The sequence below is a fragment of the Pelophylax lessonae genome (assembly GCF_965119305.1).
Source record: "Pelophylax lessonae genome assembly, chromosome: 9".
NCBI lineage: Eukaryota > Metazoa > Chordata > Amphibia > Anura > Ranidae > Pelophylax > Pelophylax lessonae.
In genome coordinates, this window is record NC_138776.1 from 210985723 (window position 1) to 211057811 (window position 72089).

Here is a 72089-nt window from a genome sequence, read left to right on the forward strand (position 1 = left end):
TGGTACCTGATGATTACAGTGAATACCAGCACATTAAAACTGCAGGATTACAGGCAGTATCAGTGCCTGATTATAAGTAGTAAGTAGTAGTAGCCTAATACCAGTAGCTAATTACAGCTAGTACAGCCAGTATCCACCCATTACCAGTGCCTGGTTACAGCCAGTACCAGCCTAATACAATGCCTAATTACAGAAAATACAGCCAATACCAGTAAATATCGGTACAGCAGCCAGTACAAGACTACATAAGCGCCTGATTATAGCCATTGTAGCAGCCACTACAAGACTATATAAGTAGCGCTAATACATATACAATTGGCATGTGAAACCAAAAAATATTAAAATAGTAACACTCAAATGTTGAAATACCACTCAATGAAAAATGGCAGTGCAATAATCTTTCATAAATAATATCATAAAAAATATATAACATAAAATAAAGTCCTGTATTGTAAATAAACCAAAGAAAGGGTGGAAAAAATGTGCTCAAAAAGAAATGAGAAAAATTGCAAAATAGTCCCAATAGAATACAATGAAACGATCCTTGTGTATCACCCGTGAATAATTATATGGTGAATTGCTTACCAGACCCTTAAGACTATATAAGTGCCTGATTAAAGCCAATACCATCCAGTACCCGCTTAGTAATAGTGCTTGATTACAGCCAGTACACACAAGTACCAATAGCAGCCTATTTCTAGTGTGTTTTATCACAGTCACATGATAGTTTAAGTACTTTTAGGTTTTTATTTGATATGTGCAAAGACAGATCACACAAATACTTAAATAATATAATAATAATAATGATAATAATATTTATTAAAATTAATGACAAATACAGATAATATTAGAAAATATAACAAGAATACCTAACTAAAGATACTGTTTCCACCATGGGTCCCATTTGCTGATAAGTAGCATGGCCAGGTAACCAGACAGACGCTTGCATATTACATAATGAAGCTCTGGATGAGACAAAGATTTGACTGTGGTAACATTTCAATGCTATGAATCAGCTAAAAGTTACTGGAATAACCAAGATATTAGCCGCTTTATTGGATATTGGTGAGGCTAACCTTAATAAGGAATATGAAATATGCAATTTCCCTATCACGGTGCCTGATTAGTACCAAGACTAGTGTGAAATTATAGCTAGTACCAGACAGCATACATGCCTAATTACAGCCAGTAGCAGTACCTGCTTAATAGGAGGAACAGGACAACAACAAATTGCACACCTTATGCTAACAGAAAAACATAATCTTTTGTACTCCATACAATCACAAAGCTTTTGACATCAAGCATTTTATAGGCAAAAATAGGGGTATTCTCCACAAGATCCCTTCCCCTTGGAGACTATTTCTGGTGATGCAGACATGGGGAAATGGCATCACAAGCTGTGTAGGAGAGAAATTTTGGATACATTGCTTGGGCACACTGTCCCCTAAAGGCTTAAATGAGGACTTTCAGGATTGGGGTATAGGTAGTAATAAGGTGTTTACATTTTTCTATCTTTCTATATTTTATGCGATGGTTATTCTATCAGGCGCCACATATGAGATGTTCTGATTTATTATTTTTCACATTATTATTTTTTTTTTTAAATCTATACTACATATGTATATTCCTTTTAATTCTGTATATACATATTGGAACAAATCAATATGTAATATTTATTACAGTTTTTTTCATTATTTACTCTATTATCTCTACTATTTTTATTTTTTATTTTTTTTTAATTATGAGAATTTTTCAATTTCATGATTCAGGGCATATTTATTAACTATTCAGTTTTAACATTTACAGTATTACCTTTATTACATGCGGAAATGTAGCCATTACACACCTATATCATTAAGAGATCTGGGACACCACATTATATGAGGTATGACATGGACTTTGGTATAGAATCTAATTGCCTTTATTAATTATGTATTTGTATAAAATGTTACATTTTCTTTGGTGATCTATGTGCATTTAATAGGTGACTCAGATTGATGTATCTTCCTTTGTATATTCAGTTGGCTATTCAGACTGACCTTTGACCCTGTTTGGGGCTGGGCAATTGATCCTTTCTGTGGGTAGTACATTTTTCAGTGATGTACTGTATATATGGCAATAGGTTTACTGGTTTATTTAGCTCTGAAGAAGGGAGTGTGTCCCTCAAAATGTGTCAGTTTGCCAGCTTAGTGGTATTGTGTGTCAAGTCACACGTCTGCCACATTGGATTGTGTTTATATATACCTCAGGTAAGGCACTAAGGCCTACTACCATGCCTGAGTACAATTAGTATCAGGGGACACCAATACCATAGTTACATAGTTAGTTAGGTTGAAAAAAAGACACAAGTCCATCTAGTTCAACCAATAAAAAAAAATCATGCAATCTCATACACATAAGTCGTAAAAGGCGAAAAACCCCAGCAAAGCATGATCTAATTTGCTACAGCAGGGGGAAAAAATCCTTCCCGATTCCTCAAGAGGCAATCAGATTTCTCCTGGATCGCCTTTACCTATACATGTTAGTACCCAGTTATATTATGTACATTTAGGAAAGAAGCCAGGCCCTTTTTAAAGCAATCTACTGGCCAGAACCACCTCTGGAGGGAGTCTATTCCACATTTTCGGAACTCTTACTTTGAAGAAACCTTTTCCTTTTTGGAGAGGTAAAGAGTGCCCCCTTGTAGAGGGCTGCATTGGGTTTGGGGACCCACGGGACCCAATGCAAATCTTGCGGGAGCGGGCGGTTTTACCTTTGCTGCGGGCGAGAGTGGGCAGTCAAAAACTTTTGTGGAGACCTGCGGATACCCGTGGGGAATAATGCAATTTGGTGTAACCTATTTTCCGGCATATGAGATTACTTTTTTTATAATAAAAAAATACCCCAAAAATCGGGGGTCGTCTTATACGCCAGGTACTGTAGCTTCTGCTAGTTACAAAACATCCCTATTAAAAATGTTAGCCCGCTGGATGTATATACAGTACCTTTGGCAACTTACAGAACGTCCCTGTGCTGTAATACTCTATGTACCATGCTGAGCCAATCATGGCAAGCGGTGTATTATATTAATGCATACAAAGCCTACTCGGATTGGCTGAGTCAGAGAGGCGGGCTTATACAACCTTTGCCAATCTGAGCAGGCTTTGTATGCAATAATACACAGCTTGCTGTGATTGGCTCAGCGTGGTACATAGAGTATTACAGCACAGGGACAGTCTGTAAGTAGCCAAAGCTTACTGTATACACATCTAGCGGGCTAAACTATTAATAATAGAGAAGTTCTGTATGTAGCAGAAGCTACAGTACATATTAGGGCACATCCAGCGGGCTAAAATATTTAATAGGGACGTGATGGCTTCACTGATTTTGTAAAATGGTGTTGCCTCAGAAGAGGGGGTAGTCTTATACGGTGAGTATAGGGCAAAACCGCAGGAGTGGACACAAACATTGCGGGTGTGGGCGGGAGTGGACACAAACATACAGAATATACCAGTATCTGCGGCAGCCTCATAAAATGCAATACGTAGCCAGAAAATGATATGCATAATTTATGCCACTTTAAAGCCTGAAGGTACTTTTTGGGTTTTGGGTCTCTTTTTGCAGCTAGGCTGTGAAAAGCCTCACACATATAATATTCTCATATTTAGGAGGAGGAGTAGAATGTGTTTTGGCATATATTTCTAAGTTTGCTCATGCTGTGTGTGAGAAATTTGAGAACTTGTATGAGAACATTTTCATTTTTTTCTTCATTTTTCAAATACTAATGGCAAAAAAAACTTTAAAAGATTTACTGTGCCTCTTAAACATCTTGAGGCTTTCCAAAATGTAGTAATTTGTGGGTGTTTCTATTGTCCTGGTGCTCTAGGGCCTCTACAAATGTGGTAGGTTGTCAGGAAATTGGATACATAATTATGCCCCTAACATTTGAAGGTTCTCCTTGGATTTTGGGTATTCTGTATAAGACAATTTTTTTTTCATTTAAAAGAAATTGTGGAAAAGAACAAAAGACCCAAGGGTAAGGCAAGTGACATATTATAAAACGTAAAAGTGTAGCGCTAAAGAAAAAACATTGATAATCATAAAAGTAATAAATTAGTGTCCAAATGAATAAATCACTAATAATCACAATAATGTGTTTAAAAATGTCCAATTGAGTGAGTCCCCAACAAAAGAACTGATGTGGAGAAAAAACATATATCCGCAAGTGCAATAATCCAAGGGGGGGAGGGATTCTTCCCAGGACACCAAGGGTACGTGAAGGAAGGGAACACCTCTGTGATGAAATATGATAAGCAGCTTACCAGATTTCCATGGCTGCTCAGATTAGTGAGTCAGCCTCTCCCAGCTGTTTAATCCAAACCACTGAAGGTCAGAAATTATATAGGTACTTTGTCAGCTCCAAGGAACCACCACTCAAGATACAGGAGGATCAGTATAGGATTGGCACTCATCAATATATGTCATCAGTCATAAATGAATATGTGAAGAAAAGAGAGGCAAAGCCCATAGCGTAATCCCGTTTAAAACTTGAAATCTTGTTTATTAAAAGTTATACTCACAGTGTTTCATAAAATAACAGGCATATCAATGGCTATGTCAGGGATAAAGATGCGGCGTCCCGCAAGTGGTCCCAAATAGTAGATGATGAAGGCCGGCTAGTTTCAGGGGGCGTGTGGACGTTGCGTCTGGAGTCGCCAACGTTTCGTCTCAATAGACTTCGTCTGGGCGTGACCCCAGACGCAACTCACACGCCTATGTACCCCCGCATCTTCGCTGACTGGTCGTGGACTCCCGCCGCTGCACATCGGTAATTTGCGTGTGTCACGATCGTCAACCAATCCGCGATCAGCGGAAGTGACGACCGTCAACCAATCGAATGTCGGCGGAAGTGACGAGTGCGACGATCGTTCACCAATCCGCAATCAGCGGAAGTGACGATCGTCCACCAGTCAAAAGCCGGCGGAAGTGACGCACATCGACCCATCGTCTAGTGTGCACGTCGGCGGAAGTCACCTGACCAGACGGCGGAGAGGTGTAATATAGCTGATCACTCCTCACATCGAAATCAACAAGAAATTAAAAATCAAAAAGCAATATCCTATATGGACATCTCCTCAAAAAACCTTTATCTTCCCGCATAATTTGTGAAATAATTTGCAGATGGAAGACTTCATATGCATCTTCCAATGAACAAAAGGCCCAGATGTTGATTTCTATTTAAATGAGTGATCATAACAATGCATAGGATAAAAAGTCCGCTCATTAATTTAAAAAAACGGGACAGCAGGAATATTATACAATGATGCAACATACCATACATAAAGAATTAACAATAAATTTAAACAATCTCATTGTAATAAGATTTCAGGATTGTGCGCTTATTTCATCCTGCTGGATAATATATATAAAATTAATAACGCCATCTAGTGGCCAAAATGGTGTAACATTTAAACACCTATGAATTATATGTGAACCACACAAAAAACGTGTAACAAAGTAAAATAAAATTATGAAAATTCATAATAATAAAAGCATATATGTGAAGTGACCTCATATGCTAAAAATAAATACTATGAAAAAAATGAATACGAAAAAATCAGTGACGATCACACCAAAAACGTATATAGTGTAAACAGCAAAAAAAATTTTTTTTTTTTTTTTTGCAAAAAAATTTTTTTAAGCAAAAAATTGACCAATGACGGCCATCTCTAAATGTGTAAAATGCTAATTAATAGAATTATATACAGCAGGATGTGTATAACAATGAAAGTAACACATAGACGCACAACCCCAGAAATCACATGATACAAAATTCATACCTAAAAATCATCATATATAAAAAAGATAAAATGTATTAAAATCAACTATTATTAATAAAAGCATTTACATCCCATTCCACATTTAACCCATGGGGAGTATAAGTTTTGAGGATATAGATCCAGCGAGTCTCCATTTTTGATATTTCTCGTCTAGCGTTGGATCCCCTCCAATGTGGTGAAAACTTATCTATCCCTATAAACAATGTATTCTTAGGGTTATTGTGATGACACTGGTCATAGTGTTTTGACACACTGTGGCCTGGGAAGCCCTTCCTAATGTTGCCTGCATGTTCTCCCAACCTAACCTGCAATTTCCTCGTCGTGCGGCCCACGTATTGTTGTCCGCACTTGCATTGAAGCATGTATACAACGTTAGTGGACGAGCAAGTGATAAGTGAATCAATCCTATATTCTCGTCCAGTTGCAGAGGACATAAATTTCTCAATTTTCCTTCCCTTGAAGGAATTGAGAGCACAAATTTTGCATCTATGGCATGGATAAAAACCTTTAAAATCGCCAAAGAAAGTAGGTTGGATGGGTCTTTCGATAACATTTTGGGCTATTTTGTGTCTCAAGGAAGGCACACCCCTAAAAATGATCTTGGGATGTTCAGATAGCATAGGGCCCAGAATCCGATCATTTTTTAAGACCGGCCAGTGTTTTTTAATAATTTTCTTAATCAGAAAATGTTGAGTCGAATAGGAAGTGACAAACGAGTTTTTAAACCCTTCGTTGTCACTTCCCTTCATCTTTGGACGTAATAGAGACGACCTATCTACGGCTACTATATCTTTAATGGTAACATCCAGTTGATTGGCATCATACCCTTTTTCAATAAATTTAGCCTTAAGGGTGTTAGCCTGTAGTAGGAAATCCTCCTGTCGGGTACAGTTTCTGCGTAACCGCAGAAACTGACCTTTTGGGACAGCGTTAAGCCATGATTGATGATGGCAGCTATCGCGTGGAATGAAGCTGTTTCGGTCTGTTTTCTTGAAATGAGTGGTGGTTATGATTTTATCACCTTGGACCACCAAATTCAGATCAAGAAAGGTAATATCAGTAGAGCTACTGGTATGATCCAGTTTGATGCCTCTGTTGTTAACATTTAAACCAGAAATGAAGGAGTCAAGCGAAGGGGCACTGCCATCCCATAGGAGGAGGATGTCGTCGATATACCTCCGCCACAGGATTAACTGCGGAGGGCGGTTGGCGAGGACGACATCCTCCTCCCACTTGGCCATAAACAAATTGGCCAAGCTGGGGGCAAATTTGGCCCCCATCGCGACTCCCCTATTCTGTAAATAAAAGGTGTTGTTGAACCAAAAGAGATTGTGTGACATAGCAAATTTAATAATGTCTATTACAAAACTCTTTTGTTCCTGAAGTAAGGAGCTCCAAAGATCTAGATAATATCTTACAGCTTCTAATCCCTGTTCATGGTCTATTACAGTATACAGCGACGCTACGTCAGCTGTAGCCATAATATACCCTTCTTTCCAGGAGATATCTTGCAAGATATTAAGGACATGGGTAGTGTCCTTAAGGTAAGATGGGATTTGTTTAACTAAGGGCTGCAAGAACTCATCCGCGTATTTGCCAATCCGGGAACACAGGGAATCGATCCCGCTAATTATCGGGCGTCCTGGGGGCTTGACGGGATTTTTGTGTACCTTAGGTAAAAAATAAATAACGGGCAAACGAGGAGCTGAGGGAATTAAAAATAATTTCTCCTTTTTACTTAGAATTCCATTCTCATGAGCTTTATTCACCAAAAATTGTAATTCTTTTTTGTATCTCACGGTGGGGTTAGAGGCAAGGACCTTATATGTATCTCTATCATCTAAGATCTTTTTCATCTCAGATATATAGTCCTCTTTGTCCAAGACGACTATACCGCCCCCCTTATCAGCGGGGCGGATGACAATATCTTTATTATTACAGAGATTTTGGAGTCCTATATGGAATTCATCCCTATTAGGAGGTCTTTTTACTTTGATGTTTTCTATATCTCTGGAGACTAGGTCTTTGAAGACCTGGACTGAGGGGGCCATTTTACCAGGGGGATTGAACAAGGAAGCATTGGCCAGGGATGTGTGAACATACCTATGGTCAGTGTTGTTTATAGTGCGAGTAGGATTAGAGATAATATATCTCTGAATGTTCAGCTTCCTGACATATTTTTGCACGTCCATAAAGACCCCAAATTTATTTAGCGCCTTAGGAGGTGCAAATTTTAGTCCGCGATGGAGAACGGCTTTTTCATTGTCAGAGAACTGAACCTTAGACAGGTTGAATATGCCTGGATCTTTTATACTCTCCTTCTTTTTCTTCCTTGTCCGCCTCCCCCCTCTGGTCCCTCTCTTTGGTCTATGTGTCTCTTGTTTCCACCTCCCCTGTGAAAATCCCCTTGTTGATAATCATCTTCCCGCGGAAAATCAAAGGACGGATGATTAGAATGAGGGGTATTTCTCAGTGGATAGTACCCATTGGTAGGTCTTCTGTCTGACCACCCATTATTGGGGGTCTCACTAGGGTGGCGGGTAATAATCCTCTCTCCGTTGTTAACAGGAGAATCCCAACCTCCATTTTCTAACGGGGTGAATGGTGAATCCTCCTATGGGATGGCAGTGCCCCTTCGCTTGACTCCTTCATTTCTGGTTTAAATGTTAACAACAGAGGCATCAAACTGGATCATACCAGTAGCTCTACTGATATTACCTTTCTTGATCTGAATTTGGTGGTCCAAGGTGATAAAATCATAACCACCACTCATTTCAAGAAAACAGACCGAAACAGCTTCATTCCACGCGATAGCTGCCATCATCAATCATGGCTTAACGCTGTCCCAAAAGGTCAGTTTCTGCGGTTACGCAGAAACTGTACCCGACAGGAGGATTTCCTACTACAGGCTAACACCCTTAAGGCTAAATTTATTGAAAAAGGGTATGATGCCAATCAACTGGATGTTACCATTAAAGATATAGTAGCCGTAGATAGGTCGTCTCTATTACGTCCAAAGATGAAGGGAAGTGACAACGAAGGGTTTAAAAACTCGTTTGTCACTTCCTATTCGACTCAACATTTTCTGATTAAGAAAATTATTAAAAAACACTGGCCGGTCTTAAAAAATGATCGGATTCTGGGCCCTATGCTATCTGAACATCCCAAGATCATTTTTAGGGGTGTGCCTTCCTTGAGACACAAAATAGCCCAAAATGTTATCGAAAGACCCATCCAACCTACTTTCTTTGGCGATTTTAAAGGTTTTTATCCATGCCATAGATGCAAAATTTGTGCTCTCAATTCCTTCAAGGGAAGGAAAATTGAGAAATTTATGTCCTCTGCAACTGGACGAGAATATAGGATTGATTCACTTATCACTTGCTCGTCCACTAACGTTGTATACATGCTTCAATGCAAGTGCGGACAACAATACGTGGGCCGCACGACGAGGAAATTGCAGGTTAGGTTGGGAGAACATGCAGGCAACATTAGGAAGGGCTTCCCAGGCCACAGTGTGTCAAAACACTATGACCAGTGTCATCACAATAACCCTAAGAATACATTGTTTATAGGGATAGATAAGTTTTCACCACATTGGAGGGGATCCAACGCTAGACGAGAAATATCAAAAATGGAGACTCGCTGGATCTATATCCTCAAAACTTATACTCCCCATGGGTTAAATGTGGAATGGGATGTAAATGCTTTTATTAATAATAGTTGATTTTAATACATTTTATCTTTTTTATATATGATGATTTTTAGGTATGAATTTTGTATCATGTGATTTCTGGGGTTGTGCGTCTATGTGTTACTTTCATTGTTATACACATCCTGCTGTATATAATTCTATTAATTAGCATTTTACACATTTAGAGATGGCCGTCATTGGTCAATTTTTTGCTTAAAAAAATTTTTTTGCAAAAAAAAAAAAAAAAATTTTTTTTGCTGTTTACACTATATACGTTTTTGGTGTGATCGTCACTGATTTTTTCGTATTCATTTTTTTCATAGTATTTATTTTTAGCATATGAGGTCACTTCACATATATGCTTTTATTATTATGAATTTTCATAATTTTATTTTACTTTGTTACACGTTTTTTGTGTGGTTCACATATAATTCATAGGTGTTTAAATGTTACACCATTTTGGCCACTAGATGGCGTTATTAATTTTATATATATTATCCAGCAGGATGAAATAAGCGCACAATCCTGAAATCTTATTACAATGAGATTGTTTAAATTTATTGTTAATTCTTTATGTATGGTATGTTGCATCATTGTATAATATTCCTGCTGTCCCGTTTTTTTAAATTAATGAGCGGACTTTTTATCCTATGCATTGTTATGATCACTCATTTAAATAGAAATCAACATCTGGGCCTTTTGTTCATTGGAAGATGCATATGAAGTCTTCCATCTGCAAATTATTTCACAAATTATGCGGGAAGATAAAGGTTTTTTGAGGAGATGTCCATATAGGATATTGCTTTTTGATTTTTAATTTCTTGTTGATTTCGATGTGAGGAGTGATCAGCTATATTACACCTCTCCGCCGTCTGGTCAGGTGACTTCCGCCGACGTGCACACTAGACGATGGGTCGATGTGCGTCACTTCCGCCGGCTTTTGACTGGTGGACGATCGTCACTTCCGCTGATTGCGGATTGGTGAACGATCGTCGCACTCGTCACTTCCGCCGACATTCGATTGGTTGACGGTCGTCACTTCCGCTGATCGCGGATTGGTTGACGATCGTGACACACGCAAATTACCGATGTGCAGCGGCGGGAGTCCACGACCAGTCAGCGAAGATGCGGGGGTACATAGGCGTGTGAGTTGCGTCTGGGGTCACGCCCAGACGAAGTCTATTGAGACGAAACGTTGGCGACTCCAGACGCAACGTCCACACGCCCCCTGAAACTAGCCGGCCTTCATCATCTACTATTTGGGACCACTTGCGGGACGCCGCATCTTTATCCCTGACATAGCCATTGATATGCCTGTTATTTTATGAAACACTGTGAGTATAACTTTTAATAAACAAGATTTCAAGTTTTAAACGGGATTACGCTATGGGCTTTGCCTCTCTTTTCTTCACATATTCATTTATGACTGATGACATATATTGATGAGTGCCAATCCTATACTGATCCTCCTGTATCTTGAGTGGTGGTTCCTTGGAGCTGACAAAGTACCTATATAATTTCTGACCTTCAGTGGTTTGGATTAAACAGCTGGGAGAGGCTGACTCACTAATCTGAGCAGCCATGGAAATCTGGTAAGCTGCTTATCATATTTCATCACAGAGGTGTTCCCTTCCTTCACGTACCCTTGGTGTCCTGGGAAGAATCCCTCCCCCCCTTGGATTATTGCACTTGCGGATATATGTTTTTTCTCCACATCAGTTCTTTTGTTGGGGACTCACTCAATTGGACATTTTTAAACACATTATTGTGATTATTAGTGATTTATTCATTTGGACACTAATTTATTACTTTTATGATTATCAATGTTTTTTCTTTAGCGCTACACTTTTACGTTTTATTGCATCTTGAGTCACTGTTGGTTGATTTTGTGTTGGCTGCTGATATTTATTATTCATTTTTATTCATTATACTAGCGCGGAAATTTTATATATTTTTTTATAAGTGACATATTATGTTGTACACCCACTGTTGATCCCTGGTGTGGTATGTTTTTCCTGTGTTACTCTAACTTTTGAGAGTATATCTACTTTTAAAAAGCACGTCGTTTTAGCATACTATTTTATGGTATTTTGTTCTTTCTCCTACCCATTATTACTTTGAGGTTCTGGCTTTGGATAACCAATGAAGGACTGTGGAGGTGATGGAGTCAGTGTTATGCTGAGTGGTGGCCCCTCAATTGGATAATTTCTGCACTTTTGATCTTTTATCCCTTGGAGATCATTACTGTTTGGTAAGGAAACTGGCACACTTGTCTGTGAGGTGGTTTGGGATTCTTATATGTAGACTTTTTTAATAATTTTCAAGATTTAACATTTTGTCTTTTATAGATTTCTCTTTGAAGTTTGTTTCTTTGTTATGCACATATGAATTATGTTATGGGAACGCTACAGTATTTTACCATTTATTTAATGCAAATTGTTTATTATGGTTTAATATGAGTTAACCTTATTTTGCGCACATATTTTTTTGCATTGATCACTACAGAAAAATTGGTTTTGCATACTTTTTAAGAGCAGTTATTTTTATAATTTCTTTGTGTTCAGAATATAGGCTGCTGCAATATCTCCTATTGCATTCACCGCACACTTTTTTCTCTGTTTAAATATGCAGTTGTGCAGTGCTCTGTTAAGTGCTGATCTGTGTATTCTGACAGGGGGAAGTCCTCCCTGTCAGAATACAATAGACTAGTGGGAGAGATCCCTGTATCAAAATTGTGTTAATGTGTGGATCTGTCAGTTTTAAAAAAAAAACTGTACATGTGTACCCAGCCTAGGTCCCTTGAACTGAAAATACCATAAACTGCCAGAACCAAAATCTACTCAAAATTCATAAATCCTAATATAATAAAGCTAATTTAATAACAAGTATCTACAAGGATGTGTAAGATGATGACCATCAAGACAATACCAAACACTCTCATTTTAAGAAGTGCAAGAAGCTAATGCAGCACGTTTGTCCTTCTGAGGAATGCACACATAAGTGATACCTCACGATTAGTGTCTATCAACTTGTGAAATAATTCTGTGCAATATATTGGTAGTGATGGACGAACATCTGATGGGACGGATCGCGGTTAACTCGCTCAAATGTTCGCGAACCTCAGGTTCGCAGCGGGTCCCATTCATTTTAATGGCAGGCAAACATGAAAAACCTCCAGGTCATATTTGCAGCCACAAAATACTTACTAGCTGTGCACACTTAAGGCCCGTACACACGTAGCGATTGTCGGGCGTAAATATTCAGCCAACGTCCGATCGGCCGATTGTCGGCTTGTTAGTATGATGCTTCCAACAACCGACTGGGACTTTTCAGCCGAACAGAATCTGGTGTGCAGGCTTTAAAATTTTTGTTGGCCAACACCAGAACGGCCGATTGTTCCTCAGTCAGTACAGAATTCGGCCGACAAACAGCAGATGAGCAAGACTGGGCATGCTCGGAGAAGAAAAAACACACGGAAAGTTAACCATCACATGACATCACTTCTGCAGTCGGCTGTTGTTGGCCGACAAAATTCATGTGCAGTCTTTAGCACTTTTCAACCAACAGGACAGCACCGGACAAAAGACGGCCGATCGTTCGGCCGACAATCGCTACGTGTGTACGGGGCTATAGTCCCACAACATTTACACTGACATACCAGAAGTATTAAGTGAATCTGCGATCGATAAGCATTCTTTTTTTATCTGCAAAATTTCGTTAATTCAGAAGCGCATGAAGGCCATGGAGGAGAGGCAACGCCAGGCTATGAAGGGGGGGTGCAGAAGATGATCCTGCTATTGGAAAAGTTGCCATTATTTAATATAAATATATAAATATATAATATTATATAAATCGTTTATACAGTTATAACGTGTATTATTGTAAGAAATCACATACTAACCCGTTTGCGTTCCAAGTGTGGAACGCATATGTCGCGTGATGACGTTGGACGTCACGTGTGACGTCACTTCCCAGCGCCGTTCTGAATGGCTATTTAAAACAACGGTGCGTCCCATACCGTTGTTCGTGCAACCGCCTACAACAATGCAGTCCATGGTACCACCAAGCAAAGCTCTTTCTTTCTCAACTATGGGTTCCAAACAACACTTCTTCCTCCTCGTATCCTACCCTCTAGTAATCCAGTAGCTACTGATTACTTCGCAAATCAAAAGTTCTCTAGATCTCCTTAATTCTGTCATTACCCAGGCTCATAACCAGCAAAAACGATACTATGATCTCCGAAGAAGACCTGCTCCCCATTATGCCACCAGTGACCTAGTTTGGTTATCCACCAAAAATCTATGGTTGCGAATCCCATGTAGGAAACTTGGACCTTTATATATAGGACCCTTCCCTATCGAGAGACTCATTGGTACCTCTGCAGTTCGTCTTACCTTACCAGCAGACCTAAACATTCATCCCGTATTCCATGTGTCATTACTAAAGCCCCATGTTCCAAATCAGGGTCTTAGAATTAGAGCCACACCTCCACCTCCTGTACAGGTGGATGGAAATGTAGAATATGAAGTGCAGGAGATTCTCGACTCCTGAACTTATAGGGGGAAACTACAATATTTGGTAAGGTGGAAGAACTACGGTCCCCAAGATAACACCTGGGTTGATGCTGCAGATGTTCATGCACCTCGGTGCATTCAAAGATTCCATGCCACTCATCCTGCAAAGCCAAGATCGTAGGCCTTCTGGAGACGGCCTTATGGGGGGGAGTATTGTAAGAAATCACATGCTTACCCGTTTGCGTTCCACCACTCGGTCCAGTGGAACGCATGTCGCGTGATGGCGTTGGACGTCACGCGTGACGTCACTTCCCAGCGCCGTTCCGAACGGCTATTTAAAACAATGGTGCGTTCCATACCGTTGTTCGTGCAACTGATTCCTTGAACCACTTCCCTGCTCCCGTTCACTACCGGAGACTGCTGAAGCATACCTGCACTTCCCCTCTTCTCACCGGAACGGACCACTGCTGAGCCTTCTTCCTCCTCTCATGTGGATGACTACAATTCTCCTGTCTTGAAGTTGCCGCTGGGACTGATAAGTACCCCCTAGGGGACTCTGGTTAAATCACATTCAATTCCAATTTACCCTAAGAAACAGTCTACTAACAATTAGCCATCTACTTGCTCATTCTCTGTACTCTGCTACTACTGCTGTGTAGCGTCAGTCTATTTAGCATCTACTCGGCTACACTACTACATGCTAGTGTGCGGACTCAGAGTATGTGTTCATGCTAGTACAGTTGCTGGTGTGTCTACCACTATGATGGGGTAAGAGATGCTAAAGTCCGCTGACTTAAACTATCTCTAAGCATATTTCTGAGTGGTATCTGCAGCTGTCAATCCATCCCCTGACCTACCCTTGAGTGATCGTGATAATTTTGTTTTTTGTAATATTGCTCAGTTTTAGTGTAATAGCTCGGCCTAAATCAGCCAGAACTGACAGCAGCCGGTAAATACATGTCAAATACATATAGGGTCCATTCACACGTCTGTAAAATGGGTCTGCATCCGTTCCACAATTTAGCGCAACGTCTACAGACCCATTGATTTTCAATTCCATTCTGAAAAATTAGGCATTCACAGGATAAAGAAGTAAGTGTCGGCCAGTACAGGGTCCAAAAATTAGCAGACAGGCGTTCACCTGACAGCAAAGAACTTTGTATTCTGTGGCTGGAGGTACATTAGGTATTCACAGGATACAGAAGTAAGTGTCGGCCATTACAGGCCCCAAAAATTAGCCGACAGGCGTTCACCTGACAGCAAAGAACTTTGTATTCTGTGGCTGGAGGTACATTAGGCATTCACAAGATAAATAAGTGTCGGCCATTACAGGCCCCAAAAATTAGGCATTCAATGGCCATAAAAGGCCTTTTATGCTGCTGTATTTACCTAAGACAGGGACAATGAATTGTTATGGGTGGTGGCGGATATTTGTGGCCTGTCATGAGGAATTTGAATCAAACATGGTCTACTGGTCACATGTGTTGAATTCCTCTGAGATCCATGCCTCATTCATTTTTAGAAATGTGAGGTAGTCAACACTGTCATGAGCTAGGCGATTGCGCTTGTCGGTCACGATCCCCCCTGCTGCGCTGAACGTCCTTTCGGACAGGACACTGGATGAGGGGCAAGCCAACAGTTCCATTGCAAATTGTGCAAGCTCTGGCCAGAGGTCAAGCCTGCCCACCCAGTAGTCCAGGGGTTCATCTCTTCTCAGAGCGTCCACATCGGCCGTTAACCCGATGTAGTCGGACACCTGTTGGTCTAGGCGCTCCCTGATGCTGGATCCAGAGGACAGCTGTCGATGGGTCGGCTGAAAGAATGATCCCATATTAGAAGTGACCAACACATCTTCAAACCGCCCTCTTCTTGCAGGCGCTGTTGGATTGGTACCGGCAACTGTTTCTCTGTGAGTCAAAATTCCTCTACCAGTGCACGCAAAAGCAGAATGCAGCATTTCTCGAAGCAAGGGCTGGAAGTTCTGCATTCTGAGGCCTCATGCACACTGGACGTTTTTGGAGCTGCTGTTAGCAGCGTCAGACGTTTTTTTTTGCAGCTGCAGAACGCCCATCCATGTTCTTCTATGGCCTCATGCACACATAGAGCTTTTAGGAGCTCCAAGTGGCATAGGCGTTTTACAGCTCCAAAAAAAAACCCAGGAACTGTGCGTTCTGGAGCTGCAGCGTCAAGCTGTAAAAACGTCTGACGCTGCTAAAGGCTGAATAACGTTGCTTAACGTGCGTTAAGCCACGTTATACGTTTTTTTTTCTTCCATTCAAAATCAATGGTTCCCTATGGGAGCCTATTGATTTAAATGGAAGTCACACTGCAAGTCAGATCAGGATGATCCGACTTGCGGCACGACTTGCGCTGTGAGAATCTTAAAGGGGGAACTCCACGCCAAAATGGGGATAAAAACAGCGTGGGGTTCCCCCCCAGGTTCCAAACCAAGCCCTTCGGGTCTGGTATGGAATTTGAGGGTAGCCCCACGCCGAAAAACGGCGTGGGGTCCCCCCAAAATCCATACCAGATCCTTATCCGAGCATGCAGCCCGGCATGCCAGGAAAGGGGAGGGGACGAGCGAGCGGCCCCACCCCCCCTGGATCATACCAGGCCACACACCCTCAACATGGGGGGTGTGGGTGCTTTGGGGCAGGGGGGGCTCTGCACCCCCCACCTCAAAGCACCTTGCCCCCATGTTGATGAGGACAAGGGCCTCATCCCCACAACCCTGGCCGGTGGTTGTGGGGGTCTGCGGGCAGGGGGCTCATCGGAATCTCCCTATGTGAATGGGTATGGGGTACACTGTACCCCTACCCATTCACCCCATAAAAGACAGGGTTGTGGGGATGAGGCCCTTGTCCTCAACATGGGGGCAAGGTGCTTTGAGGTGGGGGGTGCAGAGCCCCCCCTGCCCCAAAGCACCCACACCCCCCCATGTTGAGGGCGTGTGGCCTGGTATGATCCAGGGGGGGTGGGGCCGCTAGTTCGTCCCCTCCCCTTTCCTGGCATGCCGGGCTGCATGCTCGGATAAGGATCTGGTATGGATTTCGGGGGGGACCCCACGCCGTTTTTTCGGCGTGGGGCTACCCTCAAATTCCATACCAGACCCGAAGGGCCTGGTTTGGAACCTGGGGGGGAACCCCACGCCGTTTTTTCCCCATTTTGGCGTGGAGTTCCCCCTCAAGATTCTCACAGTGCAGGTCGCGCCGCAAGTCGGATCACCCTGATCCGACCTGCGGTGCGACTTCCATTCAAATCAATAGGCTCCCATAGGGAACCATTGATTTTGAATGGAGGCAGAAAAAACGCTGCTAACAGCTACTGTGGCCAAACGTGCAATAACGCTAGTGGAAAAAGCTACTGAAAGCACGTTTTTACAGCTGCTGTTTCCCGGCGTCAAGTAAACAGCTTTGGAGCACGTTTTTATGACGCCCTGTGTGCATGGAGCCTGACAGTCCTCTGTGATGGTGGTAACATTTCCACCATTTTTTGTTTGTACCGGGGGTCTAAGTACGTTGCCACCCAGTACTGGTCCTTACCCTTTATGCTTTTTATACGGGGGTCCCTCCTAAAACACTGGAGCATGAAGGCCCCCATTTGCACTAAACTGGAAGCGGTGTAGTGGCCTGGCTTTTGCTCATCATCCAGCATAATGTTGTCCTCGTTCCCCTCCCCCCCATCCACGGACAACACCAGGGATCCCAGAAAGGTTTAAAGCATGCTCTTCTTGCTCCTCCTCATCCACCCCGGCACCATCCTCCTCTGACTTCTCTTCAGACTCCAGTTGTTGACTTGTCTCAGATGGAGTAGCCCCCCCCCCCCCCGGGAATTCATCCAGCATTGCGACTTCCTCATCTTCCTGCTCCTCGACGGCTTGATCAATGACACGAGGCAATGCACGCTCCAGAAAGAAGGTGAAAGGTACGATGTCACTGATGGTGCCCTGGCTGCGACTTACCAGTTTGGTGATCTCATCAAATGGCCACAGAAGTCTGCATGCATCGCACATGAGCAGCCACTGGCGTGGTGAAAAAACCTGTCCTGCTGCAGAGTTCATGCAGGCAGTCGTTAGGCTGCTCCAGCAGAAACGTGCAGTTATCAAGCACATACAAGGTTGAGTTACATTGCGTTGGGGAGTCACAAATAAGACGTCTGATGGGCAGGTTGTGTCGCCGCTGATTGTCAGCAAGGCGAGCCATGGCTGTGTAAGATCTTTTGAAATGGCCTGAGATTTTCCTGGCCTGCTGTAAGACATCCTGGACCCCAGGGTATTTGACAACGAATCGCTGCCAAGTTTAGGACGTGTGCCATTCATGGTACATGTGTAATTTTGCCCTGTTTAAGCGAGCTCAGAAGATTGGCACTGTTGTTGCACACCACTTTACCAACTGTCAAATTGAGTGGTGTTAGCCACTGATCTGCCTGTGAACGCAAAGCTGAAAGGAGTGCAGGACCAGCGTGGCTCTTGGCTTCCAGGCATAACAGATGCAGCACAGCATAGCAACGTCTCAACTGGCATGTCTAATAGGTTCTGGGGATCTTGAGCGGCGCAGCGGAAGAGACGGTAGCAGCAGAAAAGGAGGAGTCAGCCAAGGAGGAGAGGGAGGATGGAGTAGGAGGAGGAGTAGAAGAGGCAGGCCTGCATGCAATCTGTGGCGGTAAAACCAAATCTACACTGGTGCCACAGTTTACATGCTTGACAGCCATCAGAATGTTCACCCAGGGGGCAGTAAAAGTTATATACCTTCCCTGCCCATGTTTGCTAGTCCACGTGTCTGTGGTCAGATGTATCTTGGCACCGACACTGTGTGCCAGAGATACATTCACTTGCCGCTGAACATGGCCATATAGCTCTGGGATGCCCTTCTGCGAGAAATATTTCCTTCCTGGGACCTTCCATTGTGGTGTTCCAATGGCCACAAATTTTTGAAAGGCCTACGAGTCCACCAGTTTATATGGCAGTAGTTGGCGGGCTATCAGTTCCGACAAGCCAGCGGTTAACCGGATTATCCGGCGTCATAATGTTTTTATGCTTGAACATTTGGAAGCCTGCCTTTTTCCAGAAAAAGTTGAGGACGGCATGATGGAAGGTGGAGTGGAGGACAATTGTGAGGAGAGAGGAGAAGGAGAAGAGGCTGGACGGTGAGAGCCTGGAGTGTGGCTTTGTGGGTTCTGACAGCGTTGTTCCCACTGGGCTCGGTGATGGGAGTCCAGGTGCCTTCTTAAGGTGGTCGTCCCTAGGTGAGTGTTGGGCTTACCGCGACTTATGCATTGACTGCAAAGGCTACAGATGGCAACACTATTGTCAGCAGCGAACACGTTAAAAAAGTCCACACTGCAGAGCCATGTGCCGGCGTCCTGGGAGCGCCAGATGTGACCGTACATGGTTGATGGCTCGCTCCTGATACATTAGCAGTCTGGTTTGTCCCTCCTGTGCAATTTAAGTTCGGCCTGCTTCTCCTCCCTATCTGCTGGTCCATCTCTCCCCCTAAACTCCCATCTTCCTCTCTTGTGGGCACCCACGTGACGCCCATAGACACATCATCATCGACGTCACCTTCCCCACCACTAACTTTAGAGATCTTGGAGTAGGCAGCAACAGCGGGGACCAACCTCCTTGGGCTGATCTGGGTACTGGCGTCAGACTGCTGAGTGGCGGCTGTTGCTATCTCCTCTTCCTGATCCGATGCCAAGAATGGCTGCGCATCGGAAATGTCTTGTGATGGATCGGAAAATAATTCCTGTGGCTCAAGCGGAGGGTATATGGTGGTGGTGGTGTTGATGGTGTCTTTGGGGGTGCACACAGAAGAGAGTGAAGAGGGTGCAGATAGAGAGGATGAGGAGGGTGCAGAAGAGGAAGGCTGAGTGAGCCACTCAACCAAGCCTGGTGCGTCCTATAATACTTTTTTCCAGTAATGTTTGTCACTGTGTGTAGCAAAGGGAACACAGCAAAACAGAAAAAAAAAATCTGCAGTACCCAAATACACTATTATGAAAGTATATATAACACCCCGCTTTAATCTGTTGTTTTTGGGGGGTGACTGGTAAATCACACCAGTTGTAATACTTTTTTCTAATTGCGTTTGTCACTCTTTGTAGTTGTAGTATCACTGCAGAACCGCTCACCAGTCACAATGCTGCACAATACAAATCCACTATAATATGCTTTCTATATTAGAAAGTATATTATAAGTGTATTACACCCCTATATTCTGCACACCAAACAATAGTACACCTATACCAGTCCTTAAAAGGACTTTTGTGGACCTATTAGCTAGCAATTTTTGTCACTAACAGTCTGTCCCTGCTCCACACAGCAACCTCTCCCTACACTGACAAAAGACAGAATGTAAAATGGCAGCCAGATCAGGTCTATTTATAAGGTAGGGGGTATGTCCATGTGCTGAAATGTCTCAATTGGCTGTCCTGTACCACCTGATGGATGTGTCATGGGTCAAAGTTCTTCACAATGTAAAAGAATATGGCAGTCGCGAATATCGACATATGTTCGCATGTTTGGCGAACGGGCAAAGTGTGCCACGAACTGACCGCTGGGCGAACCGTAAGGCCATCTCTAGATATTGGTTGCTTAACCGTAACCTATGATCATTTGGAAATACCCATATAATAAAAGTAACATTACAAATTGAGTGTTTGATGAAGTATAATTAAACATTAAAACACTCATACTTCTCACCCCTTAGCATTTTTTATTTGGTGGTGGTGGTGGTGGTGATGGTGTGGGGGTGGGGCTCAGTGATGCCCTCTAGAAGTTACAGCAAAAGGTGGTGCAGCTCTGAAGCTCTCCATTCCTAATGAAAGTGATGCACATATACTGCATATTTTGAGGGCCAATCTCCAGATCAAACTTAGGCTACCTTGAATTGGACTCTAGAACCACAGACCGGGGTAAACCTTGCTGAGTATTCTGTATTCCTTTTTGCATTTATTTAACTGTTGCCTATTAAACAATATCTAAACATCTTTTAGAATTATCTCTAAAGCCATCTAAAGAGTGTACCTGAACTGTATTTTAACCTTTGTCATATTCTGGTCTGGTGTGGAAGCAGTGGCGGCTGGTGAAGTTTTAAGATGGGGGGGGCGCAAGACCCCACCCTTCCATTTTGACCCATCCCATTTCTCAGAAGCCCCACCCCTTATAGACTCCACCCATTTTGTCCCCTGTATTTTGCTTGCGTGAACCAATTCTCCCAATATATCACATATTAAGGGGTCCATCAGTACTAGTATATCCCATAATAGGGAACAGGGGCCCTATTATGGGATATACTGTGAGAGACATCCTATTATGGGATACATAGACTGAGAGTGGCACAAACCCCACAGTACAGACCCCCCCAGCACAAACTTTACAGTACAGACCCCCCCCAGCACAAACCCCTCAGGCACAAACCCCGCACAAACAACTCAAGCACAAACCCCACAGTACAGGCCCCTAGCACAAACCCCACAGTACATGCCCTCTTCAATATAGTGACCAGTATAAATGCCCCCTTTCAATGTAGTGACCAGCATACATGTCCCCAATGCAGTGACCAGTATACATGTCCCCAATGCAGAGCTATGCATGCGTGGCTCCAGTGCATCCAGTGACCACCAGTATAGGTCCCCCAATGCAGAGCTATGCGTGCGTGCCTCCAGTGCAGCCAGTGACCACCAGTATACGTCCCCCAATGCAGAGCTATGCGTGCATGCCTCCAGTGCAGCCAGTGACCACCAGTATACGTCCCCCAATGCAGAGCTATGCATGCGTGCCTCCAATGCAGCCAGTGACCACCAGTATACATGTCCCCCAATGCAGAGCTATGCGTGCGTGCCTCCAGTGCAGCCAGTGACCACCAGTATACATCCCCCAATGCAGAGCAATGCGTGCGTGCCTCCAGTGACCACCAGTATACGTCCCCCAATGCAGAGCTATGCGTGCGTGCCTCCAGCGACTGACCACCAGTATACGACACGTCCCCCAATGCAGAGCTATGTGTGCGTGCCTCCAGTGCAGCCAGTGACCACCAGTATACGTCCCCCAATGCAGAGCTGTGTGTGCCTCCAGTGACCACCAGTATACGCCCCCCAATGCAGAGCTATGCGTGCGTGCCTCCAGTGCAGCCAGTGACCACCAGTATACGTCCCCCAATGCAGAGCTATGCGTGCGTGCCTCCAGTGACCACCAGTATACGTCCCCCAATGCAGAGCTATGCGTGCGTGCCTCCAGTGCAGCCAGTGCCCACCAGTATACGTCCCCCAATGCAGAGCTATGCGTGCGTGCCTCCAGTGACCACCAGTATACGTCCCCCAATGCAGAGCTATGCGTGCGTGCCTCCAGTGCAGCCAGTGACCACCAGTATACATCCCCCATTGCATAGCTATGCGTGCGTGCCTCCAGTGACCACCAGTATACGTCCCCCAATGCAGAGCTATGCGTCCGTGCCTCCAGTGCAGTGACCACAAGTATACATGTCCCCCAATGCAGAGCTATGCGTGCGTGCCTCCAGTGCAGCCAGTGACCACCAGTATATGTCCCCCAATGCAGAGCTATGTGTGCGTGCATCCAGTGCAGCCAGTGACCACCAGTATATGTCCCCCAATGCAGAGCTATGCGTGCGTGCATCCAGTGCAGCCAGTGACCACCAGTATACATGTCCCCCAATGCAGAGCTATGCGTGCGTGCCTCCAGTGCAGTGACCACAAGTATACATCCCCCAATGCAGAGTTATGCGTGCGTGCCTCCAGTGCAGTGACCACAAGTATATGTCCCCCAATGCAAAGCTATGCGTGCGTGCCTCCAATGCAGTGACCACAAGTATACATCCCCCAATGCAGAGCTATGCGTGCGTGCCTCCAATGCAGTGACCACAAGTATACATCCCCCAATGCAGAGCTATGCGTGCGTGCCTCCAATGCAGTGACCACAAGTATACATCCCCCAATGCAGAGCTATGCGTGCGTGCCTCCAATGCAGTGACCACAAGTATACATCCCCCAATGCAGAGACCACAAGTATATGTCCCCCAATGCAGAGCTATGCGTGCGTGCCTCCAATGCAGTGACCACAAGTATACATCCCCCAATGCAGAGATATACGTGCTTGCCCGACAGAGCAGTGCACTTACCTGGAGGCTCGGCTTCTCCCTCTCCTCTTCTCCGGTCTCCTCTCCGCTCCGCTCTCTGAAATGCCTGTCCACGCGACGTCAGCGGGGTCAGCATGGGGCCATGGGATGTCCTGAATGATGATTGGTCCAGGCTGTAGACTGGACCAATCACAGCCAGGATATCAGGAAAGTGGGGGTGCCCAAGCGCAATGACTTGCGCTCAGGTTACGCCCCCAGAAGGCAGCCAATCGGCGCCCTTCTGGGTCGTAAACCCCACCCCCCCATAGCCACCACATAGGCCGGGGTAGCGGCGAACACAATTTTTTTTTTTCAAAACTTTATTTGTTCGTTTTGTAATTTTTTTTTCAAAACTTTATTTGTTATTTTTTTTTTTATTTTTCTTTTTCTTTTTTTTCTTTTCTTTAGGGGTAGGGGGGGCGGCGCCCTGGCGCCCCCTATGCACGGGCCGCCACTGTGTGGAAGTATGTATTACAGATATAGTATTAGTCAGAATTGTCACAACAGATTCTGTGAACAGTGCATGCTTCAATTAAAACATCCGAAAGCAGCTGTGTGTGTGTAAAAGGTTAATTTTGAAGATAACCTACCCAAATATTCATCACTCTGTCTGTTCGCTCTTATATTGTCCCACAAGCTAGAAAATCTCTGTGCTGGGTAAGGCTGAGAATGCCATTGCCAAACTCTGTCCAACCAGTCATTGAGATTTAAGATATTCTTCAAGCCAGCCATCTCTGTTATCTAGAAGCTACAGAGTGGTCCTCACACTTTCCTTGCTAAGGAGCTTCTTCCCAAAGAACATTACACCAAGTGTAATTATTCTCACAAGTCATGTGAGACATTCCTTATCCCAAGTAATTCTGCTTAAAAAGGGTACAAAGTATCTCCTCTTAGGGCCAAAGAGTTAAACTGTTACTTTTCAACACATTGTAAAATTCAGCTAATGTTTTCAGATGCATCTATAAAAAAATAATCTCAGCATCTTGTCCAAGAGCAACAAGATGCAGAGGTCATTTTGGCATTGATGTAGCTGCTTTTGCTAAGTGAACTTTACAACAAAGATTGGGAGTAAAGGCCCGTACACACGTACCGATGGTCGGCTTACAAATGTTCCTCTTTTCTCCCCGGGATGTCGGTGTCTGCTGAAAAGTGCAAAGACAGCACAAGGACAGCACAAGAATTTTGTCCGCCGACTGCAGAAGTGATGTCATGTAATGGTTAACTTTCCCTGTGTTTTCTATTTTCTGAGCATGCCCAGTCTTGCAAATCTGCGGTCTGTCGGCCGAATTGTGTACTGACAGGCGAACAATCGTCCGTTCTGGTGTCGGCATACAAATATTTTCATGTTTGCACGAAAGACTTTTGTCCGCGGATTGTGCGCAGACATCTGTCGGAGGCACCATACTAACACGCGTACAATCGGCAGATCCTTCGTCCACCGACGTTTGTATGCCGACGATCGGTACGTGTGTACGGGCCTTAACTGTTTAACCTTTTGGATGCAGATGCTGTGCAAACTGTTTTGGATTTAAAGGTCTGGGAATGCTCCATATCACACATAGCGAAACAAACCTGTGAATGTTTTAAGAAAACACTCATATAATTTCTGTGAACACCTGGAGCAGTAGAAACAGGAATGGTCAAAAGTTTATGTAGCTGAGCTGGCATGGATGTACACCAACCTTGTTTTTTAAATCACTCTTTAAACCTATAATGTGCTGTTTGAGAGAACAGGGGGACAGGTGTTGATTGCTTGCATTCCTCTTCCCTTTAGGGAGTTTTCTGGACCTACAGTACACAGAATTGGAAAGCACCACAAGAAACTTGAATTGATACTTAAAGAGGTTGTAAACTCTGTTAATTTTTTTTTTTTTTTACAAAGAGAAACACATAATGAGCTAGTATGCATCGCATACTAGCTCATTATGAAATACTTACCTTAGAACGAGCCCCCGCCATGCTCACCTCTATGACGGACGACATGTCCAGTCGCCCATCTTCCGGGATCGCGGCATCCGGCCATCTGATTGGCCGGAGCCGCGGTGACGTCACTCCCGCGCACCAGCGCAGGAGCAGACAGTCACAGCACGGGTCTCTGAAGAAACGGCACCAGCGGCCGTTCCTTCAGAGCGCATGCGCCAGTGACGTCACTGGCTGCATGTAAGGTAAATATCTCCTAAACGGTACATGTTTTGGAGATATTTACAGTACCTATAGGTAAGCCTTATCATAGGCTTACCTATAGGTACAAGTGTCAGAGGAGGATTTACTTCCTCTTTAATGCTACTGGATTAAACATCCCAGCGAACATTCCAGTGGTTGCAAACAGCTACTCTCATAGCTGTTACCAGAAAATAAAGAGCTGATTTGAGTCAATGATGGTTAGTGGCAAGGCATATTCACTTTGAGAATTATTTGTACCTTTCTGTTATGCCTTTTCTGCATTGGTGTATCTACTCAACCTAATGAATTCTATTGATACTGTATGACAAAGGAGGGTTTATCCCAGTTGTGTTTAAATACTTTAAATTACCTTGAATACACAATATGGTGAATGCATTGTTATGTAACAGAAATTGCTTTTTATGAGTATAGTTTTTTAAACCCAGTCAATATTGAAACTAACCAATTTGCTCTATTTAAAAAAAAAAATTAAATTATTCAGTAAAGGCCCGTACACACGTACCGATCGTCGGCATACAAACGTCGGTGGACGAAGGATCTGCCGATTGTACGCGTGTTAGTATGGTGCCTCCGACAGATGTCTGCGCACAATCCGCGGACAAAAGTCTTTCGTGCAAACATGAAAATATTTGTATGCCGACACCAGAACGGACGATTGTTCGCCTGTCAGTACACAATTCGGCCGACAGACCGCAGATTTGCAAGACTGGGCATGCTCAGAAAATAGAAAACACAGGGAAAGTTAACCATTACATGACATCACTTCTGCAGTCGGCGGACAAAATTCTTGTGCTGTCCTTGTGCTGTCTTTGCACTTTTCAGCAGACACCGACATCCCGGGGAGAAAAGAGGAACATTTGTAAGCCGACCATCGGTACGTGTGTACGGGGCTTAACACTCGCCTTGGGGTGCTGTCTAAATGTGCTTCTATACTACCTTAGTATCTTTTCCTAACACGATTAAGTTGTAATTTATAACCTCTCTAATCCAATGTCTGCTTATTTGCTACTTGATAACACAAATTAATCTGTTTTATACAGCTACACATTTATTAATTTGTATGACAAAGCAATTGTCCACTTCATAACTCAAAAACCGTTAATTTTACATGATGTTTTGTTTCCAATGAAAGTCATTACTTAGCTCTGTTTCTAATAGGTGCTACTAAAATATTAATTTAGGATCAAGGCTAAGGGTAACCAATGTGTGTCAGGCAGACTGGAAATCCAATGAGTGATTCATCTGAGAGTCTAGTCTTCTTTTGCAAGACAGATGTGTAGTTCAGTGGTTACATGATTAATGTTGGCTAATATTTTTCAGAGTTTTAGTGTCTTTGTTTCTGTAGAAAATAATGAATCTTGATAATTGGTTTACAATAACATTTAGCATTATGTTTTTAATAAGTTATTTAGGTTACCAATTCTTTGTCAGTGTCCATAGTTCTTGCTTAGCTAAAGATAGAATAATGTAACTTAAAGCGGATTTCCGGCCTCGAATACCTTTTTTAACTAAAAATACCCCTATAATACTAATCCATCGCCCTTTACAGAACCGCTAGTCTCATACTTACAAGGTGTACGGTATTAGATTTTAGTCAAAATCTTACTTTTAAAAACGCTGTCTCGGGGCGTGGCCATCTTGGATGTAGGCATCTGAAGCCGCAGTGTAATCTGCTGTGTCCTTCTTCCTGATTCCAGGGAGTGTTCTGGGAGTTCTTCCTGATTCCAGCCTCCTGGGAGTGATGACAAACAGCTCCCAGGATGCAATGCAAAGGCGGAAGTGATGTCGGTGGCCGCGGCCACAAAGTGGGGAGAAGGAGGAAGTACAATCAAAAATGCCCTGAAAATAAGGTAAGGGACCCCCGAAAAAAATTGAAAATGCCCAATTGTTGATCAAAATAGCGAGAACTCCAGGAACCACTAAAGTTGCAAAATAGGCCGGAACTCCACTTTAAATGCAAAAGATGGTTCACATGCCATTTTTCATAGTCAGAGTTTACTACATACAGTTTTGATATTGGTACTATCACGCCTACCAATAAGGTTAGTGGTGGTGGCAGTATTGCTTGCTGCTATGTTTTTTACCTATAGCAGCCCCATTCATCATAAGGCAAGGAGGCCTACCAGTACTCGATTGTTCCTACGTCTTATACACAATGCTAAAGTGCTTAGCCACTACTCCAGAGCAGGTGCGAACTAAGCACAGTGAACCAATACTTATGGTTGGCAGACAGGCCTAGTGGTCCAGTGACATTTTTCAGATTTAGAGCAGACAGGGCTCAAAAAGTAGTCATGGTCAGATCCACTATCAAAAGGAAGGCTGAGTTTCTGAGCATGGTCAAAATACAATCCAGGGTAATCAACAAGGGAATCAATACTAGCTTCCAGGGCAGAGATCAGGTGAAGATGAAGGTCAAGGCACTGGAACAAGGCAGAGAAACAGGGAGCTTGACACATGTTGCAAAAACTATCACAAGCATGACACTGAGGGCTTGGGAGGCTTAAAACAAGTTAGAACACACCCAGAGGCTGTGTCTAGCAATCGCTCTGCAGGTGGACAGACAGGGAGAGTGCAGCGCTGATGCTGGAATGAAAGTAACAGCTACCAGGATCATGAGTGCTACTTGCCCCTGACAGGTGGTGCATACTGTATTTTACAGGAGTTTTTTTTACCATTTGTTTTTTTTTTTTTTAAATAACCTGCTTTTCATTATAAACCATTATATCTGTAGCAGAAGTATTATTGTTTGCCAAAGGTGTGGCATGATATTTTAAGGATATGTTTGTGGCTTGGAAGATAACGTTGCAGTGATTACTTAGGGATCTGTAACTACACTTTTTTTATTGTATTTTTATTAATTTTTGTTGAACATACAAAATATAAAGTATGATTTAAATGTAAGAATCAAGATGAGCGTGACAACCGTCAGATGTATAGCATAAGTATCTATTGATATATCACGACTGGATTCTCAAGCATACAAACTACAACATTGCAGATATTAATACAAAGTATCTGGAAGGAAAAATTAAAGTAAAGGGAACACCATGGAGCTTGGGATGCAAAAGAATATATATAAAGCAAATCAGATTCAGTAAACACAAGAGGTATCTACCTAAGGTGCCGGAAGAACTGCTTCTGGGCAGTAGTCAGAGTCGTCCCAAGCCTCCCAAATTTTATTAAACCTCGACACTGAACCATAAATTATTGTATTCAGATGTTCCATCCTGCGTATGTCAGCTATAGTAGACAGAAATTGGGAGTATGTGGGGGGGGGGGGGGCAGTGGACAGCCAGCAGCGTGGTAAAACATGTTTTGCCACTAATAAGATAAAAGCCATCAGCCTCCTAGCAGATTTTTGATCTAAGTTCCCCATGAGATCATGTAGACCGGTTAATAACTTCTATCTTGAAGCTATGTAATGATATGTTAATATTCACAAAATTTTACGTTTTGGTATAAGTTTATGATAAGATTATGTTTTGGGTATATTTTAAACTAATTTATAGTCAGGCTTGCATTTCCACACTTTAAATGTTTGTTTCTGATATTCTGTTTGTGCAGCAAATTCTTTAAAGTTTTTTAGTCTTGTCATATTTATACAATCTATTTAAAACCATTTGCTCTAAATATCCTTGACTATTCTTAAGCCAGTCAATTAGATTTTGAGCTATCTTCACATTTTACATGGGTAAAGAGATATCACAGTTATCAAATTGTATTTCTGCAAAATATGTTTATGAAGAATCTTTGGCACTTACTCTTTTGCAAATGCAGCATATTTTTGTTTTACATTTATCAGAAACATTTGCAGTTGTTCTTTACTTGACATTCAGTAGTGACAGCTTACTCTGAAGAGTATTTATAGGTCCCAGATCAGACTTCCCTTAGCAGCTCTTTGGAGGATTGATAGCTTATGCTTTCTGCTTGCAGGTTTCTTTATAATATTATATTTATTTTACAAAATGCTAAAAATTACATCTGATGATTGGACCCAACCAATTTTAAGCATATTGACAGTTTAGACAGTTCATTGAGTTGTAGTTACCATAAACAAAAGGTATCCAAAGTTACAGTATTACCAATTCACTGCTCTCCCAAGCTAAAAATCCTGGGTGGCATTAATGCATATTGTGAGGGATTAGCTCGGTGGCGGGTGTGGATCACCCCTTGGGGGGTTCGTTACACAGGGAGATAGCCGAGAAGTGGTTGCAAACAACAGTGTATGGTTTTATTCTTGCAATTTTCTTCACACAAGTGCAAGCATCAAAACATCAAAAATAAAAAATAAAACACAAAATAAATCCTTGACACTGTGGGCGGCTACCTTCACACACAGGAACCTACCTAAGGAGTCTGTCCCCAACCTACTGTTGGGCAGACTTGGCTGATCATATAGCAGACCATCAATAGTCCATTTATTTTCTCTTCACACAGAAAATGTCCCTTTGATTTTCTCTTCACATAGAAAACATCCATTTGTTTTTCTCTTCACATAGAAAACATCCATTTGTTTTTCTCTTCACATAGAAAACATCCATTTGTTTTTTACTTCACATAGAAAACAATCCAAGACCTCACCTTGAGAAGTCTTCAGTCTTTTTACCCTCCTCAGCGCACATCGCTTCAGGAGGCATTCCTCTCCTATACTCACACAGCTTCAGGAGGCATACATCTGACTGCCCTCCTCTACTCACACAGCTTCAGGAGGCAGCAATCACTAGTCATCCTCTTGATAAATTATAGAGGCCTTAATTGCCTCATTCTGAATAGCTGAAGGTTTTTCAACTTCCTCATACCTTCCTAGCTACCTCTGCAGCCGACACCCTATAGTAATTGGTGAATTTTCTAAACCAGGTGGAAATGTATCTCCTGTCTGTGAAAACATCCACAGATTTACCTGACTTCCTGTCACAATATGTAAATCCAAAAGCCAAAATGTATCATTATTATACAGTTTACAAGTCTGGTAGTAGTTGTAGTATTTTCTTATTTTGAGGCACTTTCCTCTTTCTTTTTATCTTTATCTCTCTAATAATCCCACAAATAATTTGTCACACACAACTATTTCATGCTCCAAAACCGGGTCTTTCCCTATGTGCGTTGTCACTGGCTTCCTCCAATACTACAGCCAGTCACAAAGTTATGCTGTCTTAAATGGGCTAGCATGTGGGTTGCTCATCGTTCAAGAATTCACATGTTAATTGCCAGACCCCCCTGTGTTCCCAAGCATATTCTCCAGTGCCTCTCCGAGTTATCTTCATGACCTCTAGTGTTCCTAGTGTCTGCCCAGCCTGTACCCTGCTCCTGTGTGTCTTAGTTATACCAGTGTTTATATTTACATAATTAAATGGTTGGTAAGGTTGAATAAAGACACCAGTTCATCCAGTTCAACCTGTGGTGTGTGTTCAATAGGAAATACATCTAAAAGTTTTTTGAATTTTTTGAATCTACACTCCTAGCTGACACCACCAACTGTGGAAGGGAGTTTCGCATTTTTACCACTCTAACGATAAGTAACGGTAATGCAGTTTAAAATTGAACCACCTCTCCTCCAACTTCATTGTGTGTCTGTGTGTCTCCTTTAACTACTTCTAGATCGGAAGATTTTCCCCCTTAATGACCTGGCCATTTTTTGCGATTCGGCACTGGATTATTTTAAATAACAATTGCACAGTCATGCGATGCTTTACCCAAATAAAATTGATGTTCTTTTTTCCCCAAAAAATAGAGCTTTCTTTTGGTGATATTCGATCACATCTGCAATTTTTATTTTTTACGCTATAAACAAAAAAATAGAGCGACAAATCTGAAAGAAAAAAACAATATTTTTCACTTTCTGCTATAGAATATTCCCAATAAAAAAACATTAAAAATCTATTTTTTTTCATCATTTTAGACCAATTTGTATTCTGCTACATCTTTCTAGAAAAAAAAATAAAAATCCCAATAAGCGTATTTTGATTGGTTTGTGCAAAAGTTATCACGTCTACTAACTAGGGGAAAGATTTATGTAATTTTTATTTATTTTTTACTAGTAATGGCGGCGATCAGCGATTTTTAGTGGGACTGCGACATTGCGGCGGACAGATCGGACACCTAACTGACATTTTTTTACACTTTTGGGGGGGATCGGTGACATTACTACAGTAATCAATGCTAAAAATATGTGCTGTTACTGTACTAATGACACTGGCAGCAAAGGGGTTAACGCCAGGGGCAATCAAAGGGTTAAATGTATGCCTAAGGGGTGTTTTGTAACTGTGGGGGGAATGGGCTTATGGAATCAACACAGGGACCTGTGTTCCTAAATAGGAGGGACACAGAAGCCCTGTGTTGATTGCTGACATAACACCCGTCTGCTGTATTTACAACAGCAGACTGCTGTTCTGTCTCCACGGGGAGCGATCACGGATGCCCGGAGGAGGTCGCGGCCGCCGACCCCACAGATCAGCTTTCCCGCTGGTGAATGGGGGCAAGCGACATACAAGTACGGGATTTTGCGGGAACCTGCCAACCTGCAGCCGTTTATCTGCGGCGGCTGGTCGACTGTTAAAGACCTTGCATTAATTAGTTTCCTCTAAATGCTAGAGTCACCATTTAAAGATTTGTATATTGAAATCAACCCTCATTTAAGTGCATCTTCTCCAGGAAGAACACGTTTATATTTTGTAGTTCTTTCCCATAATTTAAGGCCAGTCCCCTTATTAGATTGTTTTCCTTCTCTGGACTCAAGATGTGACAGAACTAGAGTTTTATATTATGGTAGAATTATAGTTTTATCTCTTTACATAGTGAGAAAAAAAAGTTGTACTGGTTGGAGACGAGCTGGATGCAGTAGAGGTTAAATGTTGCCCACAAATGGGCTTTAATTTAAATTGTTCGTACTAATTAACACAAGGAGTGAATTTATGCCAGATTTATCGTCAAACACTTGGATGTGGTTTCCATTGAAGGCAAAATAGGTTAAAAGGAGATTGGACTGTGGTCTGGATGCAGAAATTGGGGTTATTTGGTTTTAGAACTTAGTTTATTTGGTTTAGAGTTAGGGACTCATTTTAGGAGTTAAAAGTTGGGGGCAATTAAATATAACTGCAGATGTTATGTTAGTGTAGCCAGGTGCTGGTGCCAGCTATGTGTAATCCCATGCCTTCCCCTTCAGGCTGCTGTGTACACAGAGATGAATCCAGCCATCTTTTTTCTTTCTCGCTGCTGGCTGTGCTGTGGCTGTATATGTGATTTCTGCTCACGTTGATGACTTGAAAAAGCGCATAGCGCAAAACATGTAGTCATGGCAACCATATAGCTTATGGTCCACCCTGGTTCCTGGTATTTCCCCGCAAGTGGCGCCTGTCCGGCTGATGTCACCGCTACGGAACTACAGTGGAGTCCTTTCATCCTCACGCCGGCTGGTTTCTGGCTTTGTGCACACACTGCTCAGCAGTCCTGGGAGACTGACCTCCTCGCACTCGTGTTGCTTGCTGCCAGGTGCCCTTGTCCACTCCAGCCCAGGGGGATGTAAGCATTTTATGTACTTTGTTTTTCGGTTATCAATACCAATAAACTGTTAACCCTTCCTATTCTGGATGTTCACCTGTATTTAAAATACTTTGTAAACCTTATAAAACCATGCAAACAAGAAGTTCATTATCTATTGTCATCATTGCATTGCCTTTCAATTGACATCCTGTTGTCTAAAAAATAAAACGCTTTGGGTTGAGATCAAAGGTAATTTTACAAGATCAAAAACAGTCCCTTTAGAGATGAATCAGAAGATGCACCCAGGAACTACACCACAAATGAGTATGTTGTCTTAAAATGGCAATAAATAATACATCATGCCTATTTAAGCAGACATTGCAAGCTAACCAAGGCTCTCTAAAGGGATTTTACAAAGCTAGCATTAAGAAGTCCATTAAATAAGAAAGTGAACCCACAGGAAATTTTCTATTAAATGAAGACAATTTGATAAAAAAAAATGCACTAGTACCCCTGTAAAAATCATAAATACATATAAATATATATATATATATATATATATATATATATATATATATATATATATATATATGCTGTGATTAGGCAGGGGGCGTAGCCTATACCAATACATATATGCCATCATGCTTAGGCATCAGGAAAGGAAAATTACCATTGGGTAAGTATACAATTTTCCTTTTCGGAAATACTCTTAATGTACAAAATGTTCACTAAGTATCCTCAGGACTGAATTAGTTTGAAAAAATAATGGAAAATAAAGCAGAGCACCCAGCTTGAAGCATATCTATAGTCAAAATGTATAAGGTATAATAATTTCTACATTATATGTAGCACTCTTCTAGATAGCTGCTAGGTTAAAAGTATTGTTATGCTCCATCTGCTTATCAGGGGATCCTGATCTGTTAGTTATGCCATGTGTCTAGGTGTGAGTCACTTGGTCTGAGGGAGTGTCCCCACTGTATCCAATAGGGGAGCCTGTTGGACAGTGGAGGAAACCTGGCCAGTGGCAAACAGGCTTTTGTGGCAGTCCCAGTGGGAGGGCACCACTGCAGTGCATCCTGGGATTGACCATAAAAGCCAAGGGCACATGTGACAGGGCGTCTCTCCTCCTGCAGCCTGAGGAAAGTGATCACAGGCAGTCGGCCTGGGGAGCCAAGTGTGGAGCTGATCCTTGAGAGTCCTGGAAAGTTGACGGTGGAGCTGCAGGCAGAAGTAAACTGGGAAAAACAGTGTCCGTGAGCACCAGGGGGCTTGCCAAGGGGTCTGCCCAGGGAGAGGGAACACTCCAGTAGGTCAGAGGACAGAAGGTCAGCTCACACAGTAAGCAAAAGTAAAGGGGGTGCCGGTAAAACAGTGGAGGGCCTCTTATCTGGCTCCAGATCACTGGCCTAAGTACCTCTGCCTTATCAGATGTTGTCTCTTTGAGCTGCTGAGGGATGGAAATATAAAGAAGTATCTTTCTTGGTTGTGTCCAGGAACCCAGGGAGTTGTGGAAAAAGTGGGTATAGTGGCCTATACCTACATCTGAGAATGCTAACTAAATGTACACTATTATGTTTTTCCGTGGATTTTGCATATCTTTTTGTTAAATTAAAAAAAATGAATTAAGTGAATTAGCCAGCCTATCAAAGCTTTGTGATTTATAACAGGATTTGCTGATTGCAGCATGGCTGATGTGGTTGGGGCTGGGCTCACTGTGTTTTTAGTAATAACATGATACTAGTGTTTGGTGGAAGCATGGCAGCTGATCCCAATTAATATTGTAAATAAATTATTCAATGTGAAAACACTTATTTGTCAGAAAATGGAAACTGGGACACTAGAATTAATATTTTTGCGCTGCTTGCTCCTTTTTATAATTGATAGAAACATTGTTTATTTTTATTACTTAAGCAGTCTGCATTTCTGTAAATCAACAGCAATACTTTAGATGAAAGAAGCTCATGCATAAGTTCAAAGGCTCTGTCATTTGATGGGTATTCCCGCTAGAGAGAGAGATGAAATAGGTGGACTGGCAAGACTGTTTGGAATCTTCTCATGATTGCAGCTAAATTAAAAGCAATGTGTTCATCATTACTTTTCCCTTTGGACACGCAATAAGCAGAGCAGTTTTTGTATGAATTATTTTTTTACACAGTATTTTAATAAAAACTCCTTGCTACATGAGAATTCATATTATCCTTTGTACTTTTATGGAAAAAAAAAGTACTAGATAAAAACAGATAACCTTTACTAATTTTCTGTGGTATAAAAATGTAGAAAAAGTTGTTCTTAATACATGCATGAAAATATGAAAATTGTATGCAAAAATTCTAGTAAGTAAGCTTTTAGAAGAAGTATCCTGTTAAATATATCTTACCAACCCAAGTCAGTTCTTATATGAATTTATATTCCTTTATCTATAATATTTTTTCCAGACTTCTGTCCTGTAAGCCAGAAATAAAAAAAAAAAAAAAAATGTCTATACTGTTGTTGCACACACAATAACAATTAATTTCTGATATTTGAAAAATGAGAGTGATCCTACAAAATCCAACCTTTCTTTTAAGTTTCCACTAACACTTGGCAAAAGGAATGGGTAAATATAATGCTTTCCGAACCAATGATAATGGATGTTTCAGGACTTGGACCTGAACCAAAAACATTGGCTGTTTCTGGCAATGGCTCTTTTTGCTGAGCCACCTAAAATGAGTCTTGTGTTGCTGGGGAACCTTGAACTCCGTGCTCCTCCCATGAACCTCTTGATGGAACTGCTTGCCGACCCGCTGCAGTACATTTACAATTATGTACCTGTATGCTGCTGCTTTCTTCCGGGTCTGCTCCCACATGCCCACATGGACCCAGAAGACTGTGCTGTCATTCGCTGCAGCACAAACCGATCAATGGGTCCCGGCCAATAATTCATGGCCAAGCTCACTGATCAACTCAGCGAATAACAGTAACAAGACAGCGCGGTCTTCATACAGCAGAGATGTGCTGTTTTTTTTTTTTTTCTCCTTGCAAAAGGAAGAAAAGTTGGTACATTATTTAGTAAAACAGAACACTAAACATTGTTAGGCACACATTTAACCCATTGATCCCCCTAGATGTTAACCCGTTCCCAGTGAGTGTCATTAGTACAGTGACAGTGTATATTTGTAGCACTGTATTAGCATCACTGGAGATGTCAGTGGCAGTTAGTTCCCCCCCAGGATCAGTAATGTCAGATTATCCGCCACACTATCGCAGTCCCACTATAGGTCGCTGATCTCTGCTTCAGTATCTATAATATAGTTTGTGAATGCTATACCCTCCACACAAACCAATCAATGTACACTTATTGGGATTTTTTTTTTTTTTTTTTACCAAGGACATGTTGCAGAATACATTTTTGGCAAATGTTATGAAGAGATTTAATTGTATTTAGTTATTTATTTATTTTTATATGGTTTATAGCAGAAAGTAAAAAATATATATTTTTACATTTTGGCTCACTTTTCATTCATAATCACAGAAAAAAAACCCAGTGGTGACCAAATACCACCAAAAGAAAGCTCTATTTATGTGGTAAAAAGGGAAATAAATGTTGTTTGCATATAGCATTGCGATCACCAGTTAAAGTAGTGTGGTGCAGAACTGAAAAAAAATGGCGTTGTTATAAAGAGGGTAAAATCTTTCAGAGTTCAAGTGGTTAACAAATATCCCCTGACATTTAAAATCTTATATACAGTATAACTCCTTGCTCCTCCCATGAACTTCCTATTTAAGCTATGTCTCTGCACTTCCTGTTTGCCAGATTATTGTGCACTCTCCTGACGATATCCTGCTCCTTTACGTACCTGCAGCTGTCCTTATCTCCACCATCAACTCGTTACTGACTGGCTTGTTCCTTGACTACAATTCCACTTGATTCCAATCTACAATCACTTGTTACTGACCTTTGGCTTGTTTACTGACTACACTTCTGATTGATCCCTACCTGCTATATCTGGGCAATCCTGAGGACCAATCAAAGTACCGACAGTGCTGCGCCAAATACTGTAGCATAATAAACAAAAAATGAACTACTAAAATAATATATAGTACACAGTGCTATAACATCCAAAAAATAAAAATTCATACATTTTCAAAATGCATAAAAACATTAGCATAAATCTAATAAGTGTAATATAATAGAATTAAATGGACTAATCAATGCATAGGGTAAAACACAAATAAAACAATTATGCATAAAATACTTTACAGCTCTTAGCCCAATATATTATATAATAAACCGTGCAATGTGGAAAAAGTCCATATGTGCAAAATCAGCAAGATTAATAGTAATAAAAGTTCATCCAATAATAATCCAACAAAAGTCCATAAAGTGCAGCAATCAACAAATGGTGCGAAGAGTGCAGACATAAGGTGCTAATCAGTGCTCGGTCATAAGTGCTTGTGCTGATCCTCCACCGAAAGCAATAGCCTCTCACCTCCCGCTCAGACCCCTGTTTTACCAGCGGGTCAGAACCATCAAAAAACTAAAGGGGGGGGGGGTGACAGCAATCCAATATCCCCAAAACCAAAGGCAGGCCTGAGGTGGATCTATCATCTGAATGTCTCAGACATCCTGGCGTGGATGTAGGAGAAATAAGAGCAAGATCTAATGCTCTCCATTTAAAATATTTATTTTTCCATAAAAAAAGAGTGACACTTACAAGAAAGGCACATAGGCTGTGCAAGCTGGAAAAGCATGCTAGGAATGGGTGTCCGTGCAGTGCATCGGGTGCAAGGCTCTGCCATCCCTATACACGTTGCGTCACAAGTTGACTTTTTTTTGTAGGGTGATGGAGCATAGGGAATTTGTACTATTGTCTAATCAGTCAAATAATCAGAAAAAAACAACTCTAACCTGCAGTTCAATAAACAGGTCCGAATGTCAAAGAGTGTGCATACAGTGCCAAATAATGCAAAACAGATTAGGACGGCTGCAAATAGTTACTTTTACTTATTCCAATAAACAGAATCCCTCTTCTTTAGTCCATGAACAAGCAGGATAGGAGTTGGCACATTACACATACCTATATAGCATCAAGGGGTATGCAGTTCATGTATAGTCATTAGTCTGGTTTAGTTGATGGCTGAAATAGATGACACTCAGGGCCAGCTCAGCTGCAGAGAGAAGTCAGCAGTGAAAGTGTAATTAAAAACAAAAAGCAGAGGGTCTCTAAGTGTTATCAGTTTAATTAAAAGGGTAAGGCAGGTACAGGAAAACTGATCACATTTAAAACAGTAAAAAATAGCCCATCTGTTAGGTGGTCTGCAGGAAAACAGAGGTCCACGGCTGGATGTTTGTGGCTCCAAGAGGTGGTGCAGGGGATGGTGAAGGAGGGAGATTTCGGGAGGGCCAAGAGACCAGATAGTAGGATGGCCAGCGGCTTCAGGAAGGTGTTCTGTTCCTCAGGGAGACACCTGGTGAGCGGAGAGACCATTTGGTAGGATAGCTGGCGGCTTCAGAAGGGCGCCCTGCTCCTCAGTATATCCGGTGCCAACAAATAGGGGAGCCCAGCGTGACAGATCCAGAAGCCAATCACACAATGCATTTCCAAGCGTGCGTAGTAGCCTCACAGGGCGTGCGCGCTCCTTTCTCAAGTGCAGTCTCACACGTTGACTTGTTCAGTAGGGTGATGGAGCATAGGGAATTTGTACTATTGTCTAATCAGTCAAATAATCAGAAAAAACAACTCTAACCTGCAGTTCAATAAACAGGTGCAAATTTAGAATCAATAATGCAAAAAAGGGTCCGAATGTCAAAGAGTATGCATACAGTGCCAAATAATGCAAAACAGATTAGGACGGCTGCAAACAGGTACTTTCACTTATCCCAATAAACAGAATCCCTCTTCTGTAGTCCAGGGTTGCCCTGGTAATATTGGCAACCAGCTAGAGGAACTACAGGTCAGAGGACATTAGAGGGCACCCCACTAGAACTAGTAGAGTATTCTGGTTGCAATTGGGGAGGTAACTAGGTCTTCTGGAAATGATAAACCGTTGTCAGTTTACAGGGGGAGGGCAAAACCAGGCAGGATCAGCCAGGTATTCTAGGTGATAGAAAGTGCCAAATTACATGGTACAAGCACTGTGCTGTTTAACATGCTTTAAAGAAACAGGATCCATTTTTTTTTTTTGGGGGGGGGGGGGTTACAAATGCTTTAAGCCTTATCAGGAACTGCTCTTCTCATCTCATACAGTATGTTCAATCTTTAAGAAATTTCCAACCACCCAAATTTTATATTTTTTTAACCAGACCCCATTTTTTAAGAATATTTTTTTCAAAATGTAAAAATGGGAGCTACAATGCTCAGGGATGACCATTTTACTATTTAACTAGTAGGTGACCCAGAACAAGTAAGGTAACCCTATACCTAACTTGGTAAGTAGCGAAGATACAATTGTTCCTTAGGTGTTTGTTTTTTGTTGAGTTTCTTAAAGCATTTGTTACCCTAAAAGAACAAAAAAAAAATTGATCCTGATCCCTTAAAGCATGTTAGACAGCACATTGCTTGTGCTGTGTCATTTGGCCCCCTGTATCCCCTGAAATACCTGGCTGATCCTGCCTGGTTCTACCCTCCCCCCTGTAAACTGACCACAGTGTATCATGGCTGCTGAGCCCTGACACCGTGGTCAGGTTACGTGTCTCCGTCATCTGCATCTTTGCACTGTCCTCCCCCCTGCCCCCCGCCTGCTCATCAGTGCCCGCCCCGCCCCTCCTGCTGCTCTCATATTTATTTTAAAATGATCTAATCCCCTCTGTAATATAACACTAACTGCCCCTGTGCCTGTGTTATAGAAAAAACATGCGATCTGAGTGGCTGCCGACTATCACATGACCCCTCGTCTCTCTCTCCTCTCTTCCCTTCCTCCCCAGGTGATGTCAGCTGCAATGCTCGGGTCTGCTCACTGGAACAGTCACCCGGGCAGAGGAGAGATCCGAGGAGTCCGCTGAACGCAGGGAGACGTTTGGGTTTATGTACCAATCTGCATATTTTTTTATACCACAGGAGCACTTAGTGTTCTATTACAGAGGGGATTATATCATTTTATATAGGTGGCTTACCAACCACTTTAACTCATAACAATCAGGATGAATTTTCAGCAGAACTCATTCTGATTGGAACTTGAAGACTAAGTATTCTTTATTTAATAAGGAGGAACTGTAGCATAAAATCTGCTCTCTGACCTTGGCATTTAATGGACAGAACATGTGGATTTGAAAATCTTTTGTCAATATTTCTGTCACCCTTCTTATTAGTTTGAGCTTTTGAGGAAAAGTGTCTTCTATCCCTCATTATAAACATGAAATATATTACTGCCATACTGTCAAATAACAAAAGTTATGTCACAACAATGAGCAAAATATTCAGCTAAAGAATTGGAAAATAGGATTTTCTTGTTGTCATTTTAGGTATAACAGCATTTTTAGTGTCTCAAGATATTTTATTAGTAGGCAACACATATGATAGACAGACTGTTTATGAATTTATTTTTGCCCGTTTAGCAACAATAGTGATAGAGTTAGGAAAACATATGGGAAACATAATATACAATAGTGGCTGCTATCTCTTTCTTGTTATATTCTTTTATTGTAGTTGTGTATGCTCTGAAGCACTTAGCACATGGAAATCTTATCTGAAAAAAACAAACTTAATCTCAATAAAGTTAGCAAGTTTCTTTATTTCTAGGTAAGGAAGCTGTTCTTTTCAAGTCCTTAGCTCTTGCATTAAATGACAAGAGAACCCCAAAAAAATTTTTTTGCGGTGTTGTTTTAGCTTTTATGAATATTTCTTGAATTGTGATATATACAACTTTTCTTTTCTGTTAATATTGCACTAGCAAAAGCATGCCCGTTAGTACATATGTATATCAAATCGAGATGAAGTTCGAGACATGGATGAGAGACAGGCAGAAAAATTATACTCCTCCTATCTCTGTAGATGAGAAAAAAACATGTGTACACTAACCACTTCAGCTCCGGAAGGTTTTACCCCCTTAATGACCAGGCCATTTTATGCGTTTTGGCACTGCGTTAGTTTAATGAAAAATTGCGCGGTCGAGCAACACTGTACCCAAATACAATGGATGTCCTTTTTTTCCCCACAAATAGAGCTTGCTTTTGGTGGTATTTGATCACCTCTGCTGTTTTTAGATTTTGGGCTATAAACAAAAAAAGAGCGACACTTTTGAAAAAAACACAATATTTTTTACTTTCTGCTATAAAACATTCCAAATAAAAAAATTTTAAAAATATTTTTTTTTTATCAGTTTAGGTTATTTGTATTCTGCTACATATTTTTGGTAAAAAAAAAAATCCCAAAAAGTGTATTTTTATTTATTTGCGCAAAAGGTATAGAGTTTACAAACCACGGGATAGATTTTTGGACTTTTTTTTTTTTCGTTTTTATTATTAATGGCGGTGATCAGCGATTTTTAGTGGGACTTCCACATTGCAGCGGACAGATCGGACCCCTAACTGACATTTTTGACACTTTTTGGGGACCAGTGACATTAATACAGTAATCAGTGCTAAATATTATTCACTGTTACTGTATAAATTACACTGGCAGGGAAGGGGTTAATACTGGGGTGATCAAACGGGTTAATGTATGCCTAACTGTGCTTACTGACTGTGGGGGGGGGGGGGGCTCTGTGACAGGCACAGGAAGACTGGGGTTTCAGCTTCACTGAAACTCCTGATCTCTACCTGCCTGTCTGACAGAAGACTCACCTGCTTTGTTTACATAAGCAGGCCGGTCTTCTGTCAGTTTCTCTTATGATTGCGGGAGGCTGGCGGCAATCGCCACCGCTTCTCCTGCTGCCTGACTCCCACTATGTCTAATCACAACGGGAACACGGTCTCGTGATTAGCAGTACTACATGATTATGCGCAGCCGAGCTGCCCTTTCGGCAGCAAATCTGGACGGGACAGTCGGCAACTGGCTAATTCTGTAAAGGAAGAAAAAATAAGTTAGAGGGAAAGACCGAAGGCTTAGTACACCCGACAGCTGCAGAGAATTTCACCCTCAATAAGGGTCCTTTCACACTGCAGAGTTTTTCAAAAGCTTTTGCATTAAAAGAAAAGCGCCTGAAGAGCTCAAGAACAATGCTTCCATTTAAAATCAATAAATGTGTTCACACTGGCGCAGTGTGCTTCCGTTGCAGTAAAAACAAAATCCTGCTGGCAGCATTTTAGTAGCATGTTTGGGGAGGTTAAAAAAGAACTCCCCAAAAATGCTCCTCCAAATTGAAATGAATGGGAACTGCATCAAAAATGACTCAAATGCCTCAAAAATGCCCTCACTAAGTGTTTTTGCTGCAGTTTTTGAGTCACGTGTCATCCAAAAATCTCACCGCAAATGCTGCAAACTGCTCCATAAACACATAGGCATTTTACTGGCAGTTGTGAAGCAAACCAGTGTAAAAGCGCCCTAAGTGCATTGCCAGGTTCTTACAATGTATTCCCTAAGCTTCAGATTTTTACAGCGGTGCATACCTTTTGTTTTGGTTGGAGAAAGTGTGGCTCTACTAAGACTCCAAGAGGTAGGATGGACTCTTGGCATGCTCTGCATATTCCATCTTCCATGATGGCAGAAGGACTTGTAGTAATTTGACGTGAGCAATGACAGACCATGATGACACAGATGTGCAGACTGAGTCAAGCACAGCTGTGTTAAAATTCAGATAATTACAATATCAAAGGTGTCCTCTTTCTAGAACAGGCATGATTGAGGATGGAGGGATTGGAATACTGGCAGTTGTGGTGGTGAGTAGGGATAATCGAACTTTTGAAAAGTTCGGTTCGGCCAGAACATCCGAACTTCCCGAAAGTTCGGCCCTGATTTCAGAACCCCATTGAAATCAATGGGACCCGAACTTCGGTAATCAAAAAACACAATTTTTAAGCCCTAAAACCCAATAAATGCCCCTAAAAAGTGCCTAGGGTTCTGGGTCATGCCCCATTAACTATTAATCACACAAAAAAAAGTTCTTAAAAATTGTCATTTTTGATAAAAAAGCCAATTATTGAAAAAAAAAGAGAGATTTTTTTATTTTGACTGTGGATTTAATATCTGGGGGGTCTAAAAAGGTGTACCTGTGAAGTTTCAGCTCTGTAGCATGTCCAGAACCATGAAAAAAAAAAGATAAATTTTCAGTAGAACAGGGATGTGGGACCCTCCTTTTACACCTATATGATCTTTTTTTTCATGGTTCTGGACATGCTACAGAGCTGAAACTTCACAGGTACACCTTTTAGACCCCCCAGACACAAAATCACACAAAGTTCTTAAAAATTGTCATTTTTGATAAAAAAAAAGCCAATTATTGAAAAAAAAAAAAAAAACATTTTTGGATTTTTACTTTGGATTTCGTATCTGGGGGGTCTAAAAAGTGTACATGTGAAGTTTCAGCTCTGTAGCATGTCCAGAACCATATAAAAAAATATTGTTTGTATTAGAACACTTTCAGCACAGGAGTATGGCTTCTCGGTTTTCACACCTTGCCGGTTTAATAGCAGGCATTTCTTTGAGTTCTTTGCAGTCAGGAAAAACATCTGAACTTGTGTATAGTGGTACTGTGCACAAGTTCTGATGTTTTGCCTGCCTCCAAAAACCCCCAAAAAATGCCGGCAAAAACACACCTGGGCATTTTTTTTTTTTGACGCTAGCGTTTTTTTTGGCATTTTTTGGGGTTCTTTTGAGGCAGGCAAAACATCTGAACTTGTGTATAGTGGTATATATATACACACATACATATATATATATATATATATATATATATATATATATATATATATATAGACACCTAGCCATATATAGGTGTCATAGTAGCAGAAATATATTACTGTAAATGATTTCATTAGCGCAAGCATATATTTCTGCTACTATCACACCTATATATGTCTAGGGGTATATATACAGACATATATGTGTATATATACCCCCTATACACATGTTCAGATGTCATGTCTGACATCAAACATGTCCTCAAAAAAGCACTGGCAGTGGCAACCCCTGCAGCATAAAAAATGCTTGGTTGGTGAGAAGCCATATGCCTGTGCCGAAGCAACTCAGAGAAATTATCATTTCTCTATAGCGGTCACCCTGCTATGGAAGGGTTTTGTCACCCTTCCATAGCAGTCACTGTCAGTTCACCCTACACTACACTACGGTCCCCTTACACTTAACACTTTCCCTACAGAAACTACATTTTTGAAGCTAACTTAAGTGTAAAGGAGCACTCTAACTACACTAGATATCCCTTTCCTCACACTAAAAATAGCTAAATGACACTTTGTAACACATTAGAACAGAACAGCATTCCACTCTCTTTCATGTCCCGTATAAGAATGCTAGGAATTTGGCGGGGGTTATCTTATATACTGGGGGGCGTATTCACTAATGATTGGACTATGGACCCCCTAGTCACTCCAATCACATTCCTAGCATTCTCCTGCCCCCTCAATTGGCTTTTACTGATGGTTCTGGTCCAATCACGGGCTTTTAAAGCCCATTTCCTGTCCCATTGCATTTTGGTTGGTTCTGGTTGCCGAATTCCGAACTTTTTGGGCAAAAAGTTCTAAATTCGGCCGAACCTCGAACACCCAATGTTCGGGCCGAACCGATGGTCGACCCGAACCATTCGATCATCCCTAGTGGTGAGAGCAGGTGGTTTGATGTGGTGGCAAATGCAGTGGTGACAGACAGTCGGGTGGGGGATAAAGGTATTGTGATCTATTGTGGGTATGGTTTGAAATGGTACATTGGGGGGATGAGTGGTTAGAGTGGGTGAAGGGAAGATTGGTGAATGCAAGGGTGGATAGGAAGCCCTAAGAGTGATAAGGGCATGGGTAGGTGGGGGCAGAAGTGGTGATAGCAAGGATGGGTGGAAGGTAGTGAAGAGTTGTGAGGGTATGGGAATAGTGGTGAGGGCAGGGATGGATGGGCACTGGGAAGTAGGAGGGGAGAAAACTTGTGGCGTGGTGGGGGAAAAATGGTGAATGTGGGGGTAGAGTGTTAACGGCAGGGGTGCATGGGAGAAAGAATGGTGAAGGCAGAGGTGGATGGAAAGTGGAAAAAGTGTTAAGAGTAGGTGGGGGAGGGGGAAGTGGTAAGGGTAGAAGTGGGCAGGGGGGGGGTTGCGGGAGTGAGGAAGTTAGGAAAAGGTGTGTAGAGCTGGAGTTGTGTGGCAGAGTCATCAGCTAGTGTGTAGTATCAAGTGGAGACAGAGTGGGCATGCAGCAGAGTTTTAAGGGGGGAGCCAAAAGTGGATGTGATGGGTTGGAGGGGTGATGGCTGTGAGGAAGAATATTAACAGTGTGGGGGCTGCTGAGTGGCGAAAGAGAAGGGAAGAATAGTGAGAGCCGAGGTAGGTAAGGGTACAGGGACATGTGGCAAAGTGGCAGTGGGGAGGGCAGAGTTTTGAAAGCAAAAGGGTGTTCAGCAAAGCAGTAGGGGAATGAAGCAGAGTGGTGGGAGATGAAAAGTGGTCTAAGCACACTGGTGTCAATATCAGAATCATTGGAGTTGCTAATATATCCCACTTCTACATACATTCCCGAAAAGGCTGCCATCAATATGGGTGGCATGGGGTAGAGTCTGTATTGTCACAAATGTGCAGCTGTATGATATAGCTGCTATGTTTCCGGAATCTGGCAGAGGGATATAAAGCATGCATGGTACTGACAATACAGACTGGCCACTACTGCACTAGAAATCACAGCTATAATGTTATGCTAGAAACATAGCAGTGATATCCCATGCATACACAATAGTGGCATTAGGTGCCAACCAGTACCACATGTTGGTGCAATATCACCGTAGCCTTTCTAGAGCACAGACAAGATCCCACTCTCCTATTATGTGGGATTTATTGCACATGCATGTCCATAGACTACATTCTACTATGTAGAATGTAGTCCATATCTCAACCAACAACGATATTCTACATGTTTGTACAAGATAATGTTTTGCTGGTATCAGTATGCAAGCCATGACAATTTGATACATGTTTTTCAATAATTTGTTTAAAATAAAGAATTTGTACATATTTTTTCTTACATACAGTAAGTGTACTTGTGTGATCATTGGAGGGATATTTAAAACCCACTACCTACATTTTGTTGCAATATATTTACTATAGGGATGATACCCTCCACTGACACATTTTTCTAGTTGATCTCCTCACCTATATATACCCAACAAAAAAAATCAAATAAAATCAAAAAATAAACTTTTTAAATTCAACTCTGTAGGTGACCATATATCGAAAAATTTGACATATTGGGAAACCCATTGCATATGCATGGTGCAAGGGGTACTGGGATTCAAACTGTAATTTTTTTACAAGGTCACCAATTTAAAAAACACAAAATCCAAAGCCAAATTATGCAATTGTTGTTTTAAAAAATCATTTCCCAGTATAACTTCTTTAAACGTGGTGTTAAAATATTATTTATAACTAAGCGCCGTGTGTGTGTGTGTAAGAAAAGTCCACTCAGTATTGAGAAGCTGGAAGTAGGTGGCTATGGCTGGCTGTAAAACTCTTTGCCTGGCTGGATTGCAATTCCCTGCCAAGCAATTAGCATGATACATTGGCCTCTTTGATTCTAGAGTCACTGACCTGGAGAAAATATAACAATACCAACTTCTGATGTTCATTTAACCACTTAAGCCCGGAAGATTTAACCCCCTTCCTGACCAGGCCCTATTTTGCGATTCGGCACTGAGTGACTTTAATGGACAATTGCGCGGTCGTGCGATGCTGTACCCGAATGAAATTGACGTCCTTTTTTTCCTACAAACAGAGCTTTCTTTTGGTGGTATTTAAAAACCTGTGCGATTTTTACTTTTTGTGCTATAAACAAAAAAAGAGCGACAATTTTGAAAAAATAACAATATTTTTCACATTTTTTTATATGAAATTCCCCAAAAAAATGTAAAAATCAAAATGTTTTAACATTTTTGGCCAATTTGTTTTCTGCTACATATGTTTGGTAAAAAAAATCGCAATAAGCGTATTTTGATTGGTTTGCACAAAAGTTATTGCGTTTACTAACTAAGGGAAAGATTTCTGTCATTTTTGGAGTTTTTTTTTTTTTTTTAACGAGTAATGGCGGCGATCTGCGATTTTTTTTTTTTGCGGGACTGCGACATTGCGGCAGACAGATCAGACCCTTGACTGAGATTTTTGACACTTTTGGGGTTACCAGTGACATTACTACAGTAATCAGTGCTATACATATGCACTGTTACTGTAAAAAAGGACACAGGCAGGGAAGGGGTTAACTTTATTGGAGAGGCAGGGGTTAAATGTGTCCCTAACTCCCCTGAGATCACGTTAATATATAATTTATTGGTAATTTTAGTTATTACACCTAGCCAATTGGCTAATGCCTTCACGTTTATTTTTATTTCACAATTTTTTTCTAAAACGTCCTTTATAATAGTCACCTATATATTTATATGGTCACATCTTTTATACGATATTTTATATATGGTCACATTTATATATATCTATATGGTCACATCTTTTATTTCATATTTATATGGTCACTGTCACCTTACTTACACTTATTCACTATATTTATGATATTAATGTATTTATTTAATAATATTTATCATTGGACTTTTTGACATTGTACTATATATTGGTTTTTAGCATTGGTTCACTATATTTATTCTCTATATCACATACCACATCCTATTGATTGTGACATCTCATTTGGTAACGCCATATTACCTCCCTAACTTATTATGTAAAGGGATGTGGCTTTTCGTGTAACCACAGAGATATACGATCCTACATAGCAGGGCCGTATGTTCTCTGCAGTTACACAAGGGAGAATGACAGGTGGCTTTGTTTACATTAGCCGCCTGCCTTTCTCCCTCTGCACCGGACGATCGCGAGTGACCGGCGGCCATCGGGTCTTCCAGTCACACGCGCGGACTTGTTAGGGAACGAGCGGGGCCAGGAGCTCGCCCCCCTAGAGGCTCACAGGCAAGCGACGTAGCCCTACGTTACTTTGGCTGTACGGGGCTGACCGCCGCAGTAAATAGTAAATATACTAAATTTTGTAAATGCAGTAAATGCCTAAAGTATGCTTGTTCAGAGTCTGTGACTCAAAGTAAAAATTCTCTTTAGAACCCAGCTTCAAGTTTTACTTAGGAGGGAGTAATGTCTCCAGAACTCTGAAGTTACCTGCCATATGTAGGTTACATATTTTAGGATGCTTCAGGTCAGATTCCCAGAAGCTGAAGGAGATGGGCCAGACACAAGTCAGACAGTTGTTTTTTTAATAATAACTCTAATTGTAATCCAGTGTAAAGGAAGAAAGAGATGCAGAACCCATTGCAGATGTAAACTATTGCAAAGCAGAAGTTCATTGTGCCCGTTATGGTGAGTAAACTAGCCATGCTAAATTTAATTAGAATGTCCTCTAATAAGGTGATCATTTTCATTTAATAACTTTGAATAAATAAAACAACTTTGGCATATAATCCTTGCAAAAAGACAATGTAAACACCTGCATCACAGCAAGCAAAATAAGTCAGATAGAGTATCTGTGAAAATCAAAGTGAAATAAAAGATTGCAATGTTTAATTAAGTTTGTTTAGCTGAATTAGAAGCCAGGGACAGAACTATTGTAGTTCTGCCAGATTTATGAGCTTCTTCACCGTGTAAAAAATAGAGTATTAAACAGCAGTGCTAGCTGTCATACATCAACAGACTTTGCTGCCTTATTATTGATAATGCACAAAAATGCCAATGTCATTACAGACTTGGAAAAGGCAATGTCTGTATCCATGGCAATAAAAATGTGCAATTAATTGCTTTATTCTTGCTGCCACAGAATAAACTGGAAAATGTATTTCATATTCAGTTTAGTATCTCCTTTTAAATTTTTTTTTGTATAACACTCACTTTTTTTACAGTGACGCGTTAGATTCTTCAATGCTGATAACAAGATACAAGTTTTTATATAAGACCACCAATAAACCATCTAGAATTTTGAAGTTTGAGTTTAATTTAAAAATAATATTGCTATTCACCTAGTAGGGTTAAATCTCACACAGGGTTCTTAAAAAGGCAGTAAACCCTCCTCTGCAAGTTGTACCTATAGGTAAGCCTATGATAAGGCTTACCTATAGGTACTGTAAATATCTCCTAAACATGTACCGTTTAGGAGATATTTACCTTACATGCAGCCAGTGACATCACTGGCGCATGCGCTCTGAAGGAACGGCCGCTCGTGCCGTTCCTTCATAGCCCCGTGCCGTGACCATCGGTTCCCGCGCACGTGCGCGGGAGTGACGTCAGCGCGGCTCCGGACAATCAGATGGCCGGATGCCACGATCCCGGAAGATGGCCGACTGAACATGTCGCCCGTCATAGAGGTAAGTGGGCGGCACGGCGGGGGCTCGTTCCAAGATAAGTATTTCATAATGAGCTAGTATGCGATGCATACTAGCTCATTAGGTCTTTCTCTTTCAGGGTGAAAAAAATTTTTCGGTTTACAACCTCTTTAAGGATGCAGATTGAAAGGCTCCAGAATGGATATTTGAAGTAGAGAAACTGTTTTTTTTTTCTCCAGGTATTGTAATTCCCAGGTTGGGTTCTGGAGTTCAGAGACTTTGAAGAGTTTTGGAAGGGAAGAAACATCTAACCTTGTATCCATGTTTTACCAGAGACCAGCAGGCTTTGTGTGTGCACCCTTTATAGGCAAAGGTTAAACTGTAGTTTAGGGCTCCACCCAAGAGACAGGAGGTCCCAGAGGCCAGGGCATGGGCCAGAGCAGCAGAGGGCTGAGGGAAAAAGGACTGAGAGAGGTGCAAAGCTGCACGTTAGCACAGTGGTGTTGAGAGTTGGACTAAGGGACCAGACCAAAGACCTAGGCTTATTGACTCAGCAGAGTCACACCAAAAGGAAGCAAGGAGGCTTGATGTCAATTTTCTGTTTGAAATTATGTTGGAAACCTTGCAAAGGCAACTGTTTTGTTGCAGCTTTTACTTTCAATAAACATGGGCCAACAAGCCCTAAAACAGTATTTCTTGGCTGAACTAAGCTCACTGGAAAGCACTACCCTTGAGTGAAACCCCCAATATTACAAATGATATGTTCACATTATAATATAAATAATACTTTACAATGACTTTACAGTGACCCGGTGTTCCGTGAAAAAACCATACCCGTAAAAAATCCATACCCTCGTCACTTCCGGTGCACCTACGTCAGCACCTACGTCATTGAACAGCTGAGGAGCTGACAAGTGCGCATGCTCGGAGAGTATGGATTTTTCACGGCAGTGTTTGTAACGTTACACCGCCTCAGCTGTTGCGGCGGTTACATTAAAACAGCTAGGCTGCAATATGAGTCATCTCCGCTCCTATCCCTGTCACTTCCCTGCTCTCGGCTACTAAATATAAAAGCGGCGGCGGCGGGTGTATGAAAATATAAATCCCGGAGCCGAGATCTCCGTCATTTAGATTTCATACACCCGCCGCCGCTTTTACATTTACTAGCCGAGATCAGGGAAGTGACAGGGATAGGAGCGGAGATGACTCATATTGCAGCCGAGCTGTTTTAATGTAACCGCCGCAACAGCTGTAACGTTACACACACTGCCATGAAAAATCCATATTCCCGTGCATGCGCACTTGTCAGCTCCTCAGCTGTTCAATGACTTATCCGGGGCTGTGAGCATGCGCACTGCTACGCTGCTCAGCTGTTACTGACAGGAAGTGACGTGGATATGGATTTCTAACGGGGTATGGCTTTCTAACGTTACACCGGTCACTGAAGTAAGACAATAAAATTGACAAACTGCAAAGTAAACACTCACATCTCCCAATGCCCATGTCACAAATCACTGCTGTAATCAATAAAAATCATCCTCTATAGCCCTTCAGTGGTTCCTCATCCCCACCTTACAAAATTGTCAGGAAGATCATGCCAACATGCAGAGCTGAGTCCAGAAAAAGCACCTGCATGTGTAGGCTTGTACAAATTTATGTCTGCATCTTTTCAGTGTGTACATGGGTATGCATGCATGCTTATTGCTCATTGTGGCACCAAGCAGGCTATTTTAGGCTGCGGCCTGAGTGCTAAGATCTCTTTAGCTGTACTCCGGTTTCCAGCAATTCTGCAATCTAATCCTGGTTTCTATTACCGACCAGGCCTACAATTTGACATATATGCCATTCCTCCTTGCCTATTCATCTGCACCTATACGGGTCCCTGATCATCCACCAAGTGTTTCCTGCCTTTTCTCTTTCACTTTTCTGCCCACAAGCCTATTCCTGACTCTGTTTCTGCCTGCTGATCAGGTACAGTCTTGTCTGCCAGTTGTGGACCTTGGCCTGTTCCTTTCTTCTTCTTATCTTCTCATCATTTGATATTCACCTAGAAAGAAAGAAAGACATTTCCTAAAGAAGACAATACCAAATTAAGAGAAACAAAAAAAACTATTTTTAACAAGTACACACTTTAACCACTTTACCACCGGAGGATTTTGCTGTCTTACATCTGGGCCACTTTTTGCGATTCGGCACTGTGCAACTTTAACTGACAATTGCGCGGTCATGCAATGCCGTACCCAAACGAGCTTTCTTTTGGTGGTATTTGATCACCTGTGCGATTTTTACTTTTTGCGCTATAAACAAAAAAAGAGCGACAATTTTGAAAAAATAACAATATTTTTACATTTTTTTATATGAAATTCCACCCCCCCCCCAAATGTAAAAATCAAAATTTTTTATCATTTTAGGCCAATTTGTTTTCTGCTACATATTTTTGGTAAAAAAAACATCGCAATAAGCATATTTTGATTGGTTTGCGCAAAAGTTATTGCGTTTACTAACTAAGGGAAAGATTTCTGTCATTTTTGGTGGGTTTTTTTTAACAAGTAAGGGCAGCGATCTGCGATTTTTTTTGCGGGACTGCGACATTGCGGCGGACAGATCGGACCCTTGACTGACATTTTTTACACTTTTGGGGTTACCAGTGACATTACTACAGTAATCAGTGCTATAAATATGCACTGTTACTGTAAAATTGACACTGGGAGGGAAGGGGTTAATTTTATTGGAGAGGGAGGGGTTAATGTATGCCTGGTGCTTACTGACATGTGTGGGGGGAGGTGACTATGTGACACAAGGACAGATCGCAGGTTCAGCTATGCTGAACCCTGCAATCTGACCCTGTCTGTCACTTAGGAGATCCGCCCGCTTTGTTTACACAAGCGGGCGGATCTCCAGACTCGATTCCCCGACAATTGGCGATCGCCGCTGCTCCTCCCCTGGCCCGACTCCCGCTGTGACTGAAGAAGGGGGAGTGTCTGGCGACGTAGGCCTACATCGCCAGACGATAACGAACCACTTTGCCGCAGTAGAGCTCTAGTGAGCAGCGGCAAAGTGGTTAAAAGTCTAATTATGTGAAGGGTTCAGCCAAGATTCTGTAATTCCAATTAAATCATGATTTTTTCCATGCACCAAAATCTCAAACGTGCATCCCCGCTCACAATTTTATTCAGCGATTAATGCGTGTTTCCTCATCTCACGCATAGGGCAGCCCATTCACTTGAAAGCAAAAGATTTAAAAAAGGCCCCTGCCTAGCGCATTATCCTCAATAAAATGGCTTTATTAAAAGAATTAAAAATTTATACTCACAAATGTAAGTTTTGAGAAAGGGACATCAATATTCATGTTGTAGATCAAGATTGTCGCATCACAGATGTCTAGTCCTATAGGGACTGGCTAATGCACTTGGAGGCTTCACCTCTTTCTCAGAGCCTATTTTACTGTATCACAACCTCTATACTTATACAACCAGACTGATTAGAGAGAGATGGAGAATGGGGTCTGGCCCCACCCAGGTGGGTGTGTACGTACCCTATGGGACCACCCACCCAGTGTTGCCATGCACCCTTGTACCCCAAAATACAATTGCACATACTAATAAATAAGAACATTGCCACAGAGATATTTAAAAAATACTCATACATAGTTCAGAAACATATTAGAAGCATTTAAACTTCTGAACATGTACAGATCCACATTTGCGATGCATTGACTCACCCTTTATTTTGGCAATGATCAGGATTGAATCCCTTCACACATACCTTTGTGTCTTACTTACTGCAAGATGGAGGGGAGCAGAGGAAAGAGCAGGAGAGGGATGGGAATCTAGGATACTACAGGATACCAAGTATCCAGACAATGCTATGCAGTGCCTCTGTGAGTGGTCCCCTAAAGTGTGCGGGCTCTGTGGTGGATGGAACGCACGCTGCCGCTACCCGGACGCCTAGTGCGTTCCAAACCACTGATGTCACTTCCGCCTGCGTCACTTCCGGGCTGGCTGAATCAGCGTTATCCCTGCCCTATTCCGTGGGATACTCCCACAGGAAGCGGCACACTAAGCAGAGGGGAATCCCCCTTCCAACCAGAGCAGAGTCTGTTCCCACCTGGCTCCCACCAGGCCCCGCTCACCCAACCAATGACACAAATACAAAAACAGGCAAAAAAAAAAGAGGGAAGAAAAACAAACTGAATTGGTGCATGGAGAGTTCATATATATCAGTATGAGTGGGCAAGGGCACCAGGTCGCAGAGGCACCAAATCGCAAAGGGGGGGGGGGGCGGCAGGGGGGCACAATGAGGACACAACGATTATGGTAATGCTGCCTTATCAAACCAAGCAGGTCTGGAATCTGGCTTCTGACAGATGTAAATGGAGTATCCAGTTTGTGCCCAGATGTGCTCGTATGAAACCGTGCGTGTACATGTATGTAAATACACATATATGTAAAGACACATGTCTGTGTATACATATGAGTGCCTTCCCAAACTGATCCTTACACTATTAACTGATTTATATTCCAATCGAGCAAAAAGTGCACATGTGGATACAATAAAAAAATTCATCAAGACTCATATTTGATGATAGTTGTAATAACATTATTATAATATTTTGTGCCAGAGTTGATTGGACCCTAACTGATGAGGGGCCAATCTGATCCGACCTACTGACTACTAGGATATTATTTCCTTTTTCTTTAAATGCCTCATTTAAAGAAATAAGGAGGGAGAGTCTCAGACAGCAAAGTCTCTTGTGAAACATTTCTGGATTGAGGGGAGTTCATGTAAGTATTAGGGGGGTAAAGGGGGCTGCTGCACACAGAAGGCATTTTATTATGATCAATTTGGAATTGCAAGGGAAGGTGAATTACGTTCTGCTTTAATTACCATGAAACCTCTGCTCCAGTTCACAATCACATGACACACTGTACAGTAAACTAAATCTTTAACCGTGTTACCATTCATAATTAACCTTGAAAATGTTTAACATTTACAGTACTTATTACATACAGAAAAAGAAAATGTTACAAGTTTTTAACTTTTTTTTAAGCAAACTTGTGCTTTTTCCAGGTTCTTTTTAAATACCCCCTCCCAAGTTGCAGATACCCTTTTCCTCTGTCCCCCCACCAATCATTTCAGCCATCAAGAGTGAAGAAAACTTAAATTACAGTATTTCCAAGTGTAGAGAAAAATGTCATTCACTCTCATTCCTCCCATATTTCAGGGCTCATGCTTGGTAATTTGCCCAAAGGCATCACATTAAGGAAGATTCTTCAGACCTCGGCCCTAAATATATTTTTAGGTGAGCAGTTCAGACCTCACACATGGCTTCCCTACATCAGCTCTGGTGATTGAATAAAGGCATGGGGAGCCAAGGAAGGTTTAAATGTATGTTAACCTTAAAATGATAATATGAGTTATATATTCCTTTAGTGATAACCTATCTTGCTTTTTCTTTCACTATTAACTGATTCAGTATCTGGAGTAAGTATCAGTAAGTATCTGGAGATTCTGCCAGTCCCTCTATTTTCCTATTACCAATGACCATGCCAAGCATGGAAGCATATCCACACTGGTGTGGTCAGCTTGCATCTTTGAGCTTGCTGATTAGAACGACAAGAGTTCATGAATATGCACAATCCATGGATTGAACTATAACTAAGTTCCTTATGTCATTATAACGGTGTGGAAAATTTTCAGAAGTGATGTGCATCACATTAATTAGCCAGATAGACCCGTTATGGGGAAGCAAACAACAAACAAACTATTGGATAGCAAGTGAGCCAGCGATTCACTGACATGCAAATGAACATAATAAGACAAAAGTCCATAGAGTTCAAATTTTAACAGAACAAGCAATAAGGATGGGATGGCAGGGTAAATAGTTCACAGGTGGGCGAAGGGGACACATACAGTCATTGGCAGCTCTCCTGGGAATCCCTCGTAAGCATACAAAACAATAAAAAGGGCGCCACGTAAGAATAAGTTAAAAGTAACAACAATTTATTCTAAGTCAATTTACACTAAAAACTCCTCTGTGCTGTATACAGGGCTGGTGTGTTGTGCAGACACCAAGCAGCGATCCTGATTGACTGGGGGACAGTCGCAAGGCAAGCTACCGTCAGGAACGAAGAGACCAGCGGCGTTCTAGGCTCTCACATGCGCCGCTGACAGGAGACTGAAAATGAACAGGCACAGAAGGAGCAGGCCACAACGCGTTTCTGAGGCCCCACCTACTTCATCAGGCTAGCTCACCCCATGGCAAAGAAAGGCTTTTAGCTGGTTGTGAGCCAATCGGGACATGAATGGGTAGAGCTGGCTACACGATCATGGCCATTATTTTATGCCTAGAATGGTACTGAGTAATATACTTCAATTTTGAAATGGCTGTCGGGAAACTGGGTCTCACCCTAGAGGTAAAAGTTAAAAAGAGAGCAGGGTCTGAGACTGCTTTATAGGTAACACACCTCCATCCCTATTCGTACATAAAAAGAAAAGAAAAAACGCCCATGGGACTTTAAATGAGGTGAGTAGCATAAGCAATAAATACTGCATTTTATTTTGTCATACAATACACAGTAAAAATACAAAAAAGTATACATTTAGGTCCATAACAGTATAAATTGCATGTAGGTACATAAACATCTTGAGGCTCAATGCATTTAGTGAGATTCGACTCACTTCTTCAAGAGCAGATGCGTATTTGGTCTATAAATATAATACAACATAGTATCAAAATACAATGCAGTAATCATAAAATGTTATTTTAAAATGGACCTAAAGGCGGATAAGTACTCACATCGGCTGAGCCGGGATGAGAGACCCGTGCAACCCCCAGGTAGCGGCCGCAAACGCCTGATCTGGGAGTTGAAGGAGTGGAACAAACAGACAGCCTCCAAGAGGGGACATGTGGGAGATAGGTGTGGTATATGGAATGTGGGAAGATATCCCTTGTGATCCATAGCGATTTGCTGTAACAAATATATGTGTATATGCATATATAAGAATATGTAAAAATGATGAAATAAGGTCATCTACTATATATAATGTAATAGAGTAAAGGAGGTATCTGTAAAATATACATATAGTAGAGCACAAGCAGGAGCAAGAGATAAAAAGATCAAAGATGTATAGTGAAACAGATGGAGACCAGGGAAGTGGAGGAAAAAGAAACAGTAATACCAACAAAGAGTGTGGCAAAAAAGATTGATTTATTTTTACATATTCTTATATTCTTTACATATTCTTATTTACGCATATACCACTCATAAGGCTATCCATAGCCATAATGATAGGCCTCCCTGGGGGAGATGGGGTCTTTATGCACCTTTGCACCTTAGGTAGGTGGTAAAAATATGAATGGTTATAGATTTCTTTGTATAAAAATTGGTATTCACCTAAGTTGATGACCTTATCTCTGTATGCTCGATCCACTAAAGTCTTGAGTTCAGACTTCAGAAAGACTCTAAACGGTCCATTACACATTTTTTGTAGGTTGCCTCCTTCTTTATCCGCTAGTTTAATTAGAAGATCGTTTTTATGGGCTAAGTTTTTCTAAAGCATGTCTTTCTTTCGGGGTCAAGTTCTACTATTTATAACAGTTAGAATGAGCCAGAAGAACATAACTGATGCAATTCCGAAAAGGTGACATGGTAGAAGGCATCAATAAAAGAGGCATGTGTAGGAGAGAAAGAAGAAGGAGGTCTTAAATCTGTGTGTACAATAGGGACATATGAAATAGGTACAGAAGGGGATAGTCTTCACAGGTCTGCTTCTCCTAGCGTTCCTCTAATATTTTCAGAGCTATAAGATCTTCTATGCTGCATACATCACTACCGGTGTTGATGGCGGTGGGTTCAGAGGTCTTACTGTTGGATGAGTTATTTAGCTGGAAATATCGTTTTAAAATAAATTTGCAGATAAAACTATTTAAATCTCTAAATAAAAAGAAATTAAAAATGGGAGATTTAGTTGGGGCACAGTTTAAAGCAGAGTTCCAGGTTAAAATGGGACGAGGTCTTAAACAATAGAGCACAACACCAAACCCCCCCCCCCCCCCTCATTTTTGAATATCTTTTTTTGTTTTTTTTTTTTGTAATTTTATACTACTTCTGTTGTTTTCAAGCTGAACTTCCGTCCTACCTCATCATTTCACGTCTGCATCGGCCCCTCCACCTTTCCCTCTGCTGCCTTCTAGGACCTGTGTGTGTCCTAGAAGACAACAAGACCATTCAGAAATCACAGCACAACTCATGCATGCACAGCAGGAAACTGGCTGTGAAGTCTGAAGGCTTTACTGCCAGTTTCCCTTACTTGCAATGCCGGAGCCTACACTCAAAGCCCATATACAAATTGGCTTGGAGGTGCCGACATCGCAGGATCCCTGGCCAGGTAGGTGTCCTACTGTCCTTCTATTAAAAGTTGGCAGCTACAGTATTTGTAGCTACTGACTTTTTTTTTTAGGCTGAAACTCCGCTTTAAGCCCTTTTTAAGGATAGAGGTTTGTGTATGTATGAGTTCATAAATTAAATACTTTTATTGTATCAAGGGTGTTTGTGTGGTGTCTTTTGTTTCTGCTTCCGACCTCTTCTGCCGCTTCTCTTTCTTTTTTTTTTTTGTGGCATTTTCCACTAAGTAGAGAGATGGGGGGATAGCTAAAAAACCTTAGGGAGTGCTATCTTTTGCAACATGGGTTTCTGGATAATAAACTGTCATCGAGACCTGTGTGATGTCAAAAGAAAATTAGTGGAAGTTTGCTGGGGATACAAACGGCAGTTAGAACTTACAGATGCAATATTGAATCTCACAAGGAGGCAAGCAAGAGATTATTAGGGGAATATTAGTAGTATTATCGGCTTGTCAGTGCGGCAACCATTGCTGACCATGTTCGTGTAGCCGACTCTGCTCATTCATGTCCCCAATTAACTCACAATGAACATGCTTGACAGCTAAAAGCCTTTCTTTCCCACTGGGCAGGCTATCCTGATGAAAGAGGTGGGGCCTCAGAAACGCATTGCGGCCCATCCCTTCGTTGCCCGTTCATTCTAAGTCTCCTGTCAGCGGCGCATGTGAGAGTCCAGGACGCTGCCAGCCTCTTCCTTCCTCGTGACAGATCCCAATTTATGAATCGCAGCTGTCCCCCATTCCATCGGGATCGCTGCTTGGTGTCTGCATACCACGCTAGCCCTGTACGCAGCACATAGGAGTTTTTAATGTAAGTTCACTCAGAATAAATTTGTTTTTAGTTTTAACTCATACTGATCTGGCACCCTTTTTATTGATTGTAGACTTGTTTCAGGTCTACCTACATGCCACTTTCTGTTTCAGAGTGAAATAAAAACTAGTGCAGGTATTTAATAATTAACAGAGGGAATATGGAAGTAATCTATATGCTAGGTGCAACCTGTTAGTAGGCAGCTCACATCCCTCTCTAGGCTTGTGCAGTGATTACACCACACAAGCAGAGCCTTTAGAATTAACATCCCTCCTCCCTCCCATTCTGTGCCGAGCAGGAGGGTGGGGATGACAGAAAGATCAGATCATGCAGTTCCTACTCACATGTTCCCTATGCCGCCTGCAAAATACATGGCAGAACAGAGAACTCCTAATTCACTCCTAAAAAAACAAAAGGAGCTTGTGCATTTGCTTGAACCAGCTTTTGTTAGTTCCCCTCAATGTGCCTATAGTCCATTTTGTTTCCATGCCTCCTTATCAGCCATGCTCTTCTTCCACCCCCCCCCCCCCCTCCATTTTTATTGACAGTGACTTTTCCTACTGTCCTACAAGTCATCCTGATGTCTGTAATCCATGCTGCAGCTACACCCCTACCAGTTTGACAGCGACTTGCCCAGTTGGGTACACATCATTCCCCTGTCCCTTCTCCCTGATTCCGATATACCTCCCTGTTTGATTGACAGCAGCTTTCTCTGTGGTGTGGTTCCAAACGTCATTCAGCTGCCTGTCCCCCTGCATGCTCCCCACAGTTATAAAGAGGGAAAGGAGGTAGGTTGTGCAGCCATATAATCACAATGAAAAAATATGGTATATAAGGTTTTTTTTTCCACAGCCATAGAAAGTCATTTTTAATAGAATACCGTACTTTACTTTCTCGGACTTCCCAAATACTTTAAGTGTGAGCTTATGGGAGGATAGATTGATATTTTGCTGTGCTGAATGTCTTTACTTTAAAGATAGTGTCTCCTCTTGATCATTCAGGAAAAATGTACAGTGTATTTGCCTTCTTGATCCAATGATACTCTCCTTGCCATCATTCCATTGCCACTCCTTCCCCCATTGCAGCTGGCACTAAAATCCCAGGTATTGGCGGCTGTCAGTCACAAGGGGGAAGGACAGCGATTGTATCACTCACTTCATCTTGTGACAGTGCTTGGTCTTAGTAAATGGCTGTTAGACCAACCCATGCAATGTATCATAGGAGCAGGTCACATGCTTTCATACTGTATATCCAGAAGTACTGAGTATTTTTGCAGTTTGTGATAGAGGAAGGTGCAGCTGGGAGCGCCTTCAAGGCATATATCAATGGGTTGAGGGAATGCTATATACAGACTTTGCTCTTAAATATGCAATTTATAGAGATGAGCTTGACTTACGTTCTACTCGAACATCAGGTGTTTGTGTGTTCGCTGAACACAGAACACCTGTGACGCTTGGCGGGAAGTTCTCCCGCCGATGAGCGCCTCATAAATGACTGCGCAAATGCAGTGCATTAAGTGCTTGTGATTGGCCAAAGCATGCACCTGACCTGTATGCTTTTGCCAATCACAGCACAATGTCATGTCAGAGCCATGATTGGCCAAAGGCAGGGTGCCTTTAGCCAGTTATAGCTCAGGGGCTAAGTCCACCCCCCACTATATAAAGCTGCTGCTGAAACAGCAGTCATGTATAGTGTGTTACAATAGAGGTTAGGCAGGTAGTTCGTGGATAGTGTGCTGAGTTAGTTTAGTGCAGTTAGTGTAGTGTACAGGCATATCCCACTTTTAAAATGTATAGAGATGTTGTGGTCCTGGGTCCCCTCTCGGTGCTCCCCAAGTTTTGTGTTCCTCTCACTTATAGTTTGTGAGCAGTTTTATGCCAAGCTGACCAAGATTTCCCATAGACGCCAATGTTAAAGATGAGGAGCAGTGCCATGCCAAGCTGACCAATATATACATAGATGCCAATGATCACTGAAAGCTGAAAATTGGTCTGGGCAGGAAGGAGGTGAAAGTGCCCTGTATTTAAGTGATTAAGGGGAACCAATATAAATGTAAAAAAAAAAAAAAAAAAACAGCATTGGGGTCCCCCATAAAATCTATACCATGCTCTTTGGGTCTCCAGGGTTGTCGGGAAGAGGCCCTTGTCCCCAACAACATGGGGACAAGGTACTTTTTTGGGGGGCACCCCAAAGCACTCTTCCCATGTTGAGGGCAAGCAGCCTGGTATGGTTCAGGGGGGCCACTTGCTCATCATCCCCATCCTGGCTTGCCAGGCTGCATGCTCGGATAAGGGTCTGGTATGGATTTTGGGGGGGATCCTATGCCGTTTTTTTTTTTTTTTTTTCTTCATTTATTTTTATCTGCATTGCCGGGAGCTGACATTAATGCCGCGAGCAAGATTAAATTAATTTTTTTCCTTTAGAAATGTCAGTACTGCTGCAGCTGGCTTCATAAATCATACAGATGCCCTACTTCACAGGCACATTAAGGGGACCCCCAGACATGATATTTAAAGGAATTTTATTCCTTTAAATAATTTTTATTGTTTCATTTTAAACATCATTAAAATCACTGCTCCTGCAAAAATTCTTGTTTAAAAATGTTTTTTTTCGCATTGATACATGTCCCCCAGTGCTGTACCCGGGGCCCTATACACTTATTATGGCAATAACTTACATATAAGCCTTTAAAATTAGGACTTTTGATTTTTCATGTTTGTGTCCTATAGACTTTAATAGAGTTCGCATGTTCACTAGAACTTTTCCCCTGTTCGAGATTTTCTGGTGTAAACCGAACAGAGGGGTGTTCGACCCATCACTAGTAATTTACTGGCCCCTTCCTTGTCCTAACCACTTGCCCATCCCATCCAGGCCAATTTTCAGCTTTCAGCGTTCGCACACTTTGACTGACAATTGCGCGGTCATGCTACACTGTACCCATATGAAATTTTTATTATTTTTTTCACACAAATAGAGCTTTCTTTTGGTGGTATTTAATCATCTCTGGGTTTTTTATTTTTTACAAAAAAAAAAGAAAAAAAGACAGAAAATTTTGAAAAAAAAAAAAAGTTTTTCTTATTTTCTGCGAGTAAATTTTGAAAATAAATTTTTCTCCCTCACTGATGTGCGCTGATGAGGCGGCACTGATGGGCACTGATAGGCTGCACTGATGGGCACTGATGAGGTGGCACTTATGGGCACTGATGAGGAGGTACTAATATGCCGCACTGATGAGCACTGATAGGCGGCACTGATAGGCGGCACTGATGAGCACTGATGGGCAGCACCATTAGTGCCCACACTCAGTGCCCATAGTGCTGCCAGTCAGTGCTCATCAGTGCCTAGATGAGCAGGCACTGATGGGCAGTGACTGGCAGCACTATGGGCACTGATTGTGGGCATTGATGGGGGCACTGATGGCGGGCACTGTGGGCACTGATGGGGGGGCAATGTGTGTGGTTTTTTTACCTTTAGTAATCAGGGCACTGGTGATCAGTGCCCTGATTACATTCCTGTGTGTCCCCAGCGGCTGTCGGCTCCCCCTCCTTCCTCACACTACAGTGTCTGTGTGAGGAAGGAGCGCCGGCGATGAGAGATGATCTCATATGTTTACATATGAGATCATCTCTCATTGGACGGCTTGATGACGTGGTGAATGGCCGCTGTGATTGGCCATTCACCACGATCTGTGGACACGGCCGACACAGATTCTCCCCGATGCGCGCTCGCGGGAGCACGCGGGGAGAGTCTTTCTGGGAGGCCGTTTAAAAACGGCCTCCCGAAAATTCAAGTCCGCGCTGCAGCCGTATATAGGCTGTAGCGCGGATGGCAGGAAGTTAATGAATAGAGTCAGGGATCTATACACTGCTTCTGTTCATTCATACCTGAGGCATAGTAAACTGTGTTGGTGATATCTCACCAAAACCCCCCAATGGGGCTCCTAAAAATATTGTAAAAAAATAGAATTGTAAAAGGATACATTAAAAAAACAAACAAAAACAAAAATAAAAAACGAATGACACCAGTGGCATAACTACCTGGGTAACAAAGGTCCCACTTGCGACTGGGTCCTGGGCTTCTATCACCGGGCTCATAAGGAAGGGGCCCTGCTGAGGGTAGAGGGGGGCCCTACATGGTTTCTTTCACTTGACCCTAAAAGGTTCTAGGTACACCACTGTTTACAGCAAAAGTTTCCTAAAATTTACCAAGGCAAATGCAAGCACAGGTAAACTGAGGACAAGTTGTAATGTTGCTGTGCTTAAAACAAACATTTCTACAGGGATAAACAGCCCAGATCTGTAAATGTCATATTAACTAATTTCTACATAAACATAAAATTTACTCATTAAGGTTTTCTGATTTTTTTTAAAGGACAGACCTGGAAGAAGTTTTGATTACGACTTGCCTTTACTTACACTTGTGAATATAGCTAACGTTTGCAAGAGAATCTTTGAATAAGCCCTGATGAAACTGGACTATATTGTGTAATTACCATAGATGTGCTTAATTTGTTTACCATTCATTACATGTACACAGAGGTGTTATTGACTGGGGAAATTGCAAGCATTAAAATCAAGCCAAGAACATTTAGGCATCCAAACACAGGAATACATTTTCATGTTATACAATAAGTAATTTATAAAAGTTAGAATAAGTTAAAGTAAGTTTGGCATAACACTTAATATTTATTTTTGTTAAATATGGTTATAGTCAAACTCATGTCCCAAATGCAGATCAGTAATACTGCAGACTCCACTAATACAACTTATACAAAAGACTTTATAATAGGACATCTTCTGGATTAAAAAGCTGTTCTATTAAAAGACTAGAGTAGCACCCTGCCTAAAAAAGTTAAGCTAAACTCAGTTTTTGGCTCCACTGTACTCAGTGGACCAATGATCTGTGTTTTTGGTCCGGTCTGTGTTTCCCTATAGTCATTGGTTGATTGCTCCAGTCTGCTTTTGGAGCATGCTTCCAGAAAACTAAACTAAATATTTATGAGACGCCAGAAAATCCCTGGGAGAAGGCACACAGATATTTGTGAGGTCTTTCCAGCGTGTTTTCCTTTTCAAGAAGAGTTCCAGTTCTTGTGGGGCTGCTGCCCATGGGAGGCAAGTAGAGTGTGAGTAGAATTTCTGTTTGGGCCTCAGGTGCAGGGCTGAGGGCCTGGAGAATATTGCTAAAGGAGGGCATCATTCTTGAATCCTGATCTGGAGAAAGATCTTTTATGTCATGTGGAAGCTGGCCGGAAGACAGCTCCTAGTACATTATAAAACAATGTTTTTTAGACTTTGGTGTGCCTGTTGCTAGAGGAAAGGGAGTGCCGAAGTTTACTGTATAGACTGCTGCTATAGAGGCCTAGAGTTAGGCCCCCTGCACACAGGCATTTTAATTTACTGATATTTACTCAGGAACTTGTGACGCATGAGTGCATGTGTGCAAGAGGATAAAAACTGTGTGTAAAGACCTGTGTGTAATGTTGAGTATAGGCGAGTAAAAGGTATGCAAGTGTATAGATGAGTATGGACGAGTAAAATTCGTCTTCATTGTCAGTATTGTAATATACTCACCTTTACTCATGTAAACATTAAACAAGTAAACACAGGAGTAAATTATTGCACTTAAATGTAATCTTTTCTATTTTAGTTTTACTGCTCTGTACTCAATGCTGTAATACTGATCTTTAGTCAGCTATGTGCAATTTCCCATAGAAAACAATGCATCTCATTTCAGTAAAAAACTCTGAATTGAATGTTTTACTCTTATGTAAAACAGGCCTCACTGGCCATTTCCAATCACCTCCATTTAATGATACAACTACAGGATTTGTGATAAGACATCTGTCCTCCTATTAATTTCTCCTGACGATTTGGAATATTCTGCACGCTATCCCTCCCTCCTGTTAAAGGTTCTGCAATAAATTTACAAAAAACATCCCCTAGACTAAGCCTGCATTTTTGGCGTGCATGGACCTGTCTGCGGCAGGTAGCCTCTGTACTAGCAAAGGGGACCTGGGCATATACCCAGTTGCCCCTCTGGGGGTAAATGCTGACCACTATGAATAAAACTAGGGCTGAGTGAACGGTTTTGGCCAAGGAAAAGTTTGACCCAAACATCGCCTGTTCGCCCATTCGGCGAACACCCAAATTTGCAGGGCATTTGGCGGATGTTCACCCCGTCAAATGCCGCGCAATATACTGCGTGCTTCACAGTGCATTCTAAGCCCTGATTGGGAAATAATGGCGCAGTGCATAGCTGGTTGTTAAGGAGCGGGGCCAGGAAGCCCACCACAGCTTCCTTATCAATGAGTCATCAGCTGTCAATGGGCTTTGGAGAAGCACCCCCTCCAATCCAAAACCTCACCAGGCCACATGTGCTCAACATGGGGGGTAGGTGCTTTTGGGCAGGGGGGGCTAAGCCCCCCACCCCAAAGCACCTTGTCCCTATATTGATGGGAACAAAGGCCTCATCCCCAAACCCTGGGTTGTGGTTGTCGGGGTCTGCAGGCAGGGGACTTATCAGAATCTAGAAGCACCCTTTAACAACGGGGCTCCCAGATCCAATCCCCTCTATGTGAATGAGTATGGGGTACCTAGTACCTCCACCCATTCACCAAAACAGTGTAAAAAAGTAATAAAAATAAAGAGACAGTTTTTGACAATTTAAAAACAGTGTCCCCCTGATGTAAATCCAGCATCAATCACGATGCCCATCACACCGCGAGAACCAAAAAATTAAAACAAATTGCTCCACTGTCAACTAAGGCAAACCCCTGAATTCCTGGCTTGACAGTTCTTATATAGGTAAGAGGCGGAGCCACCTGGTGACATCACCTAGTGCCAAAGCCCCCCTTGTGATGTCACCGACTGGTGCATGCTGGGTTGGTGACCCCCTGGCGTTTTTTTTTTTACATTTTTCTATTGCCAGCAATTGTATTGTATTACCAGCAGTTTAAGCTTAAATCCATTCATTTTTTTTTCTCTTTAGAACTGTCATCTTTGCTGCAGCATGTTCTATACAAGCTACAGATGCGCCACTTTACAGGCAGACTAAGGGGACCCCTTGGCATTATATTTAACAGAATTTTTCATTTTTATTGTTGCACTTTAAGCATCATTAAAAGCACTGCTCCTGTAATAAATATCTTTTTTAAAAAATGTTGCATTAATACATGTCCCCCAGGGTAGAACCTGGACCCCCTTACCCTTTATATGACCAATTACTTGTATATAAGCCCTCAAAACAGAATCTTTTGATTTTTTAAGTTTGGATCCTATAGACTATAATAGGGTTTGCCATTTGGGTCAGAACTTTTTCTATGTTTGGAAGTTCTGCTGCAAACCAAACAGCGGGGTGTTTTACTTTACTATGCATAGAGCTCTATTAGTATTTGTTTTATTTCATATTTACTAAATACAATTTTTATGTATAGAGGAGAAGGTGTAACATGCTCCTTGTGTTAAAATAGTAGGTATCCCAATGTATTTGAGAGAGGTTTGCTATCTTTACTTAAATATATGGGAAAAAGCACCAACATACAGCAGCATTTCAAAAGCACTTCAACAGTAATATTCAGTGGAGCCTTTATTTAGGGATTCTTTGTGTCTATAACATTTGTTTAAATTTCATTGTTGTTGTCTTGTCCAGGGCGGAGCGCAAGCGATTCTTTTCCAAAGTTACCTTTTATGAAGAGGGGGAGCAGACTGGCCGCCTCCTGGCGAAACTTGTTAATGTGCGTCCTACGGCTCCTTCCATAGGGCAGCCTAGTTAATTCCTCAGAGCATGTTATGGCGGATTTGGTTCGCTTTTATACCGAGCTATACTCCTCCAGAGTGACGTATAACAACTCGGAGCTGACTGAGTATCTGGGAGGGGTTGATCTCCCTGCTCTGTCAGCGGCGCATAGAGCTAAATTGGATGCTCCCATTACCCTGGAGGAGCTTCAGGAGACGGCTAGCTCTTTTCCCACCTTTAAGGCCCCAGGGGATGACGGGTTGCCCATGGAAGTGTACCAGACCTTCCCCAAAACTTTACTGCCACGACTGCTGCGGTCTTCAATAAGGCTCTGCACAGTGGTCACTTGCCTCCATCTATGTCTGGCGCCAGTATCATTTTGCTCCTGAAACCGGACAAGCCCCCAATGGACCCAAACTCTTATAGACCGATATCTTTGTTACAATCTGACGTTAAAATTCTAGCCGTTAAAATTCTGAACCTGGTAGTAGCCACCATTGTTCATGATGACCAAGCGGGGTTTATGCCTAACAAATCCACATCTGTCAACCTCCGTAGACTATATGTTAATATGCAGACTAGAGCAGACAATGCGGGCTCTAGGGCCCTCCTGTCCCTTGACGCTAATAAAGCTTTTGACAGTGTTGAGTGGGGGTACCTTTGGGCGTTGTTGGAGAAATTTGGCTTCGGCCCTACGTTTATAGCGTGGGTCCGTCTCCTCTACCAGGCGCCGCGTGCGGTAATAAGAGAGGGGGAAAGACAGTCGGCACCTTTTCTCCTGGAGAGGGGGACTAGGCAGAGTTGCCCCCTGTCCCCCTTACTGTTTGCCCTAGCCATAGAGCCCCTGGCGGCACGGATTTGGGCCAGTGCCTCGGTGGTGGGCTTTCAGTGTGGGACCTTGCAGGAAAAGATATTATTGTATGCTGATGACATGCTGCTGCTTCTGGGGGAAACGGGACCGTCCCTTCGAGCGGCGTTGCACATCATTACTGATTTTGGTGGCTTCTCGGGTCTTACCATCAACTGGTCCAAGTCGGCATTGTTGCCGCTGGACCAGGGGTTGGATCCCCAGTTGTCAACTTTTTGTCCGGTACAGGTGGTGCAGCAGTTCAAATACCTTGGTGTGGTGATCTCGGCTACTATTTTTGTCGCCTGAATCTCTTCCCACTTTTGACGAGATTCCGGGACAAGGTGGCCATTTGGTCTAAGTTATGGCTTTCGGTAGCTGGCCGAGCTAATTTGGTGAAAATGATCTTAATGCCCCAACTTTTGTATTTTCTCCATAATGCCCCTAGTAGTACTAAAACTATTCCGTCTGGTGAACTACATCTTCCGCTCCTTGCTGTGGAGGTCAGGTGTCGCCAGAATTTGGCTAGAACAACTGTACAGGCTCAAGAACAGGGGAGGATTGGCCTTTCCCAATCCTTGGATCTGCTATTTGGCGGCGCAGCTGCAGCATTTGGTGAGGGCCCTTTGGGTGGGGGACCAGGACACTGGGGACTCTACGATCAGGGTTGTGCTTCATGAGGTTGCTGCGCACAGTGTTCCTGAGGCTTTGGAGTCGCAGCTCTTTTTGAAGTCCAACAGGTTATTTTCCACCTATAGATTAATGCACAAGATCTGGGCTAAGGTGAAACCGTTGCAAGGGGTTACTGGCTTTACTGAGTACAGCTTGATTTGGGATAATTTAACATATCCAGAGTTGGCTAAATTACAATGTGCTGCTCGATGGAAGATGCGGGGAGTTACTCACCTTAAACAGGTGTTTCGCCAGGGACGCTTGTTGGACTTTGCCCAGATTAGTGCCAGCTACGACTTGCCTTCGGGCATGCTGTTCTCCTATCTGCAGCTGCGGCATGCAATACGGGCTCAGCCCTCCTTGCTGAGCCCGGAACTGTCCCCGACTCCGGTCTTTGCTATGATGAGGCGCTGTGACATGACTAAGGGGTTTATCTCGGAATGTTATTCTATGCTACTGACTGACTATTTGGAAAAATTTCCTAGCCCTGCTAAAACTCACTGGGAGACAGATGTTGGGGATATTAGTGATGATCAGTGGGATGAGGCACTGGAGTCGGTGCGCACATGCTCTCTTAGCGTTGCGCAACGACTCTCCCAACTATACATACTCCTTAGGGTGCACTGCAACCCCCTCCGTCTTCACAGGATGGGTCTCAGACTGGACTCCTTGTGCACCAGGTGCAGTAGGGACTGTGGGGACCTCATTCACCTCCTGTGGCATTGCCCCAAGCTTCATAGGTATTGGACGACGGTGGTTCAGACTGTTAACGCTGCATATTCACTGTCTGTACCGTTGGACCCGAAGCCGTGCCTTCTTGGCATGGTGGAGGATTACTCGCCTGATACCAACATGCGGTTGGCACTGTCAAGGGCTTTGTTTCAAGCCCGAAAGCTCATTTTGCAGCACTTGATGTCCCCGTCCCCTCCCACATTGGGGATGTGGGTGCACGCCATGGGAACTACTCTGTGTTGTGAACGACTGATATATCAACATAGAGGTGTCCCGCTAAGATATGAAAAAAATTGGGGTGGGTGGTTGGCACAGCCGGGCCTGGCCCCCGCAGATCTAATCATGGACCACTTGTTGCAATAGTGCTCTATGTTTTTGATGTGGGGGTGGAGGGAAAAAAGTGTGTTGTGCCATGGGACCACGACCGGGCAACTAGAAGTATTTTGCTGGAGATGTGCTCATCTGGGAATGCTGTGTATATTCTACTTGCTTGTTTATTCTCTCTTTGTAAGAGAGCTTACTATGTGGAGCCTGTGAACTTTTGTTTTGTTCAATAAACTTTGTTTCTGATTTAAAAAAAAAAAAAAATTAATTGTTAATTTTTTTTTTTTTTGTACAGCGGGCCTTCTTTATTTGTTGCCAAAATTGTGCCACATGCATTGCACCAATAGAAGTAGGTGTGCAGGAATATGGCACAACTATATGGCTTCTAAAAACGTGTACACCATGTTTGTAAAAAGCCCTTTACTTGAAGCCTAAAAGAGTTCACCTTTAGTAACATGTTATACAGTTTGTAACATGTTATTAATGCAGCAGCTTACCACCCTCCTGATCCCTCACTGTGACAGTGGGCAAAAGGGATCCTCTCCCTGCACCCACTGTCACATTTTAAAAACAGTGCAGCTGTGCAGGGCTCAGCCCACACAGCCCCGTTATTCATTCCTAGAGTTTTGTGAATACATTAAATACAAGTTCCATCTTCCACAGTGGCAGATGGCCTGCAGCTCTCCATGATTTGCAAGGGAGCTGGTGAGTGCTCTCAAAGTTCATTGATTCTTCCTGCTCTTCAGTAACTATCTGCCTGAACAGAACATATAGACACACATCTGTACTGAGTGTCTGCAGGATCCTGACATTGCACCTGCAATTGGTTGAGTATGGGTCCAATGCTTTGCAGCGCCCATTGTAAAAAAATAATAAATGCACATTTCTACATTTAATATGTTTATTAAAAAAAAAAAAGATGATAGGGAGTCGGGACATTGTCCATCAATCTAAAACAGGAGTCGTAGTAATGTCATATATAAAGTGATAAAAGAAGCTAACAATCAATGTACATAGTGCACAGTGGTTTAGGGAGCTAGTAAGCATTAAGTTGAGGCTCCTATGTACATAGAGAACATATCCGCAAAACCTTTTCTGTTGATATTTAATGCCATGAAGGCAATGAGCCAATAAGGTAGAAGGAAAAAACATAGAAGGAAAGAACAAGAAACAAAGAACAATAGAATAAGGAGAAAAAGATAGACCTAGAAATCTCTGCAAATGCCCATGTCATCATCAGCTGGTTAATCATCAAGTCGAATGTTCTGCTAGATAAATGAAAAATGCTAGCCTTTGCAAGCTACGAGAAGCATTAGGCATAGATAGCCAAATCGTGCTGCTCTTAGGAGAGGTGCGGTGCGGTCATTCATTCTGGTCAAAAAGACCATGCGATTTCCCAGCGGCCATGTTTTTGAAAAAGTGCATACCTCTTTTTTTTACAGAAACACAGGCACAACAGCTCATTCATATGAATGGGCTGCCATACCCGCACAATCGCGGCCCACACAAAATAATTGATCGATCAACCTAGGTACAACCAGCTTGTCAGATTTTACTTGTGATTATTACGAACGGCTTATTTATAGCCACTAGCAATATTCACTGTATTTTTCCAAGCAGGATGGTCCCCCCAGCCGGGATAACCCAATAGATCCATGGGAGGGATGGGATTCCCTCATCATGGTGGGGGAATCAAGCAATTTTCCTTTTTGAAGCCCATGGTTGCAGAAAAGAAAATTTCTCAGTCTATGGCCAGATTTAGACTTGTCCTCCTATTAGTGATCAGTGGAAGTGTTAATTAATTCCTTTGTGTTGCATTGGTGGACAGTAGCAGCGTTTATTAATCCCTTCATCCTGCAGAAGGAAGAGATTAGCTAACACTAACAATGGCCACTAATTCAGCAAAAAGGGATTAATTTACACTGCCAATGATCACTAATACATCGTTGACCATAGGTAGTACATTAACTCCTTCATGCTACACATTACTGCCCCCCACACAAGCCAAAGCAGTTAACCAGTTAAGTACACAGTTCCTATTTAAAGCCTTATAACTATTTAATAAACTGTAAATTAGCATAACAATGCACTTGTTGTTCATCCTCCTCTGCCTACTGCTTTTTTAACGGTATTGTTCAGGTGCTCACTCATTGATCTAATCCGACATTCATGGCGTTCTCTCTTTTTGTTCCAGCCTCTGAATGACGTCATGTCAGTGGCCAATACTTGAAAGCATCTGTCCGGCATATCACTCTGCCTGACAAAGAAATGTGTGTCTTCCAAAGAAGTCCCGTCCGGGTGCAGGAGGAGCACATGGACCGCTCCAACACTCGGTACCCTCAGCAAGATTAGTAAGAGCACTGAGAACTGTGTGTGCGTGGTTCATTCTGGGCAGCAGAGGTGATCTGTGCACTGCAGTGCATCTTCACCCAACATTTTCATGTGACAACACTGAAGAAATTACACTTTGCTACAATGTAAAGTAGTGAGTGTACAGCTTGTATAACAGTGTAAATTTGCTGTCACCTCAGAATAACTCAACACACAGCCAATAATGTCTAAACTGCTGGCAACAAAAGTGAGTACACCCCTAAGTGAAAATGTCCAAATTGGACCCAAAGTGTAAATATTTTGTGCGGCCACCATTATTTTCCAGCACTGCCTTAACCCTCTTGGGCATGGAGTTCACCAGAGCTTCACAGTTTGTCATTGGAGTCCGCTTCCACTCCTCCATGATGACATCACGGAGCTGGTGGATTTTAGAGACCTTGCACTCCTCCACCCTCTGTTTGCGGATGCCCCACATATGCTCAATAGGGTTTAGGTCTGGAGACGTGCTTGCCCAGTCCATCACCTTTACCCTCAGATTCTTTAGCAAGGCAATGGTCATCTTGGAGGTGTGTTTGGGGTTGTTATCATGTTAGAATACTGCCCTGTGGCCCAGTTTCTGAAGCGAGGGGATCAAGCTCTGCTTCAGTATTTCACAGTACATGTTGGCATTCACAGTTCCCTCAATGAACTGTAGCTCCACAGTTCTGGCAGCACTCATGCAGCCCTAGACCAAAACACTCCCACCACCATACTTGACTGTAGGCAAGACACACTTGTCTTTGTACTCCTCACCTGGTTGCCACCCCGCACACTTGGCACCATCTGAACCAAGTAAGTTTATCTTGGTCTTATCAGACCACAGGACATGGTTCCAGTAATCCATGTCCTTTGTCTGCCTGTCTTCAGCAAACTGATTGCGGGCTTTCTTGTGCATAATCTTTAGATAAGGCTTCCTTCTGGGAGAACAGCCATGCAGACCATATTGATGCAGTATGTGGCGTTTGGTCTGAGCACTGACAGGCTGACCCC